This window comes from Myotis yumanensis, unplaced genomic scaffold (genome assembly GCF_028538775.1).
Source record: "Myotis yumanensis isolate MYYU_CA2020_CCGP unplaced genomic scaffold, mMyoYum1.0.hap1 SCAF_3, whole genome shotgun sequence".
NCBI lineage: Eukaryota > Metazoa > Chordata > Mammalia > Chiroptera > Vespertilionidae > Myotis > Myotis yumanensis.
The window spans coordinates 1,720,418-1,792,003 of NW_027223754.1; the positions used below are offsets into that span (position 1 = coordinate 1,720,418).

The following is a 71,586-nucleotide window of genomic DNA, read 5'->3' on the forward strand; positions in this document are numbered from 1 at the left end:
TGTGTGTGTGTGTGTGTGTGTGTGTGTGTGTGTGTGTGTGAAGGCGTTGAGGAAAGGGAACTCCATTTCCTGAAAACAATACGAGGATATCTAACCCAGCATACCGTGCATGCTAGAGGGGAAGCATTACCCTCCAATATGGATTTTATTGGTGATTGGTGACAGGCAGAGCATCTGGAGTTTTACTGTACTTCACTGATGGCCAAGTTTTGTGGGCATCTGTTGTGTCTCCCACCCTCTGTGTCTCCCGTCCTCCCCATTTCATTGAGAAAATACCTGCCCTGTACCTGGGTGAGGTTTCTGAGGTGCTCCCCAGCACCTACCCCATGCACTCCAGCATCTACCCCATGCTCCCCAGCACCTACCCCATGCACTCCAGCATCTACCCCATGCTCCCCAGCATCTACCCCATGCTCCCCAGCACCTACCCCATGCACCCCAGCATCTGTCCCATGAACCCCAGCATCTACCCCATGCTCCCCAGCATCTATCCCATGCACCCCAGTATCTATCCCATGCACCCCAGCATCTGTCCCATGCACCCCAGTGCCTATCCACAGCTCGGTGCTAGACCATCTTTGAAACCGGGCCAACCAGCACCCATCTGCCATTTCATTAAAAGTCAGAGGAAGCAAGAAAGGGCAAAGGAAGGTTAAGTGGAGGGTGAGAGCCTCCTTGGATCAGGAGGCCCAGGGCTGGGAGGAGGGGCCAGAGGAGGACAGAGGCAGGAGGAAGAGGGTAGAGGGAGGAGAAGTAAGAGGATCAGGAGATGGGGAGGAGGAGGAGGAGTAAGAGGAAGAGGAGGAGGAGCTGGAGATGGGGAGGAGGAGGAGGAGCAGGAGGAGGAAAAGGAGCTGGAGATGGGGATTAGGAGCAGGAGGAGAAGGCGATGGGGAGGAGGAGGAGCTGGAGATGGGGAGGAGGAGGAGGAGCAGGAGGAGGAAAAGGAGCTGGAGATGGGGATTAGGAGCAGGAGGAGAAGGCGATGGGGAGGGGGAGGAGCTGGAGATGGGGAGGAGGAGGAAGAGCAGGAGGAGAAGGAGGAGGAGCAGGAGGAGCAGGAGGAAAAGGAGGAGGAGCTGGAGATGGGGAGGAGGAGGAGGGGCAGGAGGAGGAGGAGCTGGAATGGGGATTAGGAGCAGGAGGAGGAGGCGATGGGGAGGAGGAGGAGGCAGAGATGGGGAGGAGGAGGAATGATAAACTACTGAGCTCATCATTTTGTTTTTCTAACTCCATCAGCTCTCTCCGCTCCTTTGTTTGTTTGCAGCTGCTGTGAGCTGGTCATCCCTCTCTCACCGAGTGCGGGCTGGCCGACCGCTGCTGTGGAGGCCACAGGACGGAGCCTGCCTCCCTGTGGGCACCCGGCCACCTGGGCCAGGGCTCCCGCCTCAGAGGCCGGCTTGCGGTCTTGTCTGCAGGAAGCTGCACGATGTGTGGTCCGTGAAAGGGGTGCAGGGACCCCTGTCCCTGGTGCGTCCGTGTTCTCTGTGGGGCTGCGGGTCCTGTGCGGGCCCCGCGTGCATGAGGATGAAACTTAGCTCGTGATGATCTCTGAGTCCTTCGACAGCTTCCGTAGATTAAGATCTGGGCTGGCCCTTAACTCGTAAGAATGTGTGTTTGTAAAAGAAGACACACTAGTGAAGGGCCTCGCTCCAGTGTCAGCCGTCCGGTGTCCTCCTCCGAGGGTCCGTGTTTAACTGCGAGCCCATTTCTCTCATGTAGATGCGATGTGAACCTCCTCTAGGGCGCACTGCCAACGTGAGACCCCGTGGGCGTGATCGGCCCTCCCTTCTCCAGGTGGACACGAACCCAGGATACACTGCCCCCCTTACAACTAGAACCAGCAGCTCCCGCAATATTCAAGCAGCCACGAGTGAGGGAGTCTCTGAGACACGGCACGCCTGCTGCTCGAGTCTCACCGGCTGGTTTTCACGTGCCTGGGAGCTGCCGGAATGAGGGTGAGCTGGCTTTAGGGGCATTTTCAGCCGATCATGTGAGCTGAGTGCTGACAGGTCAGCGAGACACGGGCACGGAATTGTATTTAAACTGACAGGCAGCTCGTGTGTGTTTGCAGTTCTTCCTATTCAGATCCAGTACAGAGCCCGGTCAGACCAAAGGCCGGGAAGACAGTCATTGAAATACAATTGGGGGGCAGGGGCAAACACAAAAGGGAAAAGACCAAATCACTACCACGATGTTTAGAAAATAAAGATGGTCACGGCTCATGAAGACACTGGTCTCACGGGGCCGCTCGGAAGTCGCACTGAAACTCGTGCTACTCGCCCTGAGAGGCCGTGGTCGGGTTTGCACATTTGCCTCGTAAAGGCTCAGGTCCCGGCGTCATGACATCATCCTTTCAACATTGTGAACTGGGGTCACTGTATTTTTTACGTAAAAACGAACGTATCCACGTATCTGTGAAGTCAGTGCCCACCTCACATGGCACCTGCCTGGGGATCCGGAAATCTGTGGCTCCCTCTTCAAAGCGGAAGGATGGGGCCACCCCTGGGACACAGCGGGGGACACGCCATCCCGTGGGAGCAGGAGTGGGAGGCGGCGCCTGCTGCAGACACAGCCTCGGGGCTCTGCCCTGATGCCCGCACCAGCCTGGTGGAGCCGCTCCCTCCCGGGCACCGCGTGCTGGGCCGCCTCACCCCGGGGCTTCCTGCCTCCCGCCGCCATCACGTCCCTCTGCCCACACTCCCCTCGTGGTAGGTAGCCCTGTCGCAGCTGTCATGACAGGGTGCTTGGAATGCTTTGCTCCCGCACCTCCTCTCCGTGGTCTCTGCAAGGTCTTCACCGCCAGGTGCCTGGTTGCGGGATCCCCGACCCTGAGACCAGAGCCGCCGTCCCACCCCCAGGCCCCGCAGTGGCTGAATGGATGGGCAGCGCGTGAATGGAGGCATGTGTACCAGACATCACCTAAACCAACGCAGTTCCCCCCCATCTGAGCAGGAGCTCCTCTGAATCCTTCCCGGAAACAAACGCGGCCGAAAGCGGAGCAGCAAATGCTTAGGACGCATCTGAGATGCAGGAGCAGGAAATCCGCTGCGGAGCCCGGAGCCCCGAGCTGACCGGCCGAGCGCACGCGGAGGCCCGGCCCCGGTCAGCGGGCGACGAGGGAGTCGCAGGTGAAACACACGCTCCTCGCACCGGGAGGCAGGTGTCCGGTTTGCACATTTGCCTTTTAAAGCCTCGGTTCCTGACATGATTCAATCACCCCTTAACCATGTGACCTGGAGTCGCTTGACGCTGAGGGGTGGGGTGTGGGCCCGGAGAGGGGCTGGCCGCTCCCCGCTTTGGCACCACATCCAACCGAGGGTGGCCCCTCCCCGGCACCCCCTCCTCCTGCCCCCGGTGCACAGGTGGAGGGAGAGGCCGCAGGACAGGAAGGCCGGCTGTGAGCAGCGACGGTGCGGAGACCACCTTGGCTCCTGGTGGCGGTGACAAGGCCTGGGTGTTCCGACGTGTCATCGTAGCAGAACCTGGAGCCCTGCCCGCAGGAACTCACTGTCTCAGCCCCGGCGGCCAGTCCAAGCTCAGGTGCCGGCCGATGCTTTCTCCTGACACTACCTCCCGGGCCGTGTCCTTGAGTGGCCTGTCTTCTGAGCACACACCCCCGTGTCCTTCTTTAAAACAGTGGTTCTCAACCCTGGCTGCACATTAGAATCACCTGGGAATCTTTTCAAAATCCTGATTTCTGGACCTCATCCTCCGGAAATTCTGTTTCTTTGTTACTAATGTTGTGGCCCCACCCCGTCACGAAGACACAGGCCTGCCTGCACCGGCCTCAGGGGGCGGGCCTCCCGCTGCAGTGTCCACGGCCGGGGCAGTGGACTTCAGTTCTAAGGAAACAAGAAGTCGGTGTGTCCCGCATGCACATCACACAACATTTAGAAAACAGGTTGTTTTCTTCTCCTGCTGACTGTTAAAGTCAGGAGTACATGGTATTTGTCTTTCACTGACTGGCTTATTTCACTTAGCAGAATGCTCTCCAGTTCCGCATGATCCCACTCATTTGTGGAATATAAAGAACATTATAAACTGATGAACAAAAATAGCTACAGAGGCAAAGAAGCATCGAGCAGACTGTCAAACTACAGCAGGAAGGTCGGGGGCGGGGGGGGCGGGGACGGGGAAGGGGGTAAGAGATCAACCGAAGGACTTGTATGCATGCATATAAGCACAACCAATGGACACAAGACACTGGGGGGTGGGGGGAGGGCATGTGCCTGGGGTAGGGGAGGCCGGGGGGACGTCAATGGGGTGGGGGGAGACATATGTACTACTACTTGTAATACTTTAAACAATAAAATAAAATTCAAAAAAATAATAAAGTCAGGACTGTACACACGAGCTGTGAGTAGCTGACTGCCATCGAAGGTCGTTTTTCTTGGGGGAACGTGAGTGTCCTTCTACTAAAACAAGTCGAGGCCCGATTGCCGGGGCTGTGGGACAGAAACGGGTCTTTCAGCGCTGCGGGGCCTCTTTCATCTCTCCTGGGAACTGGATTAACTCAAAGTTTTCCCTTTCTCTTTTTTAACTTTCTCCCTCCTATTTATATTTCTAAGACCCTGAGCGAAGTCTTTCATCTGAAAATCCATAGGCCAACCTCCTTAAAATGCATGGCGGAAGATCTGAATATCCATTTGGGCAGATATTTCTAAAATTTCCTCTGTTCAATGTTATTTGAATTCTTCTCAAATAAGTTCAAAGAAGTTTTAGAACACACAGTGTGCTTAGAGTCTGAAGAACTAGTTTTGAAATCTCATATTCATTAAATGGGCCACATACATGACATGAAACAGAATGGAAAATTTGACCGGGAACAGTATGAATCTAAACCTTGCAATGCTAGCCAAGGAATCTTGTTTGATATGAAATATTTTGGAGCCGACTATATTTGTCAAGACTGAAATTGCCCGTCCACACCATCTAATTCAATTCAATGAATATGGTTGTCCCTCAGTGTCCAAAGGGGACTAGTTCCAGGACCCCCACAGATAACAAAATCTGGGTGCTCAAGTCCCTTATGTATATAAAGAGTGTGGTGTTTGTATATGGGATCTAACATGCTCCTGTTTACTTTAAATCAGCGGTTCTCAACCTGTGGGTCGTGACCCCTTTGGGGGTCGAACGACCCATTCACAGGGGTCTCCTAAGACCATCCTGCATATCAGATATTTACATTACAATTCATAACAGTAGCAACATTACAGTTATGAAGTAGAAACGAAAATAATTTTATGATTGGGTCACAACATGAGGAACTGTATTTAAAGGGCAAGAAGGTTGAGAACCATTGCTTTAAATTATTGCTATGTTACTTATAATACCCAATGCAATGTAAATGCTCTGTAATAGTTGTCATACTGTATCACTTAGGGACCAACATTCTGAAATTATTTTTTTAATATTTTTGACCCACAGTTAGTTGAATCTATGGATTTGGAACAACAAATATGAAGGCCTGACTATATAAATTTATTTTACTCTATTCCATTCTATTGCATGCAATTCCACTCATTCATTCTATTCCACCCATTTCATCCATCCCACTCCATCCATTCCATCCATCCATCCCACTCCATCCATCCCACTCCATCCCTTCCATTCCATCCCACTCCATCCATTCCATCCATCCATCCCACTCCATCCATCCCACTCCATCCCTTCCATTCCATCCCACTCCATCCATTCCATCCATCCCACTCCATCCATTCCATCCATCCATCCCACTCCATCCATCCCACTCCATCCCTTCCACTCCATCCCTTCCATTCCATCCCACTCCATCTATTCCATCCATCCCACTCCATCTATTCCATCCATCCCACTCCATCCATTCCATCCATCCCACTCCATCTATTCCATCCATCCCACTCCATCTATTCCATCCATCCCACTCCATCCATTCCATCCATCCCACTCCATCCATTCCATCCATCCCTTCCATTCCATCCATCCCACTCCATCTATTCCATCCACCCCACTCCATCCATTCCATCCATCCCACTCCATCCATTCCATCCATCCCTTCCATTCCATCCATCCCACTCCATCTATTCCATCCACCCCACTCCATCCCTTCCACTCCATCCCTTCCATTCCATCCATCCCACTCCATCTATTCCATCCACCCCACTCCATCCCCTCCACTCCATCCCTTCCATTCCATCCATTTCATTCCACTCCATCTATTCCATCCACCCCACTCCATCCCCTCCACTCCATCCCTTCCATTCCATCCATCCCACTCCATCCATTCCATCCACCCCACTCCATCCCCTCCACTCCATCCCTTCCATTCCATCCATTTCATTCCACTCCATCTATTCCATCCACCCCACTCCATCCCCTCCACTCCATCCCTTCCATTCCATCCATTTCATTCCACTCCATCCATTCCATTCTACCCCACCCTACCCAACTTACAGGTGCTCAATGTGTTCAAGGGAAGGTGCTGGGAACTGTGGAAAACAAGGTGATTATAACGCCAGCTGTCAGAAGTCCACATGTTCATGTTTCTGCATGGTTAGGGCATTCTGAACAAATTCTACCAGGGCCTGGTTAAGGTCCTGCTTATAGAAGATATTGTAGACAGCACGAATTAGCCTCCCTCAACGTATATGCTTACATTTCCAGGAGAATGAGCTTTGGAGCCACAGGACATTCCAAATAGCTATAAACTCAGAGATGTGGGTCTTGTCTCCCCTGCTAGACATCCCTTTATATTAAAGGGACTCCCTCCCTCCCCTCCTCTCCCTTCCCCTTCGGAGTGGGGCCCTGCACCGCTGCACCTCTCCCACCTGAGCTCCAGCTTCACACCTTTGGGATCCCTCGCCTGTGGTGTGGAGGGACCCTGATCCGTGCAGGGAACATCTGGCTCTCACCACATCAGTCCAGATCGAGAACATTAGGGCAAGAAAACCTACGTAGCTATTGCTCTGAGTCGGAAATAACAGTCTGTCTTGGGCCAGAAACCACTTTCAGGATAATTCAAATGCACTGACTGAGTGACCGATGGGTGGGTGACAGGTTGATAGACAGATGAAATAAATACTACAGAAGGCAAACTGTACAGTCCCAAGAAAAACTAATAATAGGAACAACGGGCCAGGTCTCTGCAGAGTCTAAATTGCAGCCCCACCGTCCATGGAAGATCCAGTTTGAAAGACAGAACCCACGTGTGGGAGGCGCTGAAGTCAGATTTGAGAAACGTGTAGTTTTGAGTAAATTGGGAGATATTACCAATTACAGAAAGAATGACATGATCAGAGATTTCATTTTTTGTTCAAAGAATGTACCTCACAGAGCTGAGCCAGCCTGACATTCTGTATGCTCATGGGTATTATTTAACTGAAAACAAAAAAAGTTATTTCAATTTACCCCAAATCCTGCGATCTTTTGTGTCAGTCCAATCATCTAATGCAGCGGTTCTCAACCTGTGGGTCACGACCCCTTTGGGGGTCGAAGGACCCTTTCACAGGGGTCGCCTAAGACCATCGGAAAAAAACATATATAATTACATATTGTTTTTGTGATTAATCACTGTGCTTTAATTATGTTCAATGTGTAACAATGAAATTGGGGGTCACCACAACATGAGGAACTGTATGAAAGGGTTTCGGCATTAGGAAGGTTGAGAAGCACTGATCTAATGTTTTTACAAGAACCCTGTTCTGAGGGGAGTTGCTGGAAAATACTGTCAGATTATTGACTGGGATCTCCAGATGTTTTGGATTCTGCTAATTTGCAAATTAGCAACCTCCGAAATGCCTACTAGTCAATAGTCCGTGTCCTGAATAGTCTCTATTATCTTAAAGCTGCCGTGACAAGGAGCCACGGACCAGGTGGCTGACAAACAGACATGTACGTCCTCACGGCTCTGGGGGCTGGACGTCCAACCAGGTGTCAGCAGGTGTGGACGGCCGGGCCTCGCTGAGGAGCCAGCGGACATCGCCGGGCCCCTGTGGTTTCCTCCGGCACGTCCCGAGTTTCTGCCTCCTCCGGTAAGATCCTCAGGGGGATGGGGTTAGGGCCCAGTGCCATGTAAGCTCCTCGTTTTCACTTCATCCTTCCTCACAGGCCTGTCTCTACAGGCAGTCACACTGGGGGTGGGGGGGGGGTGGGGGGGGGGGGTAGGGCTTCAACGTATAATTCTAGGAAAACACAGCTTGTGTTTCTTGGGTGTTTGTGATTCTTAAGCCTCGTTTCCTGAAATCCCCGAGCCTGTTTGTCTGAAAATACAGTGTCTTTTGCTGGGCGCCTGTGCCACTGGCCTGATTCAGACCCTTTTACTCCTAAACCCATGTGTCAGGCACGGGGGGAGGGAGAGGAGAATGCACGTTAGAAGGTGGTCAGAGTCCCTCTTTATTCTCTTTCAAATCCTCATGCCGCCCCTTTTCCGCACAGCTTGGTGGAACATGAGCCGAGGGTCAGACTCTCCATGACGTGTGGAGTGTCTTCAAGGGATACCTAAAAGGAAAGAACTCCCCAGCGTTGTGTTTATCTTATAAGAATAAGAGACATGAAGGCTTGGGGACATGTGGCTCAGATTGCCAGCACATAATTTATGGGAGTAATTTTCTCCTTTTCGGAACTGGTAAGTAGGTTGCCTTTATTTTACTGCCTCTCTGTTTGTAACGATGTCATAGCTACTTTACATCCCCTTTTTGCCCCCAAGTGAAGACGTCCTTTCTATAGGCAAAGATGCACGTTGTATGAACCACCAGGAGCCTGCCTGTGGCTGGCGTCCACCACGTGATGTGGGAGCAGGTGGAGAAGGAGTGCCATTAGCCCAACGCCAAGAGGAGAAGAATGGGTGTTTGCCTAAGGCATTCCATCAACTGGTGGCCTGTGCAGAGTGATCATGAAACTCCTTAAAGCAGCAGAAAGGATTTGCAAATGAGCATGGTAATTCAATTACTTTGCTGGACAAAAGCCTTAAGAATTAAAAAATGCAAATGATCCACTTGGAAATAACAACAAATCAATTTTGTTTCTGTGTGTTTGCAAGTGACTGCTTGTCTCATGACCCTTGACTGACCTTTGAGCCTGGGACCCTCCGAGGCGGAATCTGAGGCTGGCGGGGCAGGTGGCTGGCCCCTGGAACAATCCACTTAAAGGATGAGGCTGCCCAGGCGCTGGGAGCTCCCGAACAAGAACAAATACTGTCAGGAGCGCAGGGCCCAGCCGGCTGGCGTGGCTCCGTGGCTGAGCGTTGACCTATGAACTAGGAGGTCAGGGTTCCATTCCTGGTCAGGGCGCATGCCCGGGCTGCAGGCTCCATCCCCAGTGGGGGGCGTGCAGGAGGCAGCCGATCCATGATTCTCTCTCATCATTGATGTTTCTCTCTCTCTCTCTCTCTCTCCCTCTCTCTCTCCCCCCTCCTCTCTGAAATCAGTAAGAATATTTTTTAAAAGAGCCTAGTGATTGCTTCTCGGCCTCTTGGCTAAGATCAAGTGTAATATCTGTTCTTATCAGTTTAAAAGAGCGTAGTGAAACTTTCTAACATTCATAAATCTTACTTGTGTCGGTCTCCAGGGCGATCGCTTCCCAGGTTTGGGGAAAGGGCGTCTCCAGAGAAGAAAGCACTGATTTCTCTGGATCTGCGATGGAAGGAACCGTGGTGGGAGGACGGGCTGTGGGCACAGCTGGGCGACGGGGCAGGCGGCCCAGGGCAGGGAGGTGCCTGTGCAGCACAAGTCCGGTGGCCTCGGGTTTTCCTTCTTAAGCCACCGCTACGGAGAGCTTCACACACGGGAAACGCGCCGGCTAAAGGAGCGAACGGGAAGCCCCCGGCCTCCGTGTCGGCCACAGGGCTGCAGCCAGAGTACCACACAACCTCGCAGAGTGAGAGCTACTGAGCCTGACAACATGCCAACAGTCATGGTCTACAGGCAACGGACACCCACCACGCGGCCTGTGAATGTCAGGAGACTGTAGAGGGCCGCCTGGGAGGCACCTAGGCATTTTCTTATTATTGTCAGCTGAACTCAGAGCATAGGCAGCCACGCCCTGGGAACATGCTTCCCCAATAAGGCTGGACATGTTAATCAGGCAGGGGCGGAACTAGATATGTAAATCTAGGCCTTTAAAATAAACCTGCTGTGTGGCTCAGCCGCTTTGCCGCCTCTCCATCAGAGAGGATGGCGCCCACCTGGCCCCAGCTTGAAATCTTTTTCTGCATCTTGGTCTTTCTTTCATTTCTTAATCCCCAGCTCCTCCGCTCAAGAACCTGTCATTTTCCCGTGCGGGTCGCAGGAAACAGAAACAGCCCACCACAGGAGACAGTCCCTCACCTGCCACTGAGTCACGTGTGGATACAAGTAAGGGAATGCCCATGGCTGTTCTGGGGACATGGCCATCGCGGGCTGGGAGACCCCACAGACGGGGGGCACTCAGGGGGCAGGGGTGGGGGGTGGGGGGAGCCTGTGGGCTATTCTGAGACACGGGCGAATACTGACAGCACAATAAGAGACAGAAAAATCCACAGAGACAGTGGACACTTTAACACCAGCCCACAGAAGTATAGAGAGCACACGTGTGTAAACAGCTGTGGGTCTGAACAGCTCTGCGCACAACCTTGTTGCCATAGCATGATGCACATACACACATACGTGTGTCATGGCCATCCCCAATGACGACAGAATTCCAATTCGTTTCGAATGCTCTGAGAGTACGCACTGATATTTTCCCTGTGTCGGCTCTTAAAACAACCCCCGAGTGTCCTGGAACTGCACTCGTTCAGACCAGGGTCTCTGAGGAACGGGATCCAACGAGAAACCAGCACAGACAGAGAAGCAGAAATGCACCTCCGCTTGGAAAGGACGCCACGCGGTTTAAAATCACCCTCATGAAAACGCCACAGCAAAATGTAGAAAAAAACAACATTGTAAATAAATCAGAATGAGATTTCAAAACATCAGCGCGTGTGGATGACAGTAAAGTCGTGCTCAGGGGGACCTTTTAACATGAACACGGGAGAAGCAAGCAGCCCCGACGCACACGTCTCCCCTTCCACCTGAGATTCTAGAAAAACAGCAGCAAACAAACCACATCTGCACAATGAGGAAGGGGGTGAGGGGAGGAGCCAGTGAACGGGAGGAGCCACGGGCTGACACCACCCTGAGGACATGCACAGGGCCTGCCTGAGCGCGTTCGCGTTCACTCACCTGCCACTTTCATCCTTAAAAACGGCAGCAGGTGTGGGAGGCATCGGCTCCCGGAGGAGAGGCATGGCGCCTGGACCCAATGGCACCTGGGGCCGGAGTGGCGCCTAGGACCGAGTGGCGCCTGGGACCCGAGTGGCACCGGCTGGCAGAAGCGTGTGTTCTGGGTGCCAATGGAGGGTCAGTCATTGTGTGAAGACTCACTCACTCCCACAGACAAGCCCGGCGAGGTAGGCCCTGTGGCCACCTGTGTAGGTGACAGCAGAGACCTGCAGACACCCTGAGGCCCTTGTCCATGGTCACATGACTAAGAAGCAGAGCCCACCTGTCAACCTTGACAGTGCCTTCCCCTCAGCCATTGCTGCTTCGTGCTCATGTTTGACACCTTCCTGCGCTACTGGGGCCAGTTCCACTTCTCCTCTTCCTGACTTGGTACGTTTATCTAGTACAGAAGGACTCCCACAACCTGGAGAGTGCCTTCCTGTGCCATTTCCCCTCGGCCTGTGCCTGAGAGAAGGAAATAGTATCGCTCTGCCTTTGAGTAAATTATCAAAGCAGCAAGCACATGACAGTGTCTATTTGTCTGCCTGTCTGTCTATGTATGCATGTATCTATCCTCTATTCTCTGTCATCTTTTATCTATCGATCATCTATTATCTGCCATCTATTGTCTCTGTCCATCTATATTTGTTGAGTGAAGAAGGATATGTGCCTATTGGTCATTTATCTCAATGAAAGTTAAAAGAGCCAATGGACACAAGACACTGGGGGTAGGGGAGGCCGGGGGAAGGTCAAGGGGGAAAAAAAAAAAGGAGACATATGTACTACTCTTTGTAATATTTTAAGCAATAAAAATTTTAAAAAAGAGCTTTAGAAAAGAAATAAAATCATTTTTTATAAAAAGTGAAAGTTTTTTCTCAGTAATTAAAATAGTATGACATCAACATATTTAACAATCATTGCATTTTTTAATGTAACCATCAATGTTCTAAGTGATTTATGTTTGTCTTCTGAACTAATGGGAAAAACTTAGTAAACAGTTTATATATCAAACTAAAGGCCTGGTACACGGATTCATGCACTGGTGGGATCCCTTAGCTGGCCTGCGCCCTCTCGCAATCTGGGACCCCTTGGGGGATGTCAGAGCCAGTTTCAGCCGGATCCCCACAGGCCAGGCCAAGGGACTCCATCAGTGCACAAATCCGTGCATCGGGCCTCTAGTATGCATATAATATCTTTGGTTAATCTCTTCCCACCCTCCCCCCTTCCCCCTGCCCCCTGAGATTCATCTGTTCCATGTTTCCATGCCTGGAGGTCATAGCTACTGGTCGAATGGTCGAACAGTTGGACAGTTGGACGTCGCTTAGGCTTTTATATATATAGATGATGTTCACCAACAAAAGACATGTTTTACCCAGTCTTAATGATCAATTAGATTTGTTTACAATAAATCAATAGCCTTCATACCCTTTCCCACGAAGAGCTCAAAACGTCATTTGAAAGATGAATTGCCCCAGATTTGACTTTTACTGTGAATCGGCAAACGTCTGAGATTCCCTCGTAAGCAGCTCGGAGGATCCACTCCGCCTGCGTGGTGCCGACAGGGAACGTCCATTATAACTGTCTTCATCTTCCAAAGGGTCCAACCCAAGGTTAATAGAATCGCACTGAAGAATGAGAGAGACTGTCCACTGCATTTTATTAAAAAACATGACCCCTTACAATTCAATTATACCCGTGCTCAGCAAAGAAGCTCAACTCAATTACACGGGCTCATCAGAGTGGCGGGAAATACGCCGTGGGGCCTGCTAGGCCCGTGAAGGCCTCATTCTGACTCGTCGGCTCAGCCTTACGATGACATGGGCAAACACGTTGCTCCTCTCCAGTGTGAACCTAACCTTTTAGGATATCGGTCAGTCAAAGGTTGTGCAAGCTGTGTTACCTCACGGTAAGTGTTAATAATCCATGGATCAAAAATGTAGAAATACTCATTTTTACTTTCAGGTGCACTGAAGAGGGGTGGTCGGGGCCATAGTGGCATCCTATCTTCTACGCTTCTTTTTCCCAATGTTTCTCCATGTCTCCAAGGCAATGCTATTCGTTCACCATAGCAACCTCCTCCTTCATGCAAAGGTGACGCACTCTCCGCCGGCCCTGGGCCTGATTTACCTGCGTCCACGTCGGCCACGGAAGTTCCACGGCACCTGTGTCAGCTCCGTGTTCATCCCTTCGACCAGCCGCATGTCTTAATCCGATTGAAAGGACTTTCCCCGCCTCTCACCCAGCTGAACCCTAATCCTCACTGAGGATTCATTTAAGAGAAAACCTTTTGTTCCCCCAAGAAACTTCAGAGCTCATGTCTGCGCTCTCCCCTGGCTGGTGTGTGCCTCCCTCCGCTTAGCCAGGAAGCGTTGCCACGTGGAATCCTCGAATCTCTGCCCTTGCAGTTCTCCGTGCCCTTCACTGACTCCATCACTGAAGGGCCAGGTTACTGAGTAGCTGGCCTGGCCACGTGCTCATCTCAGCTCTCACCAGTCGTCAGCAGATATGGCCAGCACACAGTGGGGCTACAGAACCTCCCCTGGATAAAGAAACAGTGTCTCGGTCACGGTTCCCAGCAGACTCTGCCTTGACCACGATGTGTGGGTCCCATCAGGCTCCTGGCCTGAACGCCACACCCTCTTTCGAGGAGTTAGGACCTCCTGTCCTTGGGTTGGTTCCATTTGTTTGCTGGTAAAAGATCAGCTCCTTCAACAATGATGTAGTCATCGTGTATCTAATATCTTCAATTTCAAAAGGGCTATGGAAGGAATAGTTTTTGACAAGGAATTATTATAATAAGGGAAAGTTATTTTCCCTTAAGATTTTTAGAAATTACAGTTTGTTCCAATTATGCTGTTATTGATTTCTACACGCCTTAATGAAAAACTGTGCAACGCATCACACATGAAACAATAAGGCTTCACGTCTATCTTGGGAAATTTATTTTATTATAAGTTTATCATAAAAACAACACTGCTTTGTTAGCTATAGCACTTGAAGCTCTCTTTGGAAAAGGAAAGTTTCTCTTTAAAAAACAAAACAAAAGAATTATTATTTAAAAGGAGCAATTTTCTCATCCTGGCCAGGAGCTCAGCTGGTTGGTGCATTGGCCCAGTACACCAAGGTTGCAGGTTCAATCCCTGGTCAGGGCACATACAAGAAACACCCAATGAATGCATCAATAAGAGGAACAAATTGATCTCTCTCTCTCTCTCTCTCAAATTAAAAAAAAAGTTAATAAAAAGGCCCCTTCCTGTACTACTCAGAATCTGTCACCTGGGTTTCAGGACACTCGGGGTTACGGCACAGGAGACCCGACAGCTAGCCCCCCTCACTGACCAGAGGTCATTGTCCCTCTCTGTCCTCCTCCTCCTGCTCCCGCCACGTGGCCGGATCTGGGTGAGGGAGACTGGCCTCCTCCTGCTCTCAGCACCCTACCTGGGCAGGTGGCCTCCAGGGAGCCTGCCCTCACCCCACACCACCTGGCGACCCCACAGCCGACCTGGTGGCCACGGGCAGGTCGGCAGGAAGGAAGCCAGCATCGCCCGGGGATGCAGAGCTGAGCTGCATTTTCTATGAAACGGTACTTTCTTATCAGCTTAACTGCATGTCTCAGTGGATGTGGAGATGGGGCAGGACCCAGAGCAGAGCCGTAGGAGGAGAGCCTGGAATCTGTGGGCGACTCTTGCTGCAAATCAGGACTGGCCAGCAACTAGCCTTTTATTTATTTATTTATTTTCACTGATGTCAGAGAGGAAGGGAGAGGGAGGTAGAGATAGGAACACCAATGATGATGCCCTAACCGGTTTGGCTCAGTGGATAAAGCGTCGGCCTGCGGACTCAAGGGTCCCAGGTTCGATTCCGGTCAAGGGCATGTACCTCAATTTCGGGCACATCCCCAGTAGGGGGTGTGCAGGAGGCAGCTGATCGATGTTTCTCTCTCCTCGATGTTTCTAACTCTCTATCCTTCTCCCTTCCTCTCTGTAAAAAATCAATAAAATATATTTTTTAAAAAAAACACCAATGATGAGAATCATGGATTGGCTGCCTCCTGCATGCCCCCTACTGGGGATGGAGCCCACAATCTTGGCATGAACCCTGACTGGGAATCGAACCTGGTTCATAGGTTGATGCTCAACCACTGAGCCATTTAGCTTTGATCAACTCGTGATGGAAGCTGGGAAATCTGTAATGTCTCTTCCAACTCTAAAACTCTGAGAATCTATGGGTTACTAAAATGGGAAAATACTTCCTCAAATGGACATGAAACACAAAGATCCTTAATTATTTTTGCTAATCATTAAACTGCGATACATTAATTAATCTTAATATTACATTTCAAGAGCCCAGTGGATGATATCACAGTATTTTCAGCAGTACTTTGAAAGCTCATCCATTTGCAGAATTTCGCAGCCTTAACTTTTAATCCATCACCAAGGGCTGACTTCTCCCCAGATATTTTTATAAAATCCCCATTAACATGCTGTTGTGAATGAATACTTAATTAAAACGTATAATCATGTTCTAATTCCTTGTTTGTTTTCCTAAATTTCTTGTTATTTATTAATCCATAACAGAGCATACTATTTGCATTTTAATTAACTTTTCAGGCTTGATAATCATTTGTTATTGCCGTTGTTATCTGCTCGCACACAGGAGCTGATTCGCCACCAGTCATCTCACGCCCACGCCCACTCGGGACAGCGTCCCCGCGGCTTCTCCCATCCTCCCCGCTAAGCGCTTCGTAAAGCATCACCCCACGCCTCGGCAATGCCCACCAGAGGAGGCTGTGAAATCGACTGATTTGCTTAAATGTCTGTAATCCCGGCGACTGGGGCCACAGGAGAAAGCGGAGGGGTGCGGACCAAACCCCTGCCGGACGTGATGCTCCACGAGGACTCCTTTCGTTCGGGGATGAGCCACCGAGGCTGCTCTGATCCGAGTGACGGCCGAGCTCCCCTGTCTCTTCCACTGATTGGAAGTTATTTGCATTTTTACTGGGAGAGAGAAACTTTATAAGTTTACCTCTGTCCGTACAAAGTCATCAAATAGTTCACTTGGGTGAGTCTCTCTCTCTCTCTCTCTCTCTCTCTCTCTCTCTCTCTCTTTCTCTCCCCCTCCCCCCCCCCCCCCCCCCCCCAGCCTTCTCCCTGCTGGCTGAGCTGTCAGCGGAGCATGGGCAGGAGTCCCTCCATCTTGCCGGCTCTGAACACTCCCGCCTCTTTCTATCGGCCTCCCCCTCCTAAGGACGCCCTGGAGCCCACCCCACGCCATCTAGCCCCCCCTCCCTGCCCGGCCAGAGGGGGAACGGAACCCGCCTCTTACCGCTGCTTCCAGACCTTCCCCTTCACCTCCACCTTCTCTCAACCACCCTCCAGTCATCATTTTTTGAAATATGCAACTGGCTGCAAATTAGTATGAAATGGAAAATGGATTTCCATGCCTTGCTCACGTTGATAAAACCCCACCGTTTCCTGCTGAATGGCCGCTGGGAGTTTGTTTGCGGAGCTTCGGTGAGGAGCGGCTGTGTCCAGTGCATGAAGGGGCACTCGCTCACCTATGGGAGCGGCAGGGCTGGGTGAGTGCGGAGGAGGCGGAGGGTGGACACGGGGAGGCTTCTGTCCAGCTCCGCCCTGGATGCGGTGGAGAATGTGGCTCCTCTCCCGAGCCTTCCTTCAGGGGGGCTGCTGGCCTGGGCCTGTCCCCTGCGGCTACACCACAGGGTTCCCTGGGGCTGGGGCCCCTGCCCTGCCTCCTCACGGCCTGCATCGTGTCCCTGGAGACACGGGATGGAAAGGAGGTGCCAGCCCACCCTGGTCTTTCTGGGACCTTCCTGACAGAACGATGGATGGTCTCCCACTTCTGTGGGGCTGGTAATGGGCTGAAAGCTCCATGGACCCTGGACCTGTGCTCCCTCCTCCTCCGCAGACGTGGGGTCTCCACTGCGCAGAGGGGGGGTCTGGGGCCAGCATTGGGGCTGACACTCGGGCTGTGGTTCTGCGGGAACCTAGGCCCGCCCTGCACCTGAGGCATCCACTACCCTTATCAGCATCTCCTGCTCCTTTACCAGCTAGTGATGTTGGGGAAGCCCAGATCTCAGGAACTCAAGACACAAAGCAGCCCGGCCAGTGTGACTCCGTGGTTGAGCATCAACCTGTGAACCAGGAGGTCACGGTTCAATTCCCAGTCAGGGTACAGGCCCAGGTTGCAGGCTCAGTCCCCAGTGTGGGGTGTGCAGGAGGCAGCGGATCCTTGATTCTCTCTCATCATTGATGTTTCTATCTCCCTCTCCCTCTCCCTTCCTCTCTGAAATCAATAAATATATATATTGTCTAAAGTTTTACATGTGTCTCCTTTTTCCCCAATTGATCGCCCCCCAGCCATTCCCACCCCCCACCGCCCCAGTGTCTGTGTCCATTGGTGATGCTGATATACATGCAGACAAGCCCTTTGGTTGCTCTCTAACCCTCCCTACCAATTGTCTCTGGATCTATTCTTGTTCACCAAATCATATTGATCATTACATTTATTTTTCTAAAAAAGAAACAAAGCAAACAATCAAATAGCAGATGGTCAGTGTATGTTTCCTCTGGACTCGTCCATCTCACAGTCAGCCACGCCCTGCACCACCCAGCGAGGTCGGTCGCCCGGCAGCTGCCTTCCTCTGTGCGGTGTTGGATCACCGGTTTGTCTCGTGAATCCAGGTGTCCTCACTGAATCCTCACAACAACATGAAGACGAACATGCACCCCCATGTGACACACAAGCAAACGTGCGAGCGCGAAGGAGACACATTGGCAAAGTCCCGCCTCTGGCGCCTGGCAGGTCGGAAACCGAACTCAGGGGGCCTGTTCCAGGCCTGGGCTCCCACCCGCTGCGTCTGAGGAACGGGTGCGGCTCCGGCAGGTCCTCAGCAGGAGTCCCAGCCCCGCAGCCTCCGAACACGCCTGCCCGGCCTCGCTCCTCCCAGGGGCGCCCTGGGGCCAGCTTAGTCTTCCCACCAGGAAATGGAGGGCGGGTCATGGAGGGGCCTGCAGTCTCCACGGCAACCAGCTCCGCACGGGAGGAGCCCAGGGTGCAGGTCCAGCACCCGCCCTGACCAGCCGCTGCAGCGCTGAGGGGCCTTCCGTCTGGAGCGAACAGACCACCGATTCCTCCCCCCACAGGCACCGCCACCCTGTGGGGTGTGACCGTCTCTCGGGCAAAGCAGAGTCAGGGACCGTTCATTTTTTTAACAAAAACCCTAAAGACAGAGCAGTAGTCCGTTCACTGGTCCAGTTTGCGGATGAGAGCCGCTGCCAGCTCCTGGCTCTGGCCTTTCAGGACCATCCCTCTCCTGAACCCGCACCCGGGAAAGAGCGGCCCCCCAAGCGCCACACCGCAGGCCCCGAGGCTCCTAACCCGCTGCCAGCGCATCTTTCGGAAAGTCTCTCTCCTGAGAGGCCGTTCTTTCCAGAGAAAAGACTGAAAAGGTTACCATCGCTGCGAGGGACTGGGTCCGGGAGCCAGGTCCACTCAGCTCCGTCTCGCTTTGCATGATTCACCATTGCTCCCCGTTCCTTCTAGTGAACGTTTGAAAGCGGAATTCGCCAGGAATCTCGACCACAGAACACAACCCTCTCCGGGCTGCTGCCCACCTGGGGTTTGAAGTTTCTCCAAACGGGTCATTGAACTGACGGGGGAAGGTCCCCACCCGTGTCCTGTCCACATGCGTTTTCACAGAATGGCCACTTCCCCCCGTGAGGACAGAGGAGGATCTGCACCGACTTCTTCCTCCCAAGCCTCCCCCTTCATCACGACCCCCGACGGCTCCCCCCAACCAATGACGACAAAACACCCCCCACTTTCTGCCACCCCCACGCTGACCCGCGTGCCCCCGCGCGCACACATGCTTATGAAAGACCGGCCCAGAGCTCCTGAAATTACTCACTGAACCTGGACTCTCCCCTCAACCATCCCATCACCACCATCACCCAAACCAGATCTTCTGCCGAAGGACCCCCTGGTCACCAGGCCTCACGCTGCCCCGCAGTCTCCTCCTGATTGAGCCTCTGCTCTGTCCAGTCCCTCCATCCGGATCCTCTCTGCTCTCCATGTCCATCACTCCCTCCTCTCAGCTTCCTGCCGGGCACCTCTTCGGTTTCCGAGTTGCTGTCCCTCCAGAAGGCGTGTAGCAGCCATTACCCCATTTCTTCCCGACTCTCTCCTCCACCTCCCCCTCTTCCCATGCCCCTCGCCGCTCCCTACCTCCTCGGGGTCTCTGTGTCCTTCTCATCTGGAGGGGCCATAGCAAGCGCAGGACGCCCGTGGCACAGGACGTCAGGTGAGTGCCGAATGCACGCCCCACAGAAGGATGTCACATGTTCCAACGCGCAGAAGCTTCCAACAAAAATATTCACTCTTTACCTGGAGCGTCTACCTGGTCGGGTACCTGACGGTGTTTATTTGCTGCGTCTTTTCCTTGCAGCCCTATTTCGGGGGGCCGGGGGGGGGGGGAGCGTTCATCTCCTCCATGGCTCCCAGGAGCACCCGGCTGGGGGCTCTCACTCCCACCCCTGAGACCTCGAATGTGCGGGTCCACCTGGTTTGGGGGAGGACCAAGTGCAGTCCACCCTCTTTCCGGAACCGACCCTCTTTCTGCCCCATTTTTGTTAACAGGCGACTCACACCATTTCCCGGACAGAAAACAGCCCTTCATCCCCCAGCCTTCCCGGCCTCCCCGGCCCACATCCCGCGTGTCTTCCCTAGAATGGCCTCCGCACGTCTTCACCTGCATCCATCCCCACGGCCGCTGCCGTAGTGAAGGCCCTGACCTTGCTCCCTGGGGTGGCCTCGCCCCTTGCAGGCCTCCTGACCCTTCGTCCCTCACACCCGACGTGTAACAGGGAATTGACGCTGCTCAGTGACTTGCTTACCCCTCTGCTGGCGTCATCACTGCCAGCAGACACTGCAACGATACTTTTCTGGCCACTCAAACTGGAGCCACAGCAACTCGCTCAGTCGCCCCAGACAGAGTCCCTTCCCCCCTTTTCCCAGAGCTGTTTTCTGGGCTTGGATCATCCAACCCAACTTCTTCCAGCAACCACAGACTTGGCCTTCGATCCTGCCGGTCCCAGGGACCAGCCTATCTAACCGTCCCCTATAGTTGGAGACGTTTCTGACTGTAAGTCCTGCTCCAGCGAGGACTGGCTGTCCCCCTCCTGCACGTGACCCAGGCTCTCACAGGAGACTTGGGTTGACGAGATACAAAATGGGTGTAAAGTCTGTGTGTCTGAGACATTATGCATTCAGGGGGTTTTTATTTTCATAGCCATTGTCCTAAACCAAACGTTCATTAGTTTCCAGTAACTCTCCCTCCACTTCTAGCCCTTTACGTTGAAGGAAGCACACTACCTGATAACAAATTGTACTACCAGGCTACCGTAATGAAACAGCACGGCACCGCCATAAACACAGACAGGGAGACCCAAGGGACAGAACAGAGGGCCCGGAAATAAACCAACCCTTCGTGTTCAATTCATATTTGACAATGGAGGCAGGAACATACAATGGGGCAAAAACAGTATATTCAATAAATGGCGTTGGGAAAACTGGACAGATTCGTGTAAAAAAACAAACAAACAAAAAACTGGACCACCTTCTTGCACCATACACAAGGATAAACTTAAAGTGTCTTAAAGACTTAAATGTTAGACTCAAAACCATAAAAATCCTACAAGAAAAGATAGGCAATAAAATCTCTGACATTTCTAGTAGCAATATTTTATATACATATCTTCAGGCAAGGGAAACAAAATAAAAAATAAACAAATGGAACTACCTCAAACTAAAAAGTTTTTGCACCGCAAAGGAAACCATCAACAAAATGAAAAGACAGCTCACTGAATGGGAGAACATATTCGCCAATGATACGTTAGATAAGGGGCTAATTTCCAAAATATATAAAGAACTTATAAAATTTAGCACCAAAGAAACAAACCATCTAATTTAAAAATGGGCAAAGAGGACATGCAGATGGCCAAGAGACATGAAAACACGCTCAATGTCACTAATCATCCGAGAAATGCAGATGAAAACCACAATGAGTTCTCACCTCACCCCTGCCAGAATGGCTGCCATCAACAAATCAACAAACGACAAGGGCTGGCGAGGATGCAGAGAAAAAGGAGCCTCGTGCACTGCTGGTGGGAATGCAGACTGGTGCAGCCACTGTGGGAAATGGTATGGAGTTTCCTCAAAAAATTAAAAATGGAACTGCCTCATGACCCAGCCATTTCACTTCTGGGAATATATCCTAAGAAACCCAAAGCACTAATTTGAAAATATACGCACCCCTATGTTCATCGCAGTGTTCTTTACAATCGCCAGGATCGGGACCTTCGATGGGCAGTGAGCCTGCCCTTGGCTCCGAGGCTGGCAGACCCGCTCTTTGTTAGACCGGCTGCTCTTGGCTCTGGACATGGACTCGCTGTCTCCTACAGCTCCTCACTAAACAGCACCGTGGAATGACAACCCGGAGTTCAGGGCAGTCGGGTCTCACTGTTGAGGGTGCAGAATGTGAGAAAACCCTGGAGAATGGTCCCTCAGCAAGTAGGACTCTTGAGATGGCCAAGGAGAGAAATACAAGTCGACCAGGACCAAGCAAAACTGGGCTCACCGGTTCATACAACAGGGAACTAAGGAAGGTTCTGGATGCAGAACTGGCTTGCTGATTAAGAAGATCAAATAATGATCTTAGTCTCTCTATCATCTATCATCTATCTATCTATATCTATCTATCTATCTATCTATCTATCACCTATCTATCATCTATCATCTATCTATCTATCTATCTATCTATCTATCTATCTATCACCTATCTATCATCTATCATCTATCTAATTTCTCCTTATTTGTATTGGTTTGCCTTACTTTCTTCCAATTCATACCAGTCTCCACATTTGACTGATACAGGTGGGTGTCATTCTTTGTGATCTCACAGGAAATGAGCCGCTTCCCACGGACCATATGTTTGTTTCAGAGCCTGGGGCCTGCGTGGGGCGTGTGCTCATGTGGGAGCTGCCACGTACCCAGAGGGCATGTTACTGCAAAGGGCCAGGCCCAGGGAGTGCATGGCCTTGTCTCCCAGGGAAGGTCTAATTCAGTAAGAAGGAGAAACGTGGAGGAGCACGTCTATGTGCCACAGCCCATTGGTAGTCCCTACAAGGGGACAATCTTCTCCCTGGAAACGTGGTGGTTTGGTAAGAGCTACAATAAGAAAGTACTTTTATAGTGAAAAATTCTGAAGAGGGGGAGGGAACCCAGCTCTTACAGGGATAATGGAAGATTACTTTGTTCAACTCGGTGTCACTTAGGGATGAACAAGGAACATGCTGCGTGCAGGAAAAATGATAAACACGATCGCAAAGGACCTTCTCTTGCGCTTTCAGGAAAATGACAGGCAATTTCCCCCCATTATCCAAGCCATACAATGCTTTAGAAGGTTGACATTTATGAATATGTTACATCACCATTTTCTCTCGGTGGTTTTAAAGTCTTGCTGTTCATTGTCCTCGCTTTTCATTTCTGTAAGTGCTCTTCATTTCTAGCTTTGTGGAATGCTTTAATATTTAACTGTCCTTGTGATTTACAGTTAAATGCGGTGTTGGGTTTGCCAGGGCCGCCTGTCAGCCTGAGCCTGGGCAGCTTTCTACCCGGGGACTTTGCGCTCTCAGCCCAGCAGCACTGACTGTCTGTCTTTTGTGTCTGTGATTTATGGATGTTCTTGTCTCCTGTCTCTTCTCTGTCTCTGTGTCCACCTCGCTCTCTCTAAAACACACATGCAAACATATAGACATTCACAGGTACCGCACACATCTGCACACATTAAACTGACACCTCTGATCCCACTTACTATTTCAATCCATGCATTTCTTATTAATCTACTAGAGGCTTGGTGCACGAAATTCATGCACAGGGGGATCCCCTCAGCCCAGCCTGCACCCTCTCCAATCCAGGACCCCTTGGGGGATGTCTGATCAGGTCTAACCCAGCAGTTGGACATCCCTCTCACAATCCTGGACCCCTGGCTCCTAATCGCTCACCTGCCTGCCTGCCTGGTTGCCCCTAACTGTGCCCCCTGCCAGCCTGGTCACCCCTAACTGCCCTCTGCTGCTGGCCTGGTCACTCCCAACTACCCTCCTCTGCCAGTCTGGCCACCCCCAACTGCACCCCCCCCACCAGCCTGGTCACCTCTTATTGCCCCCCTGCCAGCCTGGTCACCCCCACCTGCCCCCCTGCTGGCCTGGTCACCCCTAACTGCCCCCCCTGCTGGCCTGATTGCCCCACACAGCCTGCTGTTCAGTCGTTTGATCCTCTCTCATTAACCCCCCTGCAGGCCTGGTCATAGGCAGCCATCTTGTGAGGGTGTGAGGGTTAATTTGCATATTACCTCCTTATTATATAAGATTGGCATAAAATCATCCTTGTCATTCTTATCACTCATAACATTGACTATATGCATCCCCAGTATTTCTATTATGTCTATTAATAAAATAGTATAAACATTCATTCTATAATTAACATAAAAGCTATCCACTCGTTGGACTAATATATAAATCTATCCAATGTCTGCATAGAAAGACCTTTATTAATCATCATTTACCCTGAGAAACAGTTATCAGAGATTACAGAAGAGATCTACCTGGCAAAGAGATATTAAAAATGCTAATGTGTTTCCTCTATATTGGGTTTAAATGGTAACATGCTTGCCCGATACCCTGCTCTGACTCTACAAGAGGCCAGATGTTTATAATCTCCAACATGCGTGGGTTGAAATCCAACTCTCACTGTGACAGTGTGAGAAGGTGGTCCCGTGGGAAGTGATTGGTCCTGAGGCTGTTGCCCTCATTGGGATCAGTGCCCGTGTAGGAGGTGCCAGGTCATGGGATCAGGGCCTGTGTAGGAAGTGCCCGGTGATGGGATCAGGGCCCATTTAGGAGGTGCCAGTGATGGGATCAGGGCCCATGTAGGAGGTGCCAGTGATTGGCTTAATGCCCATGTAGGAAGTACCCAGGGTTCTCCTTTCACCAGGAGGAGATGGAGGGAGGAGCGCCTCTGTGACCAGGAGGATGGTCTCCAAGAGCCACACCTCCTTTTTGATCTCAGACGTCCATCCGGACTGTGGGGGTAAATGTGGGTTTCCATCGGGGCAGCCCAGCCTGGGACACTGTCCATCCTAAGATCCATCGTCCCTTTCTGTGAGGCCCTCCTGTCCCAGCTGGCCCCTCTCCGATGGTTGTCCCCCAAACTCGGCCGGGCTGTTTTAGACTCTTCTGATGGGGATCCCATGACCTCTTGACCCCACAGTGGAGGGATGGTACTGTCATATCTGAACCAGTGGCCTCACCCACATGTCCCTAGAACGGGGCCGTCACCAGGACCCCTCCCGCGTCCCCCTCCCCGCCCCCCCCCGCCCCCCCCGCCAGCACACAGAACTGTGTTTGTCAGAAGCTGACTTCCAGGCTGGGAATATGTGACGATTCCAGTGCTGTTCCCACACCTACATAAATAACCACAATGCATTGCAACCATCAAACAGGCAGGTTATTTTCTAACTTCTCGGACTCTCTCAGAAGTAATTTAGAATTGTTCTAGTTGTGCATTATGTCCCATGTTTTATCACCGTCGCCATCATTTCACTGAGGAGGACACCAAGGCCCGAAGGAATTCAGCTCCTGGCCTCAGTGACACGGGGACGCAGAGGAGATCCAGCCCGGGCCACGCAGTTACGGTCATTAACTGCTCCCCAGTGAGTGTGAGGGAGAGAAGAACGCGGGGTGAGAGGTGCACAGTCCGTCTGCGTTCAAAACTTCAACAAATGAGCAAAAGTGATTATGACTCAATGGGGTTTGTTGTTGTTGTTGTTTTTAACTCATTCAACTTTTGCAACACAATAAATGCTCATTCATGAAAATCAACAGCCTGGCCATTGTTGCTCAGTGGTTAAGTGTTGGCCTATGAACCAGGAGGTCATGGTTCAATTCCTGCTCAGGTCACATGCCTGGGTTGTGGGCTCCATCCCCAGTGTGGAGCCTGCAGGAGGCAGCCGATCAATGATTCTCTCTCATCATTGATGTTTCTCTCTCTCTCTCCCACTCTCTGAAAGCAGTAAAAAAAATATAAAAAGACATTTAAAAATAAAATAAAGTTTAAATAAACACTTTGTAAGAAATAACAATGAAATTTCAATTTATGCTATAAGTATAGAACTCTCCATTTTCTTAGGTACTTAAGATACAACACTGGTTAAGGCAGAAAGATTTTTTTTACACCCGAATGTGGGCATTTTAAGAACTTATTACAATAAATTAATCATTTAAAATGATAACTTACAGCTCAACCTGGGCTATGGGGCACTTAAGCCACAATCAATGCATATGCATGACTCATTTGCATATTCACAGGTGGGAAATACTTCCCTTTAATTAGAACTGCTGTAGTCCCCTTAGCAATTGGTCCTTGCCATATCGTGGAGTGTACCCACTTATTATGAAAGAAAACCCACATTAAACTTTAATAGGAGGACAGCGCTTGCATGATTTCAAGCCCAGTGATAGTATTTAAAGGATTCTACCTGTGCTGGTGTTTAGAGAGGTTTGCTGTTGAACTGCACTTTGCATAACAAAGAGGCTGTGGGGACTGTTTATCACAGGTAAATGCATTTTTTTAAAGAATCTAACGTTTTCGGTTTTCTTATTAGTGAACCAAAAAAGATCACTGCTTCTCTCCTGTGAGCTCGGTCGCCTGTTTCTAAACCCCGCGGGCTTATGCAGGCTGCAGGTACTAAGAAACTAGTCATTGCTGATGACACAGAACTAAGCATCCTAGATAATTATCATCTCCCATCAATCATCATCTTTTCACCAGGTATCAGGACAGAAATGTTCTCGAATTTTGCATGAAATGTGTGATCACGTCTAGGAAAGAAGAGGGGCGTGTGTAGCCATGCATGCCTTCATGCAGCGACAGGACCCGTGTTTACTGCTCGCTCACATGCCGTACGAAGAGAAATGCTAACGTGGAAAGAGTAAGGATTGAAAAAATAAAACGTTCAAGCATTGGCCAGACCCACCCGTTCCATGCGAGACCTCCAACTTCCTTCTTCTGTGTCTCATCGTCAGTGTATTCCTGTGTGGACACGAGACAAAATCCCCTCCCGTGGCCCCGCACAGCTCATCACGCCTCATCCCGCTCTGTTTGCTCCCGCGGGGTCTCATGTTGTGTGAAGGGTCACCTGGTGTCCATGGAATCCAGCAGTGACCTCCTGGGTCATGGGTCTATGCTCAGCTGCTGAGCCACATCCTAGTTCTACGTAAATGTATGTCATGGCATTGTGCTTTAATGACCCTTAGCGTGTACATAGTAGATGTTAATAAAAATTACACTTATCAAAATGCCAACTCTACGGATAGGTTTTGCTAACTTGGACTTATTATTTATTATTTTAAGTCTTAGAACACGTGTACTTATGTGACTAGGAGGTTACGTTTTTTATATGTGAATGGGGGTTAAGTTTTTCTTAAGTTTCCTTTTCAAGGCCCGTGGTAAGCGATTAGGAAGGTGACTCAGCTGTGAATCCAGCAAGCAGAGCCGATAAGCAGGATCAAAACATCATCTCATCCACATCATCTCCTCACCATCATCTCCTCACCATCATCTTGTCAACACCACCTCATCACCTGATGACTAAGGACAATAGCTGACGTCTGCGGACCCCAGGGCTGCATGTAGCTGCATTCCGTCCCCAGCCCCACCCCAGCCCCTTCCCCTTCATAGTCCCATCCCCTGCACCTGCTGGAAGACAGGATTCGATGCCTGTAAGCGCCCGTCTTCCTGGTGGGCTGGCCTTCTCAGTAAACGACTTGTAGGATTCAACCCCACCTTCATGATTGGACACAGCGACCAGCAGCCTGAGCCCACCCGGGGGTTTCCCCGTAACAGTCATGAGACACAAACTTACTTTCCCTCCGGTAGGAAGTGACAGGCAATGAGCTCGATCCTTCATGACAGACATGTGGAGGGACACTGCCCTGTCCTGTCAGGTGCAGGGAACAGCCCGAAGGGCTCCCTGCGCCCAGCAGGCCCAGGGCATCTCGGGGCCGAGTGTCGGGGAAGACTCGCCTCTTCCCCCATGAGCATCCTGTGGCCTGTGGCTCCCTCATTGCTCAGGGCCTTCAGCACTGACCGGTGTGGGGGTCACTCATGCACGATGCCCAGACCCTGTGGTACCATGGGCTTGCTCTTCAAAACAGTAGGTCCACCCTATGGGCTGAAGGGCCCTGGGGTCGATTCCAGTCAAGGGCACATGCCGGGTTGCGGGCTCGATCCCCAATGTGGGGCATGCAGGAGGCAGCCAATCCATGATTCTCTCTCAACATTGATGTTTCCATCTCTCTCTCCCTCTCCCTTCCTCTCTGAGATCAATAAAAAAATAAATAAAGTAAAACAAAACAAAACAAAAGTAAGTCCTACAAAGAAATGAGGCTTTCTGAAGGGTCTGCATCTCTCTACATAATGAAAACTAGAAATGCGGATTCATGTCTTCCACTATTTTGAGAATACTGATTAGGAAGTTCTTTTTTCCAAAAATCGGTTTTTTGGTTTTGGGTGTTTTTTTTAAAATTATAAAACTACAACAGTGACATCCAGTGTTGAGTAAAATCAATGGCAGGTTGTCCCTGCGGATGGTAAGGGCCCTCGTGTTTTGAATAAAGATATTTGCGCTTATTTTCCACAGGAACGTGTACATGGAGATGCTGATTGCTCACAGCGGTTTTGTGCATGTGGGAGGGCGGTGGGCATCTCCGTGGGTGGGCACCCAGATGGCGCGGCTCAGTGGGTGTTCAAACTAAAAGCCTTTCCTAAAACACACAAAACCGGCACTACCCAGAGAAGACAGCTCTGTGTGTGGAGAGCTCTCCCCGGATTTAATAAAAATAAGCACAGACACTCATAAACCCATTCAGTGAGGTGACAGAGCACAGGCCCGTGTATAGAGGTTCGTTATATTTCGATGGACTCACGAGTATTTGGAAAATGTGACTTTAAACCTACCACTCTCTACAGCATAAAACGGAAAGGTCTAGAAATTCCTCTACGGGGAGCCCGGGAAATGGAGAGGCCGCATCCCGGGAGAGGGGCCTTTCGAGGCTCCCACGGAGTGTTTGTTCTTGTGAATAGTAAGTGGCTCGGAGTCAGTAGATCGTTTAAAGGTGCCGGCTCTCCCCAGCCTGAGTGCTAGCAGCCGACCCGCTGGGCCTGAGACATGTGGCAACGCGGGGCCTGGAGCAGCATTCACGGAACAGGAGCCAAGTCGCGGGCATGTCCTCCGATGGTGACACGGGGGGCCCTCCTGTGCGGGGACAGACAGGGCCCTGGAGCTGGGCCCAGGGTCTGGACAGAGAACACACGTGCGCGGTCAGTGGGTTTTTGACAACGCGCTGAGGTGCTTCCATGGAAACGACGGGCTCTTTCCAACAAATGGGCCCAGTCACAGGACACGGTGTGGAGAGAGCAACTGCCTGACCCAGCCGCCCTCCCACAGCCGCCACCCACGGGACCGGGACCAGCGTGCTTCAGGGCCAGGGGCTCCCAGAACACGCACCGCCACTGGGTGTAGGCCAGCATTCCTAGCCTAAACACACACACACATGCACACATACACACTCACACACATGCACTCACACACATGCACACACACACATACACACTCACACACGCTCACACACACACACACAGTCACACACATGCTCACACATACTCACACAGTCACACACACGCTCACACACACGCACACACACACATGCTCATACACTCAGACACATACACTCACACACACTCACACACATGCACACGCACATGCTCACACACGCTCACACACACACATTCACTCACACACGACTGTTAAAATGAACACACTGATCTTCATCAGCATGTGACGTGTCTGCTCTTTACCGCCTGGTGGGAACCAGCCGGCGCAGAGCCAGGGGAAAGGCGGTCTGTGCGCGCGGGTCTGACCAAGGCTGTGTCCAGAAGGTCTACAGCCCCCTGCACAGCAATGAGAGAAACCCCGTGACAGAAACGCCGCCAGACCAACCGTTGAGCCCTGGGCAGGAGGCGCACAGCAGCAGGAGGCCAGCGACTTGGTGCAAATCACAGTGTCTGCGGGGCCTCCGTGTCCTGGACCGGCTGGTCCCGCGTGGGCACGCCCGGCGCCCGGAGGCGAGGGACCAGGACCCCCCCTTGCTCCCCGGAGGGCAGTCATGGGGGAGACGGCCAGTGCCCTCCTAAGGGAACCATCATCCTGAGACCTGGCCACCCCGCCGGGTGTGCACTGGAGAGACAGGAAACCGCTCGCCCCAAAAAGGGCACACCCACCGTCCGCAGGTGCCCTCCCTCCCCGGGGAGAGCTGACCGTGTCCAGGGAGCTCACAGGCCCTGGTGGCACGTCACTTGGCGGCACTCCTTACCCTACAAGGGCATCGACACCCACACAGGCAGCCACACGGGGACCGTCCTGAACCTTGTGCTGAAGTGGGGCTCCATCGCTGACCACACGGCGGTTCCCCGCGGCCACGCCACGCAGACTGGTGGTGGGTGAGACCCGAGGGCGCGGTCGCTGCAGGGAGGACTGCGTGGAAATGGCGTGAGAACCCTCTGGGCTTCGTAGCCATACCCTGTGCCCTTTCTGTGCCGGCCTGTGTGCCCGAACCCCCCACGTGGGCCACGGGACGCACGCTTCCTCGCATCCGAGTCAGACCAAAGGAACAACATGTCATTGAAATGGCTCCCCCCACAGGAGGTCACGCCCCGTGGTGGCAACAAGAGAGGCAGCGTGCGGCTGGGGGGCGGCCAGCGGGGCACCCGCCCCGGGAGGGTCACCATGAGCCCCTTTGGCTCCAGGGGGACACGCAGGTCATGTCCTCCCACCTCCGCGCCCTGGTAAGTGGGGGTGGTAAGAGCCAGCCTCAAAGGCGGTTTTCAAACCTGCAGATGCGTTTGTTCCCAGGCAGGGGCGCTGTTGCCACCCTGGGACCTTGCACCATCGGGGACATGGTCACAGCTGGGGCCCAGGGGGCCCTGCTCGGCTAGAAGCGGAGATCCGCCCCACAGCAAGGCTCGACTCCGCCCCACACCCAGAGGCGCCTGCTCCAAGCCCAGAGCACCTGGCTTCCCCCATGACTCCCTCCTGGTTCTACTTTCTCCTAAGACATATTTTTTTCATTATTTTATAGATTTAAGAGAGAGAAACATTGATTTGGGGTTCCACGTACTGATGCATTTATTGGTTGCCTCTTGCATGTGTCCTGGCCGGGGATCAAACCCGCAACCTTGGCGTATGGAGACGACGCTGTAACCCTCTGAGCGGCCGCCAGGGCCCCCAGGGATGGCCTCTTTGCCCTTTAGGATGGAAAGTGTTACCTCCTGGGGTGTGGGCTGGTGTGTGTAACCCCAATTCGCCAGCACGGGAGCTGGGGGCAGTCAGGAGTCAGGCCCACTGGGTGCCCTCCTATTTGCAACCCATCAGCCGACCTGTTTCCCAGGGAAACCTTTTCGTCCCACTGGCGTCTGGTGGCAGACTTTGGTAAACACTGAATTGCTGTGTCGAGGGTTCTGTGTCAGAATGTGCCCTTTCTTTTAAAAAGTCGCGTGGCCACACTTCTAAGAGCACCTCTGCCCTCTGTGCCTGTCCCTCTGCCCGGGAGCCGGCTGCTTCCACGCCCTGAGGGGCAGCAAACACCGGGAGGGTCACCTGGCACCGAGTTCACAGCGATTCGCTTTAAATTGTTCAAAAGAGCCTTGCCGACCTCGCTTACTCCCCCTTTTGATTCTCCCGGGTGAACTTTAAAACCTGTCCCACGGCGGGATCAAGAATTCCAGGAGCCCACGTGTATCCTGGAGACCTGAGCACACGTATTTCCGTGGGCGAGGCCTGAAACTCAGACAGGAGTTCAATACTAAATGTAAACTCGAAAGTGACGCTCAGCGCTGGGAGCCCCTTCCCTCGGGGAGCCGAGCTGTTTGGTTGGGAACATTCTGCTCTGACAGTGAATACAGGCTGATGTAGCTTCTGCCTCAGCACGAGTAACTGTGGGTATTGGGCTCCAGGTAAATGCTGTCCTTCAATTAGATCGTGACGTACATCGAACATATTTGGATTTACAGGTGGGACCCCATGGGGAGAGGCTGGTTTTATAGATGAAGCCACTCGGCCGGACGGCTGTGGTCTTGCTTTTGAAACATCTACACAGAGCAGCCTTTTCCGACAGAGCATGCGCCTACCTCATCAGAGAAACACCCCTGGGGGAGGGTTTGCACGCGAGTCTGGAAATAACCTGCCCCCACGGCTCATCATGCAACGCGCACGGGCCTTTAACTCTCCTGTCTCCCCTGGAACGACCCCAGGTCCCCGCCCGCCCCCCTCATTCCACCCCGGACTCAGGGAGCCGGTCTCCGCCCCCTGCGGTGCTGTTCCTCAGGGGGCCACCAGGTGCCGCTGTTTCTACGAAGAAGTTTGCAGGGCTTTGGGGGTTTCCTCCTGTGGGATCCTAACAGGGGCCTGGAGAGGGAGGGTCAGGACAGGGGACCCCTCTCCATCTCAGCGTGGCCAGGTGTGCGCCCCCCTGGAGGCCCCCGAGCCCACACGGCTGCTTTGATTCGCTCTTTAACGTTACAGACCTGCACGGGGGCCAGAACCTAACCCAGCCTCGTCCACCGTGGGCCAGCGGCCAGCAATCAGGCTGGCTCAGTGGTCGGCAAACTCACTAGTCAACAGAGCCAAATATCAACAGGACAACGACTGAAATTTCTTTTGAGAGCCAAATGTTTTAAACTTAAACTATATAGGTAGGTACCTTGTTATTAACTTAATTAGGGTGCTCCTAAGGCTTAGGAAGAGCCACACTCAAGGGGCCAAAGAGCCGCATGTGGCTCGCGAGCCACGGTTTGCCGAGCCGCAGTTTTCCGACCACGGGCTAGCTCATCCACTGTCCCCGATGACTTTCCTGAGGGACAGTCACAGCACCGCGCGGGCAGCTTTGCTTTCAAACCTCAAAACACAAATGGCCACTTACCTCCTTCTCCGCAGACGGTGGGTCAGCTGGCACCAGGGGCCCCCGAGGGGCCTGCTCTCCGGGAGACAGAGACGGCCGCGACCCTGACGTGCCTTCCCTGCGCCTGGAGTCAGGAGGTCAGGGCAGACAGGCAAGAGGAGTTCCCAGCTCCCTCCTGGGCTCAGCGCGGCCTTGCTGTCCTGGGAGGAGCTCTCAGGCGCCTGCAGAAAGGCACCGGAGTGAGAGGCGCTGTGGAACCTGCAGCTCCTGTTGGGTGTTGACAAAGGAGGGAGGCCTGGGGGGCGCATCTGGGGAGAAGGGGAGTTGGGGGTACTGAGCCAGCAGCAACCAGAGGAGCTCAAGCAAAGCTGTGTCCTCAGAGCCCGGAGGGCAGGGCGTCCTCAGGATTGTTGGGCGGGACCTGCTCTCAGTCCTCAGGTGCAGGTTGTTGGGTCTGATCACATAATGGAATCATTGCTCTCCCTGCGAACTGACCTTGAGGCCGCCTCCACGGGCAGCCCACTGGCTGAGACCACATCCCCCTCGCTGAGACCGTTCTCTCTCCCCTCCGACTTCCCCAGGACCCGCGCCTGCGGAGAATTCTCCACCAGAAGAAGCCGCCTCGAGTCCTTAGAAACCTGACTCCCCGTCTTTGGGGGCGGCAGCCACTGGGGCTCAGCCCACCTGGTATCCAGATGACATCAATTCATAATCAGTGCATCACCCCTCAGCACTTCGGCCTCGTGCCTTCCACCTTCGCGGCCCTAACAGAAGCAGGGACGAGCTGAGCGGCCCTGCCGGTCCTGGTCAAATCCTGGTCTTCCCGTCCATTGTCAGGGCTGTGGTGGGGTCTCCAGGGCTGTTGCTGCAGAAGGAGGTCTGCTTCCCACAGGTCTGCTGGCTCCTGGAGCAGGTGCTGGGGGTGGGAGGCAGGTGCCTGGGGGTGGGAGGCAGGTGCCGGGGGCGGGAGGCGGGTGCCGCGGGTGGGAGGCGGGTGCCGGGGGCGGGGGGCAGGTGCCTGGGGGCGGGGAGCAGGTGCCTGGGGGCGGGGGGCAGGTGCCTGGGGGCGGGAGGCAGGTGCCTGGGGGCGGGGGGCAGGTGCCTGGGGGCGGGGGGGCAGGTGCCTGGGGGCGGGAGGCAGGTGCTGGAGGCGGGAGGCAGGTGCCTGGGGGCGGGAGGCAGGTGCCTGGGGGCGGGAGGCAGGTGCTGGAGGCGGGAGGCAGGTGCCTGGGGGTGGGGGGCAGGTGCCTGGGGGCGGGAGGCAGGTGCTGGAGGTGGGAGGCAGGTGCTGGAGGTGGGAGGCAGGTGCATGGGGGTGGGGGGCAGGTGCTGGGGCGGGAGGCAGGTGCTGGGGGCGGGAGGCAGGTGCTGGGGGCGGGGGGCAGGTGCCTGGGGGCGGGGGGCAGGTGCCTGGGGGCGGGGGGGGCAGGTGCCTGGAGGCGGGAGGCAGGTGCTGGAGGCGGGAGGCAGGTGCCTGGGGGTGGGGGGCAGGTGCCTGGGGGCGGGAGGCAGGTGCTGGAGGTGGGAGGCAGGTGCTGGAGGTGGGAGGCAGGTGCATGGGGGTGGGGGGCAGGTGCTGGGGCGGGAGGCAGGTGCTGGGGGCGGGAGGCAGGTGCCTGGGGGCGGGAGGCAGGTGCTGGAGGCGGGAGGCAGGTGCTGGGGGCGGGAGGCAGGTGCTGGGGGTGGGAGGCAGGTGCTGGGGGTGGGAGGCAGGTGCTGGAGGCGGGAGGCAGGTGCTGGGGGTGGGAGGCAGGTGCTGGGGGTGGGGGGCAGGTGCTGGAGGCGGGGGGCAGGTGCTGGGGGTGGGAGGCAGGTGCTGGGGGTGGGAGGCAGGTGCTGGGGGTGGGGGGCAGGTGCTAGAGGCGGGAGGCGGGTGCTGGGGGTGGGAGGCAGGTGCTGGGGGTGGGAGGCAGGTGCCTGGGGGTGGGAGGCAGGTGCTGGGGGTGGGAGGCAGGTGCGGGGGTGGGAAGCAGGTGCCTGGGGGTGGGAGGCAGGTGCCTGGGGGCGGGAGGCAGGTGCCTGGGGGCGGGAGGCAGGTGCTGGGGGTGGGAGGCAGGTGCCTGGGGGTGGGAGGCAGGTGCTGGGGGCGGGAGGCAGGTGCCTGGGGGCGGGAGGCAGGTGCTGGGGGCGGGAGGCAGGTGCGGGGGTGGGAGGCAGGTGCCTGGGGGTGGGAGGCAGGTGCCTGGGGGCGGGAGGCAGGTGCTGGGGGTGGGAGGCAGGTGCCTGGGGGTGGGAGGCAGGTGCTGGGGGCGGGAGGCAGGTGCTGGAGGCGGGAGGCAGGTGCTGGGGGTGGGAGGCAGGTGCTGGGGGTGGGAGGCAGGTGCCTGGGGGTGGGAGGCAGGTGCGGGGGTGGGAAGCAGGTGCTGGAGGCGGGAGGCAGGTGCTGGGGGCGGGAGGCAGGTGCTGGAGGCGGGAGGCAGGTGCTGGAGGTGGGAGGCAGGTGCCTGGGGGCGGGAGGCAGGTGCTGGGGGTGGGAGGCAGGTGCTGGAGGTGGGAGGCAGGTGCGGGGGTGGGAGGCAGGTGCCTGGGGGTGGGAGGCAGGTGCTGGGGGTGGGAGGCAGGTGCTGGGGGTGGGGGGCAGGTGCTGGGGGTGGGAGGCAGGTGCTGGGGGTGGGGGGCAGGTGCTGGAGGCGGGAGGCGGGTGCTGGGGGTGGGAGGCAGGTGCTGGGGGTGGGAGGCAGGTGCTGGGGGTGGGAGGCAGGTGCCTGGGGGTGGGAGGCAGGTGCGGGGGTGGGAAGCAGGTGCTGGAGGCGGGAGGCAGGTGCTGGGGGCGGGAGGCAGGTGCTGGAGGCGGGAGGCAGGTGACGGGTGGGAGGCTGGCGGTGACCCCATGGGGTGAGACTGGAGGTGGGGAGCGAACTCTAAACACAGATGGATGAGCTGGTGTCCAGCTTTCTGGTCCTCACTGGGGAGATGCAGGCAACCCCACCCCGTGTCTGTGTCTCTTGGCTCACAGGCAAACAGAAAGGACAGCTGTAAGGGAGTGTGAAGATTTGCAACAGGTGCCTGGCCGGTGTGGCTCAGTGGTTGAGTGTCGACCTATGAACCAGGAGGTTATGGTTCGATTCCCAGTCAGGGCACACACCCGGGTTGTGGGCTCCATCCCCAGTGGGGGGCGTGCAGGAGGCAGCCGGGCCATGACTCTCTCTCATCAGGGATGCGTCCCACTCTCCCCCTCCCTTCCTCTCTGACATCAATGAAACACATTTAAGAAGAGTTGCCACCTGCCCCCTGTGGCATTTGAATGAGGTGGGCATTCAGGAAAGGCCAGCCGCTGTGGTCACCGTGGGAGCAGAAGGACAGGCGACCGGGAGCGTGGGGACCGCCCTGGGTCAGGTGCAGCCCCTGAGGCTGGAGACAGAGTTCCGCAGTCCTAACCCCCAGGTCACCGCTGCTCTGAGCCCGCGCTTCCTGCGCAGCTTCCTCAGCACCCCTGGCGGTTTCTCTCCTCCTCACGGCTCCTCTCGCCTGTTCATGAGCCTGAGGCTCGCAGCTCAGAGCATTTGAAGGTCAAAGGCTTCCTCCTGCGCCTTCCACTTCCTCAGGCTCCTGCCCCTGTGCACACCTGTGCAGGCACCCTGAATCCCGGGGTCCCCGCCTCTGTGCACACCTGTGCGGACACCCTGAATCCCGGGGTCCCCGCCTCTGTGCACACCTGTGCGGACACCCTGAATCCCGGGGTCCCCGCCCCCTGAGCGCACACACTGAATCCAGGTGCGCCCAGTGCGGTTCACTGCTGCCTGAGGACGGACTTGCTGCTCCCCCGTAGGCAGCGCCCCCCTGAGGAAGGATGCAGCAGGCGGCCCCTCCACTCCTCCCCCCACTCAGCCAGGCGGAAGGGGGCGCACCTGGCCTTGGCTGTAAGGTCAGGGTCGCTAAGGACGGACCTGCACGTGTCCCTGCTCTGGGTCCGCCTCCACAGCGCTTCTGTTTCTGTCCAAACCAACGCCAAGCTTCCTGCCAGAGAGAGAAAAAGACGGAACGAAACACCAAGTCGGCAGGTTCACGAGGGAAGGAAGTGCAGGGCCAGGGAGTGACTCGGGTTCCTGAAAGGACCCTCAGCGCCCGCAGGGCCCCGTCTCAGCCCAGATGTCCCAGCCCCACGGGCCCTGGGGACCGGCCTGTGCCAGCACCTCCAGGCCACAGGGAGCGCCCCAAACGACTCCTAAGCCGCCTCCACCGTGTCGTTTTCTGACCCAAATGTTCTCTCCTCACGTCTTCTGCTCTGAAGATGCTGTTTGTTCCCTACATGTGTCTGTGCGGGGAGCACTGAGAAGTCGGCTCTCTCCACATTGGCCGTGTCCTCGTCCTGTTTGAGGAGAGGATTGTCCTGGGTCCTCACGCCACCATCTCCCGTGACGTCATTTCACAAGGAACATCCTTAGGGCCGTGTGGACACGCTAGGTCGTAAAACGGGCAGTTCAGCTACAAATAAAACCTCATTCCCCATCGGGACCCCTGAGGGACGGAGACACGAGGTGGGTCCCCTGGGAACGGCCACCCTTAGCCGCTTCCTTCACGAGCAGTTCCTCCCGGCGCCGCCCGCGTGCCTGTCCGCGTGCCGGCATAGAGCTACCCAGGCTCCATTTCTGGGACTTGGTTAAAGCCTCTTAGTCCAACTGGACATTTCGATGTTTCAAGCTTGCGATGGACTCAGCGTTTCGCTGAAGCCCGGGGAGCCGTGATGCATGCAGGTGGCCCGCGCCCGGCAAGCGCTGGCTTTCTAAAACGAGGCCGATTCCAAGGACACCCGGGCTCTTTGCCCCGGACCCTCACCCCTCCCAAGGGCTCTCTACTTGCCTTGTCACACCCGCCGGCGCTGAGTGTATTCACTTTATGGGAAGGCAGGACTTGACTGCTTTCCATTTCACAGTCGCATTGCCGAGTGGAGCTACTTCACGACAGTGTAACGGGGACAACGGGCCTCCCTCTAAGACACTGGACCCTGAGCCGCCTCCCCGTTCTGCTGGCTCCCCCGTCACATCAGCGCCTGCCGACCGTCCTCCGCACGCACATGCCGAGCGAACGCCGCGCGGACAGAGTCCGGACCCGCGCTGTGTCCCTCTGTTCCCGGGCACCGCTTTCGGCCGGGCCGCCGTTGTGCCGTTATCAGCGAGCCGCAGGCCCGCGCTCCCCTGGGAAGTGACGGTCCCGGGCTGAGAAATGTCCTGGCTCCTCTGACCACGTCCGGGCTGCCTGGGAGGCGGGGACTTTAGAACAAAGTCCACAGTATCTCAGCTATTTCCCTCCCCGGCCGGATGCAGGTGAGTTTTAAGCATAGCTTCACCCTGCGCGCTGCTGCCACCCCTGGAACACCGACCGTGTAACAGCGCCTTCGCTGGGCTCTGCGGGGTGTTTCCTAGTTCTCTGTCACCAGGTCGCAAACATGGAGCAACTGGGCGCTCGGGCCGTAGAATGTTTCCGTGGGTTTTAAAAAAGACAAAGAGCCCAGCGGGTGTGGCTCAGTGGTTGAGCATCAACCTATGTACCAGGTCATCATTCGATTACCTGTCAGGGCACATGCCCAGGTTGCGGGCTCCATCCCCAGTAGGGGGCATGCAGGAGGCAGCCGGTCAATGATTCTCTCTCATCATTGATGTTTCTCTCTCTCTCCCTTCCTCTCTGAAATCCTATATAATAAAAGGATAATATGCAAATTGATCCTAAAGAGAGAACGACCCATCACTATGATGCGCACTGACCACCAGGGGGCAGACACTCAGCCAGGAGCTGCCCCCTGATGGTCAGTGCACTCCCACAGGGGGAGCTCCACTAAGCCACAAGCCAGGCTGACGGCTGCCAGTACAGCGGCCAGGGGAGGGAGCCTCTCCTGCCTCCTCAGCAGCGCTAAGGATGTCCGACTGTGGCTTAGGCCCGCTCCCTGCAGGTAGGTGGACATCCCCCAAGGGCTCCTGGGCTCAGAGGGATGTCTGATTGCCAGCTTAGGCCTAATCCCCTGAGAAGCGGGCCTAAGCTGGCAAGTGGACATCCCCTGAGGTATCCCAGACTGCGAGAGGGCACAGGCTGGGCTGAGGGACCCCTCCCCTGTCCCTGAGTGCACAAATTTTCATGCACCGGGCCTCTAGTACATATATAAATATATAAAAATATATATATATACACACAAGTACATTTAATAGCTAAGCCTTTCTTACAGGACTCTCCACACTTGCCACCTGTACCAAGTCCAATGCCAGTCATCACGGAGCTGGGAGTGTGTGCAGAGTGCTCTAAGGCATCCTGTTGGAGGACCATTTATTGTCCCCGATTCTCTTCCTTAATCCCCGCCTTTTCTCTCTCCCTGTATGGACCCTTTCCATCAGGTTTTGAACAAACTTCATTCCATCTCATCTTTGAAAGGAAAGAACTGGGGGAGGAGGGAGAAAGGAAAGAAAACCATTTTTCTGAACTATATTCAGCGCCTCCTCCCACTCTGAAAGCTGACTTCACCCACAGAGAGATGCACTACGCCAGGGAGCGGCAGAGCCCCTGTCCAGGGCAGCCTGTGCAGTAGCCATGGTGCAGCCACCCTGGAACACAGCTTGGCCGTTTTGAAAAACAATTTGTGCAATTGTCATGGGACCTGGTGTATCTACCTATGTTTTTTCTCCAGAAAAAAAAATGAAGACATAGTCCTGGCTGGTGTGGCTCAGTGGTTGAGCATTGTGCCATGTACCGAGAGGTCACTGGTCCAATTCCTGGTCAGGGCACCTACCTGAGTAGCAGGCCAGATCCCCAGTAGGGGGCAGGCAGGAGGCAGCCGATAGATATTTCTCTTTCTCATCTGTTCTCCCCGACTCTTTTCCACTCTCTGTAACATCAATGAAAACCTATTTTTATAAAAGAAGAAGACAGATCCTCACAAACCCACACCAGCATCCATGGCGGCTTTGTTCACAACAGCCCAACTGGAACCAACACCGCTGCCTGTCAAGGACAAAGGGTCAGACAGACTTGGTGTCCGGTTCATGGACCACGACTGAGCTGTATAAGGGGGGATCACAACACACCCAGCACCCCGAGTGCTACCGGCCTCTACATCCATCCACATCCTCCAATGGGCAGCTTTCAGAAACGGAGGCTCTGGAGACACACCCATGGCTTCTGGGTCCAGAGGGCGGGGGATGGAAGGGGGGGGCCTACACACCTGTCGGTGTTCCCTGTGTCCGTGTTACCAGCCTCCTGTGAGCTTGTCCTACAGCAGCGGTTCTCAACCTGTGGGTCGCCACCCCTTTGGTGGTCGAACGACCCTGTCACAGGGGTCGCCTAAGACCATCCTGCATATCAGACATTTACATGACGATTCATCACAGCAGCAACATTACAGTTATGAGGTAGCAACGGAAATAATTTTATGGTTGGGTCACAACATGAGGAACTGTATTTAAAGGGCCAGAAGGTTGAGAACCACTGGCCTACAAGTTTGCAAGATCTGTTACCACCGGGAGAAATGGGTGGTAAGAGACCATCTCCACGGGTTATGCCCTTCGGCTGAATGTGATGATACAAGTCCCTCCAAGGAAAAGCTGAGTCAGCACCGGAGGGACCTCGCTCTGTCCTCCTGCAGCAACTGAAGCGCCCCGGAAACACCCGGTGTCCTTACTCGCCTGCCGTCGGCCGGGATGGTCACCGGCCGTGTGTCCTGCCAACCATCCCGCCATAGCGTACCCCTGCTCCGCCCGGATTTGCTGCTCTAGCTTTCGCCTGTTAACTGAAAATGCCCTAATTACAATGTAACACATGTATTCACCTGGCTTTCCTTTTATACAACAGATTTATACAATCTATTTTTTAAGTTAAGATTTTCTTTTCAAATCAAAACTTTTCCCCAAATGATATGTGCCTCCCGTACGAGCCCCGACCAAGAATTCGACCTGAAACCCAGGGCAGTGCCGTGACCGGGAATCCGACCGCAAACCTGTGGTGGAGGGGACGATGCTCCACCCACTGAGCCACCCGCACGGCTCTCAAAATTACACTTCAGAACCGCGGGTGCCGTGGGCGGCTCGGGCTCTCCTCAGACCCGGACGTGACTCCGTCGGAAACACCAACCATCTCAGATCTGAAGATGTTTCAGGAGCTAATTGTCCTGCAGGGAGACGGGGCTCCTTGGCAACACAGCCCTCTCCCCCGGACGCACGCCCGGGCCTTCCCCGCACCCGGCACGGCTTCTGGAACGTGTGTCAGCCTCCCTGTCCTAACGTCCGCAGCACCGGGGTCACTAGCGTTCCCATCAGCGTGCACAGGGAGGAAGTGAGAAAGCCTGGCAACGCTTCCCACCGACAGAGACCCTGCCCTGGGTGTTACTGACGGAAACATAACTAGCAAACCAAGACCCCTTTCCTTAGCTAGAAACCTACTCCACCACAGAAAGAAGTTCTCCTTACCACGAAGGCCACTGCCCTTTCACGTCTCCCACGGAAAAACATCAGTGCGTCTCCAGCCTCCAGTCCACGCCCGGGGCTGGGAGTCCTGGTGACCCCGCCGCCCGTGTGTGACCCACCTTTTCCCAGCGGGCACCTGGAGGTGCTCTCCTTCCTGGGGCACAGCGCCCCTGCCCCTGCTCCCGCCCTGCGCTGCTCACCTGCGGGCTCCGTGGCCGAGTGGCCCTGCCTGGTGCCTGCCTCCTCTCCCCTGTGGACCATGAACCCCTCGCAGGCCGAGGGCAGCTTGTTGCCTCTTGATCCCTCCTGGTCCCTTGCTGTCGGATTCCACCTAGGAGCGTTCGACACCTCGCTCTCCACAGCCCGGGCTGCTGGCTGCAGGGCGCCACTGCCTCACCAACCCCCATCCCACCCAGCTGTCTGCCACGGGCGTTCTCTCCACGTCCCCTGCGCAGCCCACCCCCGGCCCCACTGCCAGCACCACCTGCTCATCACTCGCCTTCCTCTCGCTCGGTGTGCAGGCCCGTTCGTATCCGGCTGTTCCTGCGGGCGGTGATGTCCTCCTGTCCGTCCATCACCAGGCCTTTGGCTTCTGGGATACTTCCAGGCCCCAAGTCCTACAGCTGGACACACATATCTCCTTTCTTTATATCCTTATTCTATGAGCTTTTTCATACCCTTAAACATTTTTATACTTATTACCTTTTCCTTTCTTGTCAAAAGCTAAGACACAGCCTGGCCGGCATGGCTCAGTGGTTGAGTGTCGATCTATGAGCCAGGAGGTTACAGTTCGATTCCCGGTCAGGACACATGCCAGGCTGTGGGCTCCATCCCCAGTGTGGGGGGTGCAGGAGGCAGCCGATCCATGATGCTCTCTCACTGATATTTCCACCTGCCCTTTGCTCTCTGAAATAAATTATATATATATATTTAAAGGCTAAGATACAAGCACCACCTGAGGCCCCGGAGGGTCAGGGTCACAGTCCTCGCCTCCGTGGCTATGGTGTCAGGAGGCAGCAGACGTTTCAGCTCCGTTATACTCACTGGACCATCGTCATCCGTGCGGTCCGGCAGCGACTGGAGTGCCCAGTGCTGTGCAGGAAGGTGCACGATTAGTCAGTAGGTTTCCCAAGCAAAGAAGCTGAGGGATGACCCGCCAGCCCCGATCACAGAGCTGGACTGTGACGCCACAGGGGACTCGGGAGCCTCTGACCCCAAGCACTATCCTCTGGGCAGCGGCCGCCACCTTTCGGACCTCACGGACCACCAGGGGTCCGCGGGCCACCCGTTGGTGGCCGCTGCTCTGGTGCCTCTGAATTCTGTAGATGCTCTTCCATGTACCGGCTCTTCCTAAAATCCGCATGCTACTCGGTTCATGATGTCCGGTCATGGGCATTACATGGCAGATTTATGGAATTCTGCTACTTTAGAATAACACTAAAGTAAAGGGGTGGGAATAGACAACAAAGTAAAAATATTTGCAAAAAGTGAGTCTCTAAAAGATTATAAAGCAAGGCCCTGTGAAAAGTAATATGCTGGAGAAATAGATCATTTCACTCAGAGCTTTTCCAAATGTATTAACGATCCATATATTTCCAAGAAATTTATTTTTGTCCCCAAATAGAATTTATAAAAGTAAAAATGTACTTTACTATCTATAGCTATTGGTTAAAATAAATACATTAGAATGATATGCTTACAATTAGAATAAACTCCTTTTTGTTTTAACCGTATCTACACAAAGGGCTCTGTACTTTGCTGTTTTTCTGAAATGTCTTTGTGACAGAAATGATATTGATAAGGTTGGCAGAAATCCATTTTGACTCATGGAGTTTGAACCACCATATGTTTGTGTAAGTAAAATGTATTGGCACTCAAAATAACACGTCTGGGAGAAAAATGGACGTTGCCCACAGAATCAATCCCTGGGCAATCAATTGTTTACTATTATGATTTATTGAAAGCATCATGTCCCAATGTCAATACCCACAGCAATTTATGTTTAGATTCTTACTGACTTACAGAGACCAAAATTCAACAAAATCTAAAGGAAAGGCCCAACTCCATTTTTACTTACCAATAAATGTTTGCTGTGATACGACACAATGAAATTATCCTATATAATAAAAGCCTTATATGCAAATTGACCGAACATCAGAATGTCCAGTCGCTATGACACACACTGACCACCAGGGGGCAGATCCTCAGTGCAGGAGCTGCCCCCAGCCCACAGGCCCCAGGCTAGCCAAGGCAGGTGCCAGCAGGGGCCCCCCGATCACCCCACAGATTGGCCCTGATCGCTGGCCAGGCCTAGGGTCCGTACCCATGCACGAATTTTGTTGCACCAGGCCTCTAGTCTAATATGATTCAGGATCGAGTGGAATAATTACACGGGGGTGCATGTGTGTGCTTGTTTGCCTACCTGTGAGTGTGTGCGCATGTGTGTGTCTGTGAGCGTGTGTATCTGTGTGTGTCCGTGTGTGAGTGTGTGCCTGTGTGTGCATGTGTGAGTGTGTGTGCATGTGTGTCTGTGTGTGAGTGTGTGTCTATGTGTGAGTGTGTGTCTGTGTGTGTGTCTGTGTGTGCATGTGTGTATGCATGTGTGTGCGTGTGTGTCTGTGTATGTGTGCATGTGTGTCTACCTGTGAGTGTGCGCATGTGTGTGTCTGTAAGCGTGTGTATCTGTGTGTGTCCGTGTGTGAGTGTGTGCCTGTGTGTGCATGTGTGAGTATGTGTGCATGTGTGTCTGTGTGTGAGTGTGTGTCTATGTGTGAGTGTGTGTCTGTGTGTGTGTCTGTGTGTGCATGTGTATATGCGTGTGTGTGCGTGTGTGTCTGTGTGTGTGTGCATGTGTGTCTACCTGTGAGTGTGTGCATGTGTGTGTTTGGTGTCTGTGAGTGTGTATGTGTGTCTATGTGTGTGTGTGTGCCTTTTCTTTCAAGGCTAGATAAGAAGAGATTATTTTAAGGGATAATTACCATTTCTGGAAGTGCTTCTGTTTCTAGTTTACCTTTTCTTGGATATCTGTAAAGGGTCAGCTGATGGTGTGGAATGTCATGATCGTCTTTCTCGGTCCGAATACTGCCGTGTGGGGTTTTGCCTTTGGAAACTCCCCTCCAACCAGGACACGGTGATGTTCTCACGGAACAAGCGTATCTTCTCTGCTTCTCTGGACCCTCGCCTGCCAGCACGGCTGGACCTGTGACTCACTTGTCTAGTGACCAAGTCACTGATTCAGGGCCTAGCAAATGCCTTGTTGCTTTTTATGTTAAAGCTTTACATTTTGGTTCTGTTTATTTATCTTGTTTTACCCTATTTTTATAGGTTTACTAATATAGAATTGGCATATAACATTGTGTAAATTTTTCCAAATAACTCCATTCCCCACCTTTTTAAAAAGTATAAACTTAAATGTCATCATCAATTTTACTAATTTCTTTGCTCAAAAGTACTTCTTGTATCACTCGGCTTCCTTTTGGGTTGATTTCCGTGTAGTGAAACCTGGTCGTTCTTTGGGTTTCCATGGGATTTGTATGTAATAAAAGGCCTGGGAGTGGGGTGCCGGGGGGAGGGGTCAGTGGGGGAAGTGGGAGGACATCTGTAATACCTTCAACAATGACGATACACTTAAAAACAACTGACTTTCATGGAAAATGTGACTGGGGCTTCTCAACCTTTCTGCACCAGTTGGAAAATAAAGTTTAATGTTCATAAATGTTTCTTCAAGAAAGTGTTAGCACCAATGCCTCTAGTTCAGGATCAGAAATACATCCTTCCCGGAGAGATGGGCCAGGAAGGGGCCGCCAGCGTGGTGAACGCACCTGGGCCCGCCTCCCCTGCACGTCGCCTGTGCCCCGATGAGCGGCTGGTGGGAGCCCCGTGGTTTGGGCAGTAGATGCTGGGCTTTGTGTGTGGCCACAGAACGTTGCCTTTGTCTTTGCTATTCAGTGACCCCAGCAGAACGATCCCCAGTTGATTATTATGATTGTTTTGCTTCTTTATCTGGTTTTGGACTTTGTTTAACTTCCAACCTGAGAACTGCTTCCGTTCCCCACTTCTGAACTGGCCGCACAGCTGTGTCTCCGAATCGTCCCTTTCCTCAAACCCTCCTGGAATCCGCCTGACCTCCGTCTGGATGGCTGTGTTTTATCCTTCCTGTGTCTTCCTGTGGATTCTATACCGTCTACATTTTTCACCATCGGCACTTACTAATGTATTCATTCTTTTCTCTCTTAGAAACGGCTAACGCTTTCTGATAGCAATGTTTGGTCCAGATTTTAACCCATTTGTCAAGTTATTCATGTCAATGATTCTATTTTTCCCCCCAAAACGGTATTTCCTATTTCCCGCTTGATTCTTAAGCTGCATGCATCTTGTCACTGTTTGTTTCTTAAAGGCCTGTTTGAACGCTTGGAGACGCTCACCTTCGCTTTCTCATTCACCAGCTCACTTTTGCTTCCCGCGGGCAATCGTCTGCTGGCCTCCTCAGGGGTGTCTGTCTGGAAGGTTGTGTTACAGGGGAGATTGGTGTGGCCGCTCCCCCCGGTGCTGGGGTCCTGACACATCTTCTGAGCCGCGCACGGGAGGACGGGTGACTTTTGTGTGGAAAGACATCCCTGGGTTTCCAAAGGCCCATCTCAGCCGTGAAAGACGTGCAGCCGGGGTCTCAGGAGAGCTGGAGGCCCAGCGCGTCCGGGATTCCCATCCCGGGTGGAGCCGGGTCCCGTTCGGCATCGGGCCGTCACAGTCCATCAGTCCCTGTGTGTGGGTCCGCATGGCGGGACCCTGTGGGTGAACGCCAGGAAGCAGGAGCGCGAGCCCCACACCAGGAGCCAGTCCAGCACAACATGCCAAGAGCAACAAGAGAGCAGACTCCTTTGTTGAATTAAACCTCCCGGGTTTCTCACGCTTGCAGTGGCCACACCCATTCTGGCCAGCGACCTGTCCCCAGGTGTGACTGACAAGCCCTCACCTTCCGGACACCCCCCAGCTTTCCTGGGCCTGGGCCCCCCCCCGTCCTGTCTAGTCCCCTCCCAGGAGATCTGTGGGGAGGGCCGAGCTTTCCTTCCTGGTGCCGCTGCCCCATGACGTGCTGTAACGTGGGGCCTTCCCTTGCCCTTCCTGTGACTAACAACCCGGCTAATTACAAAGGCTCCGCTGTGAGTCTGTGAGGGGCTCCCCTCCTGCGCCACAGCGACGCCCTCGTCCCCGTGGGGGCAGATGGGCAGGGACCCCACACGTCAAGGACAACTGTGTCCCCTGAGACCTGGGCTTTGGGGAACATGTCCTCACGTGCGTAGGACTGAGGAGGACGAGTCTGTATGTCCTACTCACTCCCCGAGGGGAACACGGGATTCTTGTCTTCACATGGACGACAGCTGTCCCTCCTCCCACGAGAGAGGAGCCACCAGGACCTCAGATCCCGCCCCCAGGGCCCCAGGACCTCAGATCCCGCCCCCGGCCCCCTCAGGACCTCAGATCCCGCCCCCTCCCAGGACCTCAGATCCCGCCCCCGTGTCTCCAGCCCCAGACACAGCAGGTGCGTGAGCCTGGGTGCCCCTCCCAGCTCTGCTGTGGGAGCACCCGTCCTGGTCCTGGCCCAGGACGTGTCCATCTTTCGATGCCACAGTCCCAGCTCAGAACATGCACATTTTTATTCTGTTTCACCAGGCGGTGTGGCTGCGGGATGTTCTCAACAGAGAGGAGGAGAAGGGACTCGCGCTGGTCTTGGCTGCCGTGCCAGGACCCGCCCTCCTGGTCTGAAACCTCAGGGACTTGTTCTTCCCCAATTCTAAACCCAAGCCCCGCCCACCTCACCCACATGGAGCCCTTCCTCCCAGGAGCCTGTTTTGTTCTCGTTCGAATCCGCTGTTTTTGACCTTCTCCTTATGTTATCATTTTAGTCCCTAAGTCTTGGTCATTTGACTTAAATTGCCCTATTTCACTGTCTCTTAAACTGACGTACATTTATTTTGCATAAATAAGTCATACAATTACACACAAAACACAACCACCACCAACTGGCACAGAGAGAATAGCACTTGCAAATGAAATAACACCCTCTAGATAGCTTAAACCAGGGGTCCTCAAACTACGGCCCGCGGGCCACATGCAAATACAAATATTGTATTTGTTCCTGTTTTGTTTTTTTACTTCAAAATAAGATATGTGCAGTGTGCATAGGAATTTGTTCATAGTTTTTTTTTTTAAACTATAGTCCAGCCCTCCAACGGTCTGAGGGACAGTGAACTGGCCCCCTGTTTAAAAAGTTTGAGGACCCCTGGTTAAACTATACCTGGACGCCTGGTTACTAATTCACTAGCACTCTTTGAAGTTACCTTACATAGTAAATCCTCGTAGACTGGTTTCTCTGGGCTAACACAAGAGTTGTCATATTTGAAAGTTCCAGCTTAAAAAGTCCATCTCTTGCTTTTGTAGAAATTGGATTTGATTTTCTGTGTAAAATATAAATATATAGCGCAGTGAAAATAGTTCACTTTCTGTCAATTTCATACAATTTCCAATGTGAGTTATTTCAAAGCAAAATGTCCTCTCCTGTCCACAAGACATAATAAACACCTAACAAGATTTAATAAAGTGCATGATTTCCTATCACCCCGTGATAATTGCCAAGTTAACTAGTATTACCAGGAAATCATGTTTTCTTCATTTCCTGTTCACCTGTGTTTGTGGCTGATACTTGTTGGGACTTGACGATTTATAGGTCAGATTACAATCTCAGGGATGAGTTGACAGAAATTCAATTTCAGTTTAAAGTGGTTCAAGCTGAGCTTATATATGATCAGGGCAGCCAGACTGTGAAATCAGGTCTCGGGCTGCGGGGACCTGCGACCTGGCTTATCCCAGCACGTGAATTATACAGGACGGGTTTGGAGGCAACCCTTCAGAAATCAAACCCTCGGAGAGGTTTTAGTAAAATCGCTGGAGATGCAGTTACTGAGAGATAGAAAAGTAATTTTTTATGGAGACTAATAGATACTTGAGAAAATAATTTTAATTAAATGTATTGGGTGACATTGGTTCACACAATCATATAGGTTTCAAGTGCACATTTCTGTGATGCATCATCCGATGACTGCATTGTGTGCCCACCACCAAAGTCCCAGCGTCCCCTATCACCTTATATTGGACCCTCTTTACCCCTCACCACCCCCAACCCCTCCCTCTGCTGACCACCGTCCTGTTGTCTGTGTCTATGAGTTTTTGGTTCTTTGTCTTGTGTGCTCATTTGTTGCTAACGAGATTTATATTTGGGTGAACGTTAGGACTCATTTTATTTTTTATATATTTTTATTGATTTCAGAGAGGAAGGGAGAGGGAGAGAGAGAGAAACATCAATGATGAGAGAGAATCATTGATCGGCTGCCTCCTGCATGTCCCCTACTGGGGAGGGAGCCCACAAGCCCAGCATGTGCCCTGACCGGGAATTGAACTGTGACCTCCTGGTTCATAGATCGATGCTCAACCACTGAGCCACGCCAGCCAGGCAGGACTAATTTTCAATATTGAGTATATAACACCTGAAAGCAACATAGATTTCTGCTCCGGAATAAACAGTGATGAGGCTTAGAATAATTTCCTGTCTCTATAAGTGTAATTTCCTGTGTTTGGTGCCACAAAACAAAACAAAACAAAACAAAAACACAGAATAACCGCGCTGAGGTCAATCCAAATGAACGTAGCTGGTTTCTCTATGAAATGTTTCATCCAGACCAGCGGTTCTCAACCTGTGGGTCGCGACCCCTTTGGCAGTCAAACGACCCTTTCACAGGGGTCGCCTAAGACCATCCTGCATATCAGATATTTACATTACGACTCATAACAGTAGCAACATTACAGTTATGAAGTAGCAACGAAAATAATTTTACGGTTGGGTCACAACATGAGGAACTGTATTTAAAGGGCCAGAAGGTTGAGAACCACTGCTCCAGACGATAAAGATGCAGAAGATGAAAACCTCCCAGAGCTTGATGGAGCACTGGCTCCTCTGATCGGGGGTGATCGGAGGGATTGAAGGAAAACAGCAGCCGGAGTTCCTGCGGGATTCAGTCCTGGGATTGTCTGAGTGTCTGCCCCCAGGAGCCACACGCCAGGCGCCCCTCACAGAGACAAGGTGGGGTCCCCACTGAGAACTCCCCTCCTCTGATTGACTCATCCCAGCGAGCCCAGTGCCGTTCTGTTCCGTGTTTATTTTCTCAGGTTTCCAGCTCAGACGAGTCACAGGTATCGCTGGATGCTGGCCTCCCTGAAACACGGCAGCGGCCCTCCCTGCCAATCAAGGGTTCACGCGGCGGGAAAGCCACGCGGCCTGAACAGACCATCTGGGACCGGTCCACACAGGACGCTCGCATTCTCCGGGAGCCACGCTGTCCGTTCACAAGTCACTGGAGGCCACTCTCAGCCGCGCCATCTCATTCAGCGCCCCCAGTGGGCCCTGCGTGTGCACCTGCTCTCACTCCATCACAGGGACCGGTCCTCCCGCCAGGATGGCCTGGGCCCGTCCTGCCCCCACCTCGGCCCCTCCTGTGTCCTCTCACCTCCGTGCCCCAAGCTGTGCTCAGACACCCGGGTCATCTCTGCGGTTTCCTGGGCGATTCTTTCTGTAATTGACACACTGTGCGGGTCTGAAACACAGAGACGCCTGGGTACGGATGTCATTGATTTTAAAAGGGAGGCGAGGGTCCCACGTTCGATTCCAGTCAAGGGCGTGTGCCTTGGTTGCGGGCACATCCCCAGTGGGAGGTGTGCAGGAGGCGGCTGATCGATGTTTCTCTCTCATCGATGTTTTTAATTCTCTATCCCTCTCCCTTCCTCTCTGTGAAAAATCAATAAAATATATTTTTTTTTAAAAGGGAGATGAGCGTGCGTTACCTGGAGGCCAGGCCGCGGGTTTCTTCCCCGTTGATGTGGAGTCCATGTCAGGCCTGAGATGTGGGGATTCTGTGGGCACCGCACCTGCAGGCTTCGTTTCTCAGCGTGGATTGTGGGCTGCGGCCAGGGGGTCGGGCAGCTGGCGATGCCGCCCTGAACACGCGGGTCAGTGCCTGCAGGTGTCTCGGGTGAATGACGGAGAGAAATTAAAAATGAGAGATGTTGGCTCTGTCTGTTAAAATTGTGATTCTTAAAACACAGCTGTGGACAACCAACTGTTCTCTCTAAGAGGCTCACAGGCTGAGCAGGTTCTATCATCACAATTGTCAGGCGTTGCGTATACATTTCCTGTTAAGGGCTTTTTAACATTTTGCACTGAAGTAAAGATCAAATATAATGGACCGGCCTGTATTGCTCAGTGGCTACGCATCGACCTATGAACCAGGAGGTCACGGTTCGATTCCCGGTCAGGACACATGCCCGGGTTGCAGGCTCGACCCCCAGTAGGGGGCGTGCAGGAGGCAGTCGATCGATGATTCTCTCTCATTGTTGTTTCTATTTCTTTCTAGCTCTCCCTTCTTCTCTCTGAAATCAATAAAAAATATAGATTTTTAAAAGATCCCCTGTGGTGGGTGTGAACCCTGTCCCGTGCCTGGGGCACTGAGTCCTCCGTAAATGCTGATGTTTCTGTTAGTCTAGCGGGTGGGGTCCCTCACTCTTCCCGAGAAGCCTGTGGGAGACTGTCACGCTGTGTGAGGCGGGAGGCCCGGCTGAGTGTCCTGTGGGTGAGGAGGCGATGGGGAGAGAGGTGAGCCGTGCACACCCAGCCCCCGTGCTCTCAGACTCAGCGCCGTCTCGGGGAGCCAGGACGTGGCACGCCTGCCTTCACTCTGCACATGAACACATTGTCCACGTGATGACGTTCAGAAGGTGCGGGGAGTGGCCGAGGCAGGAAGGGTAACTCCGCCCAGTGGCCATGAGGGCACGGGCCCAGGTCTGTGAGGCCGACGTCCGGGCGCTGCCACATTGAAAGGTTTCGTTGGGCCCCTGGTCCCCACGTCACTGCCCTTTCCACCCTGTGCTCCACGGAAAAGCTAGGAAGCAGGACCGTGTCCCCTCCTGGAGCCCCTCCTCGTTACAGGGGCCATGGACTTGGTTTTGCTGTCGTTGCCAAGCCCTCCCCCACTGTGAACGGCCTGAGGGGCCTCCAGGCTGTGTCCAGGGCGGGCAGGGCTGAGGCGTGGCCCTCGTCCTCCTGCCCAACCTCGACCTCACGGCCTCCCCTCAAAGTCACTGCGACATCGGGCGGACGTCAAGGTTTCAAAAACCACACGCAGACGAGAGCGACTGAGACAAGTAAATTCGCGTCGTGCATATTCTCATCCTCATTCCATGAAGAAGGCTGATGCTGATTATTACAAGCATTGCCTCAGAGAGAACACTGGTTTTTAAAGGACACAAAAGCCCACGGAGTACAGTGGCATCGGTGCCCGTGGCACACTGCGCCTTGTGAGCGAGCGCGTTGTCAGGGTAGTCGGTGTTCCGGAAGGCTTCCCTCGGACTCTCTGCCCTCCTTACAGCAGCACGTCTCAGACACTCGGAGGGAGGGGAGCAAGCCTGTCTTGCACACACAGTGTCTCCGCTTGGCTCTGCTTGGCACCCTCAGATGCTGGGCGTGATCCGTTACGTCAGCCCAGGAGAATGGACCCTGACATTCCTGCTTGTCCACGTTCCTCCAGCTCACAGTCGCACCTTGGAAAAGAGTGAAGAGGGAGGCACGTGTCACACTGACATGTTTCCTGTAGGACTTCAGTCTGTACTTGAAAAGGAGCTACGCCTGCTTTTTCTGTTCTTGGTCAGCGAGAGATGGAAGGAGAGGGGAGGCTTCCACCTGGGAGGCGAGAAGGAACCTGTGAGGGTCCCACTTGCCGGTTCTCTCTGATGACTCCCAGGGTTGCACCTGGGGGGACGGTGCCCCACCCACCAGGGGGTTCACGTTGTTTCTGTAAATGCCGACTCTCACTAACCTGTCGCTGGCAGGTAAGCAGCAAGTTTGTACAGGAATCCTAGGAACTGACTTCAGAGGATACAGACTACGACCTCCAGGCATCCCAGTTCCAGGAGGTTTGCTGACCTTCGAACGTAGAACCAGGTTGACGTGGAACCAGGGGGACAAAGACCATGATGACGCACACCAGACCCTCACTTGACCCACTTCAAGGTCCTTCTCAGCAGGGACCGTGCTGACCGCACGTAGGAACTTTCTGCCCCCCTCCCCTTGATTTACTTGTCCTGCCTCTCTCTCCCTATTAACACCTCTGCCTGCACTGACAGGACGTGATGGGCTTTGCAACGAGACGCCCCCAGCCTCTCAGGCGACCAGCACCTGAATAAACCTCTTTCCTTTGTCACCAGCACCAGACTCACACATTGGGTTTTGCTGGCAGCAGGCCGCAAACTTGAGTTTCTGGTACAGTTTATATATCAATTCAGTCATGTTGCAATTGAAAATTTCAAAGTAAAGAAATGTATACTAGCCCTAACCGGTTTGACTCAGTGGATAGAGCACCGGCCTGTGGACTCAGGGGTCCCAGGTTCAGTTCTGGTCAAGGGCCTGTGCCTTGGTTGCGGGCACATACCCAATGAGGAGTGTGCAGGGGGCAGCTGGTCGATGTTTCTCTCTCATCGATGTTTCTAACTCTCTATCCCTCTCCCTTCCTCTCTGTAAAAAAAAAATCAATAAAAATATATTTTAAAAATTGTATACTATGGAGGCCGTGTGACCTGGGACAAAGGAGGACCTTGGAGGAGGCCCAGGCTGAGGGGGGAAAGCAGTGTCTGCCGTGTAGACAGACTGAGTTCGAGCCTGGACCCCGCCTTCCCAGGCACATAGCCTCACACAGGTTCACTCACCTCAGTGCCTTCACCTGCTAATCAGGGGGAAGGACGTTTCCTGGAAGGGTGGTAGGACTAAGCAACAGCACTGTGGAATATCGCCCACCGCACCACCCCACCAGGCACAGCAGAGAACTGATACCAGCTCTGGGGTCGTTAGCACCTAAGTTCAGTGAAGGAAGGTTTTGTTCTTAAATCACTGCATCCCCAGCACCAAGACACACTTTCTCCCGAAGACACGCTTTTTTGATTGAATAGGTAAATGTTTTCACTTTCCAGCTATATATACATATACATACATACATATATATACTAGAGGCCCGGTGCATGAAATTCGTGCACTGGAGGGGGGGTCCCTCAGCCCAGCCTGCACCCTCTTACAGTCCGGGACCCCTCGGCGGATATCCCTCTCATAGTCCGGGACCCCTCGCTCCTTACCGCCTGCTCGGCTTGCTGCTCCTTAGCGCTGCCACTGCCACAGAGGCAGGAGAGGCTCCCGCCAGGGCTGCTGCGCTCACCAGCTGTGAGCCCTGCTTCTGGCTGAGTGGAGCTCCCCCTGTGGGAGTGCACTGACCACCAGGGGGCAGCTTCTGCTTTGAGCGTCTGCCCCCTGGTGGTCAGTGTGCATCAGCGACTGGTCGGTATGCCGTTCGGTCAATTTGCATATTAGGCTTTTATTATATAGGATATATGTATGTGTATGTGTATGTATATGTATATATTTATTGATTTTAGAGAGGAAGGGGAAGGGAGAGAGAGCTAGGAACCTCAATGATGAGGGAATCATCAATTGGCTGCCTCCTGCACACACCCTACTGGGCATCGAGCCCACAACCCAGGCATGTGCCCTGACCGGGAATCAAACTGTGACCTCCTGGTTTATAGGCTGATGCTCAACCACTGACAACTTCTCAGCTGTTTTATCCGTCGAGGACACATTAGAATTTCTCTGGTGGCCGTTCTTCGGATATTCTAAGATGGGGCTTCTTTACATTCCTGGGAGGGTTTAGGATGTTCTTTGTCACATTCCTTAATACAGTTCCGAGTGAAATCTCATTTACTTATAATTTAATTATTTAGATTTGAATTCCATGCAAATCCGTTAGTCATCTGAATATCTGGGAGAACTACTCTGATCTTAAGAAATAAAAGAAACCAGGGTCATGGGACTCTGCAAAAATAATATCCTCACATCCTGTCAAAATCTGACACAAGCAGCCACGTGCCCTTTGTTCTGAACGTTTGGGGGAATTATTTGGGAAGTTCACCACCTCCCTCCTGCTGATGAGCGACGTGCAGCTGTGGTATGAGGACAGGACGGGGAATAAACATACATTATTCAGAGGAGGTACGGAAGCTGTGGCCCTAATCTTTCAAAGCACCTTGTTTAATACTTAAACACGCCACTCTGATTATTCAGCTGCTTTAAATTCCGTAGCTGCGGTCGCGAGAAGCGGCGGACACTCCTTGAGGTGGGAGAGCCACCGTTCGCCTCTGTGCTTCTTGCCCCGCGGGTGGTGCAACGATTACTATTCCTCTCTGGCCTGTTGACGGCCTGGGAAATGGCTGTGGGACGGAAAGGGCGCAGTGAGAGCTCGCGCTGAGAACCCGCTGAGGAGGGGGCTCAGAAGTAGGAAGTGTGTCTCCTTGACCACGGACCTGGGGCGGAAGGAGAAAGCTTCGGCAGAATAACAGACCTGGCTCTGGAGGGACCGGCTGAGGTCTGGGCCAAGGCTGGTGGGGTCCCCGGGCGTCTCCGAAGAAAGCAAGCCTGCCGGGCGAGGGCACCCCGGTTTCACTCTTGGGGCTAAAGTGGGGTCAGCCTTGCCCAGGGCAGTCCTCCTGGGAGTGAAGCCTGACCTCAGAGCCAGGTGCTCCTGACACAGAGCAAGGACTGACCGCCCGGGTGAGGTGGGGGCAGGTGACCCCGGGTGTGAGGTGGGGGCAGGTGACCCGGGTGTGAGGTGGGGACAGGTGACCCGGGTGTGAGGTGGGGACAGGTGACCCGGGTGTGAGGTGGGGACAGGTGACCCGGGTGTGATGCAGGGATAGGTGACCCGGGTGTGAGGTGGGGACAGGTGACCCGGGTGTGAGGTGGGGACAGGTGACCCGGGTGTGAGGTGGGGGAAGGTGACCCGGGTGTGAGGTGGGGACAGGTGACCCCAGGTGTGAGGTGGAGACAGGTGACCCGGGTGTGAGGTGGGGACAGGTGACCCGGGTGTGAGGTGGGGACAGGTGACCCGGGTGTGATGCAGGGATAGGTGACCCGGGTGTGAGGTGGGGAAAGGTGACCCGGGTGTGAGGTGGGGACAGGTGACCCCAGGTGTGAGGTGGGGACAGGTGACCCGGGTGTGAGGTGGGGACAGGTGACCCGGGTGTGATGCAGGGATAGGTGACCCGGGTGTGAGGTGGGGACAGGTGACCCGGGTGTGAGGTGGGGACAGGTGACCCGGGTGTGATGCAGGGATAGGTGACCCGGGTGTGAGGTGGGGACAGGTGACCCGGGTGTGAGGTGGGGACAGGTGACCCCAGGTGTGAGGTGGGGACAGGTGACCCGGGTGTGAGGTGGGGACAGGTGACCCGGGTGTGAGGTGGGGACAGGTGACCCCAGGTGTGAGGTGGGGACAGGTGACCCGGGTGTGAGGTGGGGACAGGTGACCCGGGTGTGAGGTGGGGACAGGTGACCCCAGGTGTGAGGTGGGGACAGGTGACCCCAGGTGTGAGGTGGGGACAGGTGACCCGGGTGTGAGGTGGGGACAGGTGACCCCAGGTGTGAGGTGGGGACAGGTGACCCGGGTGTGATGCGGGGATAGGTGACCCGGGTGTGAGGTGGGGACAGGTGACCCGGGTGTGAGGTGGGGACAAGTGACCCGGGTGTGATGCAGGGATAGGTGACCCGGGTGTGAGGTGGGGACAGGTGACCCGGGTGTGATGCGGGGACAGGTGACCCCAGGTGTGATGTGGGGACAGGTGACCCGGGTGTGAGGTGGGAACAGGTGACCTGGGTGTGAGGTGGGAACAGGTGACCCCAGGTGTGATGTGGGGACAGGTGACCCGGGTGTGAGGTGGGGACAGGTGACCCCAGGTGTGATGTGGGGACAGGTGACCCGGGTGTGAGGTGGGGACAGGTGACCCCAGGTGTGAGGTGGGGACAGGTGACCCGGGTGTGAGGTGGGGACAGGTGACCCCGGGTGTGAGGTGGGGACAGGTGACCCCAGGTGTGAGGTGGGAACAGGTGACCCGGGTGTGAGGTGGGAACAGGTGACCCGGGTGTGAGGTGGGGACAGGTGACCCGGGTGTGATGCGGGGATAGGTGACCCGGTGTGACATGAACATGGAACTCTGGGACCCGCTGTCTCAGAGCTGTGCTGCTGGTGAGTCTTATGCAGAATGCTGATCGCCACCCACCAGTTGTTTGAAAGTCAGCGACATGAAGCTGGGATCCAGATATACACGAACGTCTGATGTTCATAAAGAGGTTATTGTTATGACAATGAATTCTATGCCCTGCTGGAGTCTCACCCGCTGCCCTGACAAGCCGCCAGGAACTGGCGCCGGGAATAGGAATGCGGGGACTGGGTTCTGAGCCGGAAGCCTGGGGTCCACGGAGGGCAGGTCCGAGTTCTCCCTGAGCTGGGGCAGCCTCAGCGCCCCCCGTGCCCGCTCCACGGTCCCTTCCCACAGCCCCACCTGTGCGCTGCGACCCAGCTGCCCTATGTGAGGACTGGCCTGCTGACTCGTCCGCCTGGACCTCCTCCTGGAAAGGCCTCGTTTCCCGTCGGTCTCACGGAGAGGTGCTGGGGTGAGGATCCCCGTTTTCTGGTGGGAATGAAATTTAACCCCAAATAGCAACAGGTCTTAATTCCAACAAAAAGAATATGTAGGTCAATCTATATACTACTCGCCCTAGCCATCTCTGCAAATTAATAATAAATCCCATATGTAAACCTTTTGCTTAATTGATGTGTCTCTAACCTTTATATGTGTCCAGTGCACAGAAACAAGACCTACTAGCTGCTGCCTAAGGCCTCCCGGTAACAGTAACCAAATCGCTCAATGTTGTGAATTACCCGTTTTCTTCCCCTGCCTTCCTTCCTAGGAAACATGCAGCCGACGCCTTTTCCTCGTGGTAGGCTGGAGCTGCTCACATTTCTGACATAAAATCATCACCCAAAAGCAGCAACAGTTCACTGCACAGCTCCTACAAAGATGCACAATGGAATACTACGCTGCGGTAAAAAGGAAGGAATTCTTACCATTTGCAACAGCATGGATGGAGCTGGAGAGCATTATGCTAAGCAAGATAAGCCAGTTGGAGAAAGATAAATACCACGTGATCTCACTCATTTGTGGAATATAATGGACAGCATAAACTGAGGAACAAAAACAGATCCAGAGACAGAGAAGCATCGATCAGACCGGCAAACCTCAGAGGGAAGGCAGGGGAGGGTGGGGGGAAGGGGGTGAGATCAACCAAAGGACTTGTGTGCAAGCACATAAGCCCAACCAATGGACGCAGACATCAGGGGGTGAGGGCATGAGTGCGGGGGGGCAATGGGGGGATAAGGACACATATGTAACACCTTAATCAATAATATATATATATATATAAATAATAAAAATAAATTTAAAAAAGATGCGCGAGGGGCCAGGAACCATCTGCACTTTAGTCACCACAGCACTTACCGCCGTTCTGTCTCCTGGGCGTCGCGCTCCTGCCACACAGGCTCCTGGCGTCTCCCTGGGCATCTTCCTGGGCTTCTCCTCCGGGCGCCTCTCAGCACTCAGCATCCTAAAGTGATGCTTGCTGCCCTGTTCATGAGCGGGGCCCCTTCATCCGCCGTGAATTCCCCTGCAGTCCGACTACCCAGCCAGCCCAGCCCCTGCTCACAGAGCTGTATTGTTCCTCCCAGGTGACCAGGCCCATCTGCTGTGTCCAGGTTTAAACCGACTTCCTTAAAGACCTGAGCCTCGAATGTTCTGAGAGAAGGGCCGCCTGCAGACACTGCCGGCCCAGGTGTGGCCCAGGTGTGCCGGGAGGCAGGCGCCGGAGTGACAGCTCCCGGGAGGCGGGAGGAGCCTGGCCTGCTGCTGCCCAGCAAGGCTGTCCGCTGTCCGCGGGCCCCGGCGAAAGGCCTTCCTTTGGGACCCGGTTAGGACTCTGCGGTTCTAGGGCCAGAAGGAAACTGCCCCAGAGGCGGCTTCCAGTCCGGGACATGTCGGGGTGTGTAGCTCCCCTGGAGCGGACAGCCTGTGCCTTTAAATCAAACCTCCTGTGCAGGTGAGGCACCACCTGTGGGCTGAGCTGTCAGTGAAGCAGCAGATTCTCCCTCCCCCCCCCCCCCCCCCCGCTCCCCCTCACCTGAGGCCGTTTCTGGGAGGTCGGGTGGGGAGTGAGGAGTGAGCCCACGTGCATGTTCACTGAGCGCGTTCGAGAGAGAGGACAGTAGGTGCCCAGGGCGGCGTGTGGCTCACCATGGACTTGGCCTGGCCTGGGCCCGGGCGGCCACCTACCGTCCTTCACGCAGAGGCGAGGCAGCTGGGGCTCCCCTAACACTGACTTCAAACCCCAGCTCACAGCCAGAGCATCCAGCCTCAGGGAGTCCTTCCACAGACTGCCCGGTGCGGCTTAGCCTCCCACCTAGGAGACGTGGGTGCGTGGATGCGGGCAGGCAGGCATGTCGTCTTTTCTAGAAACTAGAGCTCCTTTGTGTAGTTTGTCTGCAGACCCTCAGCGTGGCTTCCACACAGGAGTGGAGTTTGATCATAACTCAGTCTCTCAGTGACCTTGTCCTCACAAACAAACATCGGTCCTTGTGACTCCCCTTCTCAGGGCAGCGTGGGGTCCCGTCCTGTGGCCTGAGACGCGGTCACTCGGCACCAGGATCTGACAGTTCCCAGCGCCCGCAGGTCAACGCCCTCTTTCTCACTCTTTCCAAGGAACTGACTGAGCAGCGAGGAGAATGCGCATCAGAGCATTTAGTGTTGGCAACAGCCAGGGAGGACAGTCCAGTCTGCTCCTTCTTTTTGTTTGGTTTGGTTTTGTTCATCCTCACCCAAGGATATTTTCCCATTGGTTTTTAGAGAGAGTGGGAGGGAGGGGGAGAGACGGAGAGACAGACTCACTGATGTGAGACACATCCACTGGTTGCCTCCCACACGGGCCCAGACCAGGGCTGGGGATCGAGCCTGCAACCGAGATACGTGCCCTTGACCGGAATCGAACCCTGGATGTTTCGGTGCGGGCGGATGCTCTACCCACTGAGCCACCCCAGCGAGGGCCAGCTCTGCTTTTTCCATTGTTCTGTGGTCACCACACCAGGCAGGTGGTCGGGTTATTAATATGTAAGTTATAAGCTACGGAGCAGCAGCAGCAGCTTAATCCTGTCCTGGGCCACAGAGGGAGGAAGCAGCTGGAGTGAACTGAGGAAGGAAAGGCAGGTGGGCGTGTGGGCGGAAGTTCTTAGCGAAACGGCCGTTCATCCCCGTCTGAAGCCATGTTCCCTGGTGTTGAAGGTCATTGAAAACAGCCCCTTCCTGGTCCTGCTGGTAGCTCCCTCCGCAGACCAGACTAGGCCCCAGGGAAGGCCGGTGACAAGACACCCAGCTTCACTGGGCTCCTCAGCCCCCCAGCCTCCCTTCCTCCCCCCAGGGGACGCCCGGCGACCGTGAGGGGTCCCCTTCCCTGCCCCTGGCTGCCTCTCCGAAGGGTCCTGTTTACCTGCTGCCCGCCTGCCTCTCTGAGGGGCGGGAGCTCCTGTGGCCACAGCCCTGCTGCCTTTTCCCTTCCCCAGGGCTTGGCACTAATGAACTGGCCACGAGAGGTTCTGTAACACATTAGCATGAGCAAAGGCTTCCACCTGCGGGGGGGACTGGCCACTGGCAAGCGAAGGAGGAAAACGCACCGATGTCTTCCTTCCCAGGTTGGTTATCTCTGTGAGTTTCCAGCAGTTCCCTCTCGCACTGTGCATTGTGGTTAGAATCCAAAGGGCGCAGACGGGGAGCGTTCCAGTGGTCACCTCTCCTCTCAGGCCAGGATCCAAATAGGCGAGAGGCACTGCCATCGCGCTGAGCGGTTGCCGGGTGGATGGGAGCCTGGTGGGAGGCACCTGGGTGCTGGCGGAACTGCCTCACCTGCGGGGAAGCGGGGGGCGGGGGAGGCGCCACGGGCCCAGGTGCTGGGGGCCTGGCCTGGCCGAGTGCACAGACCGACCGCTTCCCTGTCTGGAGGTGGTGAGTCCCACTTGACTTATTTCTCTTTACATTCTCGTTTGTAACCCGCCCGCATGGCTGATGTTCATCGTGAGCGCCCGGAGCAATGTTGTCTGTAGTGAGTGAGGCTGTCTGTCTCTTAGAAACAGTCTCTGGACGATGCGATGCCTTTGGCTCCCTGTGGAGAGGGTTTGAGGGGGATGGAGAGCATGTGAGAGGGTTAGGGGTTAGGGTTAGGTGAGCTGGGGATCCTACGGAGCGGTCTGCTGCCCGCTGCAGAGGGAACGGACGACTTGTTGGCTGATGCAAGGGGGTTACTGGTGGCACTAGAGCTGGGGAGGAGGGGGGTGTTCAGAGTTGGGGGGCGGGGGGTGGAGACTGTTCTGTGCCAGGAGGCGCCCTCCTCAGTGTCAGAGCGTCCTTAACACATTCGTGGTTTTTAAAATTGCTGAAGGGTTCGGACCAGCTGCAGGTCACGTAGGGGTGATGGAAGGGGACCCACCGAGCTCCCTGGGAACGGAGGCATTTGGGGGCAGGCACAACAGCGGGGTCGCTCCGTGCAAAGCGCTCTGAAGTCCCCCCAAATGCAGGGACCGACGAGACCCTGTGATTTGAGCACCTGGAAGGGCTAGGAGCAGGAGTAGGATGTCGGGGAACCCGCTGGAATGGTTAGGAGTGTTAATCAGGCTCTGTTAGCCGCGACTGTGTTGTTCTCATTACAGGAGGCACATCCTCACCTGCCTGTTGGCCACACGCCCGACCTGGGAGCTCACCTGGAAGTGTAGCCCGCCCTCCCCACAGGGAGCTGCCTGTCCTCATGGAGTGACAGCTTCGCTGCAGGAACCAGATCTGCCAGCCCTTGGGAGGCCCCCAGCCCTTTGCACACCCACAGGCCATTGCAAATCCCCAGCCCTTTGCACACTCACAGGCCATTGCAAATCCCCAGCCCTTTGCACACCCACAAACCATTGCAAATCCCCAGCCCTTTGCACACCCACAGGCCATTGCAAACCCCCAGCCCTCATTACCTGCAAACTTCCCATTTTCCCTTCTGCCTACTTCCCAGGTAACCTTTGTCCTTCTCCCCATGTCAGCAGCTGGCTTATGGGGGGCAGAGCAGATGTGGGGGTGACCTGCTGCTCTCCTGCCACCGGCAGGACAGGAACAAACGCTCATACAGGATCCAGCCCTGTGGCTGCTGAATCGGCTCCGGTAGCGACAGGCAGCCGGGCCCCTGGGCTGTCGGTGACAGAGGGGCGGCTGATATCTGCTCTCACCTCTCCTGTCCGGAACTCCCCGCCTGTGTCGCTGCTCGGACGTCCTCTCTGTCCTCTCTGTCCACCTGGCACCGCTCACCCCGATCCCCCCAGCACCCAGCTTTCCTCAGTGCACAGCATGGCCCGGCCGACGTGGCTCAGTGGTTGAGCGTCGATCTGTGAGCCAGGAGGTCACTGGTCAGGGCACAGGCCCGGGTTGCAGGCTCAGTCCCCAGTAGGGGCCCTGCAGGCAGCAGCCGATCTATGATTCTCTCTCATCATTGATGTTTCTATTTCTCCCTCTCCCTTCCTCTCTGAAATCAATTTTAAAATATTTTTTAGAAGAATGTACATAACATGTTACTTACCATGAGAACCATCCTCTTCACAGAGTTGTAAGCGTACAATAGAGTGTCCTTGTCTCTAGACACATGTCGCATCAGATGTCGGAACCTATTCATCCTGCATCTCGGACAATGTGTCACCTTGACTGCACTCTCCATCCCCGGCCCCGGCAACCACCTCCTGCTCTCGGCTCCTGTGGCTGGACTGTTCTGTACCCGGCAGACAAGCGCCGTAAAGCAATGCTAGTCCGGCTCAGTTCACGAGCACCATGTCCTCAGGCTCACCCACAGGGTGCACAGCGTAGAACCCCTTGCTTTTCTAAGGCCAAATAACATTCCGTGATGTGTGTGTACACATTTTCTTATCCACGTACCCAGCAACAGACAATTGGGCTGTGACCACATCTTGACTATTGCAAATACTGCTGCAGTGAACACGGGAACATGAAGACTTCTTCGCGATCTCGATTTCAGTCTCCTGGATAGACGGTCGGAAGTGGACTTGCTGGGTCAGAGGGTGGTTTGCTGTGTTTGTAATTTGGGGGGCGGGGGACTCGGCACTAATTTCCATGGCGGCTGCACCGCTCTGCCCCCCCACCAGCAGTGCACGGAGCTCCAGCTTCCTCACCCCCGGCCGACACGTACGCTTCTTGTTGGTAATGTCACCTGAGAGGTGCGACGAGATGGCCCTGTGGTCTCCACCTGCCTGTCCCTGGTCATTAGACACCGTGAGCGCCTGGTCCTGCATCTTAGTCGCCTGGTGTGTGATTTGGAGAAACGTTTGTGCACGTCCTCAGCCGTGGGTGTTCACTGGGCCTTCTGCTGTGGAGCTGAACGTGGTGTTTATTGTTGGCCTTGAGCCTTCAGTCCCTTAGTGACACGGCATCGCTCGCTGACCGCCTTCTTTCTCAGGCTCCATCGCAAGAGGGGAAGCGCCGCCAGCATGGGCCGTGCCTGGCACCGGAAGGCTCGTTCTGTGGCGACGGGCCTCTTGGCATCTCACGCAGACGGTCCACGTGTGTCTCTCTAAAGGGAACATCCGTCTGGGGTCGTAGTGTGATCTTTTTCCAACAGGTTGGAACACTGTGCTTCTCAAATCTGGTTTTAAATCTAGAGATTTGTTCATTTCTGATTCTGTGCCACCCTTTTCCGGTTTGTCTGTACCAGTGGTTCTCAACCTGTGGGTCGCGACCCCTCTGGTGGTCCAACGACCCTTTCACAGGGGTCGCCTAAGACCATCCTGCATATCAGCTATTTACATGACGATTCATAACAGTAGCAACATTACAGTGATGAAGTAGCAACGGAAATAATGTTATGGTTGGGTCACAACATGAGGAACCGTATTTAAAGGGCCAGAAGGTTGAGAACCGCTGGTCCTTACAGACGTTCAATGTGGAGGAACTCCGTTACCTAGTTATAGGATGGAGACTAGTATGTGGGACACACAGTGTAAACAGATGCACAGCAATGGCGGGCGGAGGCCGGGAACCTGGAGGAGCCATGTCTGCTCTTGGCATCTGGGGGACTGTGCATTAAACCTCCAATTTGTGTGTGTGTCTGTGTGTGTGTGTCTGTGTGTGTGTGGTGAATCCTCGCCCAAGTATATTTTCTCCATTGATTTTTAGAAAGAGTGAAAGGGAAGGGAGTGACACAGAGAGAGAAACATCGATGTGAGAGAGACACATCGATTAATTGCCCCAATCAAGCCTGCAACCAGGGTACATGCCCTTGACTGGAATCAAACCCAGGACCCTTCAGTCCCAGGGCGGATGCTCTGTCCACTGAGCCAAACCGGCCAGGGCTCCAGTTTGTCAATAAGTGGCCGTGAACTCCACGTAGCACCTAACCACACCCTCTCCTGGGCTGCGGTGTCCAGATCTCGCGAGCTCTCAGGACGGTGAGCTGGGGACTTCACATGAGAGTGAACCCATGAAGAACGTGATTTATTCTCTAAGATAAAAATTATAAACAAAATATGTGACGTTAAGGACAGCGGCTGGGAGGGTAAAATAAATGCATAGGAATTAACCCAAGTGGAGAACGGAGAACGTAAAGAGAGGGCTGAGCGGGTCAGAAAATGGAGAGCAGCCCAGCCGGCCCGTCGGAGGCCGCCGGGCAGCGGTGCGGTGGTCGCGGTGAATGTAAGGACAGAGTGAGTGCCGTCCGCCGGCCCTGACTCCGCCGCTCTGACTTATTAAAATGGGTGTTCGCCACCCTCCGCAGAAGCCGCGTCCCGCCCGTCCCCCACGACGAGCTGACATGCGGGTTAAATGATGGCTCTGCTGCCAGTGCCAGTCCCTGTGGGGCTGGGTTTGAACTGAAAGCTGATTAAATGGCCCGTGTTCTCTTCTCCACAAGAGCATTTTTCAAAGTGTGCTCTGCAGGTCGGCCCCAAAGGCATTTCAAAGAGCAGCACGTGCAAGAAATGGAAAAAGCAGATGAGGGGCAGGCAGGCACCAGGCACCCAGCTCACCCCTCCTCCTGGCCCACAGGCACTCAGCATCCTCCCCACAGGTGCACTGCGGGCCAGGCACCCGGCTCACCCCTCCTCCTGGCCCACAGGCACTCAGCATCCTCCCCACAGGTGCACTGCGGGCCAGGCACCCGGCTCACCCCTCCTCCTGGCCCACAGGCACTCAGCATCCTCCCCACAGGTGCACTGAGGGCCAGGCAGCCACAGGCAGGCCCCTCCACATCAGGACTCGTCCCACATGCTGGGAGCAGGTGGCCGGCGAGCAGAGCCCCTGGAGAACGCGGCCCCGGCTGTCTCTCCGCAGTCTATCTGGCGGGATTTGCTTGCTGGGACTTTAGGAGGAGAAGCTCTCTGCAGAGCCCTGAGAGCTCAGTGAGGTGATGCAAACGACAGGCCCTTCTTTCAGCTGCACCAGTGACACTAATGAAAGGCAAACAGCAGGGGCACAGCCTTTCCCACTCCTCACCGCAGCCAAGCGTTCCACTCACAGGTCAGACGGTGGCTCCTGTCCCCACGGGACCACCACCTGGTGGGTTGGCCAATGTGTTAAACAGGTTCCACGGGACAGGCGCTTCCCGCCCAGAACAGCTCTGATGACAAAGCTTCTGGTGCGAAGGGAGGGGGTGACTCGATGAAGGGGAAGGGAACAGCTAAAGAGCGTCCATGCACCCCCCACGGACACGGACACAGTGTGGTGAAGGCCAGGGGAGGGGGAGGCAGGGGTGGAGGCAGGCAAAGAGGGGGAAGGGGACACCTCAGTAATGTCAACATTAAATTTTTTAATAAAAAAATCCAAGACTAAAATCCTATATAATAAAAGGCTAATATGCAAGTTGTCCCCTCAGCCAGGAATTCAACCAAGGGGTGTTTCCTGTTCTTACGTGTGGAGCAGGAGGCACGTGGGGGTGTCAGAGGCCTACGGCACGCTCTCCTGCCTGGCCCCCGGCACACACGGTGTTCCCTACCGCTCCTGACATTGGTGTCACCCATTGCTCACGGATGGGACACTAGGCTGGGACGACCTCGCCCGCCAGCCCCCTCGCCGCCCACCTCCCAGGACTCCGCGCTCTGTCCTGGGTAAGCCTGGCCCCACGTCCTGAGAACCCTTGGCCAGACAGACGGCGGAGGGCGGGAGGCCACCGGGTGGCGATGGTGTTGGCATTCCGCACGTTATCCCGATGGCCCTGGCGGTGAAATTATTAGGCAATTACCTCGCCCACACAGCATTTTAATGATAAAGATGGAAATTATACAATTTGCTTCAGTCATTATTTTTTCCTCGAGGTTAATGCATTTGTCACATCACATTAAACACCCATATTAACCATTAGAATACTTCATAATATAACTGTAGCTGTCTCGGTGCAACGGACAGAAAGAACAAATTAGAAGAGTTGTCACCATCATTCGCGCATTTGTGAGTAGTAATGGGATGTGAGAGATCCTCTCGGTCCGTAGGACAAAGGGCCCCCCCTCCCTCACCCGTGAATTCTAGGCTCCCTGTGGTTTAGACTGTGTTTCCCAACGTGGGGCACACGCCTCATGAGGGGGGGTGCAATTTGATGTTGAAGGGGGGCAATTCGAGAATGAGTTATTAACGGTGAACTTTCTGCATTTCTTATGGTTAATAGGGGCCTCATATACAGTATATACATATATGTTGTGACATATTTACGCATTTCAGTTCTCTATTATATGTTTTGAAACTTTATTTGCTACTTTTTCATATCACTTCATATTATTATTATTTTTAGCAATTTCTTCGTGATTTCTTCCTCAGTACTTCACCTGTCCTTTCATTCTCTTATGTTTCTCTTTCGTGGATGCCATGTGAATAGGAGTTCACTTTTTGAATGATAAGAATTATATGTCACGAGGGGGGCAGGGGCATCATGGTTTTAGAGATGCTTAGGGGGCGTGGCCACAAAAAGGTTGGGGACCACTGGTTTAGACTGTGGGGCTGACGCCTGGTTTGAACAATCGCTTGAGTCTTTGCTTCAGGGAAAGAATGATCTAGAACCATGAGGACGGTGCCCTGGCCTCCCTCTCCATGATTAAGTCCAGCGGGTGCTCTAGGTGGAGGCTAACTAGGGAGAATGGATATGAGAGTCGGATCCCCGCGTTTGCCGACTCCTTCTCGTGATAAACCAAACCCAAGATGATAATTCGAAAGACAAGTGCCACAGGACATGTGCTGTGAGATATAGAAGCACGACAACTAAAAAGCATTGAGACAAATTTTAAAAGCTTGCCGTCCAATGAGGAGATGGCCTCACTCTGACCCGCTGAGTCTGCAGGGGAAGTTGGCAGAGTCGTGTCGCGTGTTGAAGGGAAGGACTGTGGAGTTTAAAGCTACATTTGCAGGCACTTCCCGACCAAACTGCCACTGAACTCGGGCACAGCTCCGGTGACAGACAGGAGCACGGACACTGGCCCTGCTCTGCTCCTCTCCCCAGCGGGCCTCCCCCTCCTGCTGGCTCACAGCCCTGTGGGCCTCCCCCTCCCGCTGGCTCGCAGCCCCGCACTGAGTCTCCGGATTTGTACCGATTGGGTGTTGGGAGGAGGTAACCTGTGAACCAGCTCTCCTGCCTGCCAGGCTCTCGGCTGTGGGCTCCGCGGGCGGCTCTCCGATACGGACCGGAATGCCATCCTGAGCCCTGAGACTCCCAGCCTCCCGCTGGGTGAGGGCCCGCACAGACATCCTTGTCAGGTGGCGATGAATTCTGGGGACCGAGCCCAGTCCTGTGGGACCCATGAGGCGCCTACAAAACCACGGCATAGAGCTGCCTGCTTTGTGCGGGGACCTCTGCCTCCCAGCGCGGCCGGGGCATCCAGCTGGCACCCCCAGGGGGAGCCCGCCCCACAGGTGAAGGCCCCTGGGTCGCATCTGGACTCTGACAGAGAAAACCAGAGGCACAGGCAGGAGAAGCCTCATCCTGTCCTCCAGGCGGGGGTTCCGAGGAGCCAGAACTCTGCACGTGCCTGTGGCGGAGACGGCCCTGATACCATGGCCAGCTTACTCCTGCCCCACCCGGGAATGTCCCCCGAAAGCGTTAGCTGTGTGAGAATATGAAAGCCAAACACTCCTGCTTGGAGACCTTTAACGTTCCCCACCTCTGGTGCAGCCATGGGCTCTGCAGCAAGAGATCTAAAACCCCTCTCACCAAACGCCCCTGAGGTCTTCCCCCCTGGGTGGACCGTCCCGACTTGGATGCCTGTCGTGACACCCCCTGGGTCCTGACGCGGTTCCCTCCTGGGCCCGCCTCCGCCGAGGGGGCTGGGCTGTGTCCAGACCCAGGAGTGCACTGGGGGCCTTTCCTGGGCACCTTGCTCACTTGTTCTGGGAGGGATGATTCCAGGAGTGCGTTGTGATGGGAAAGCTGTCTTTGCTGCCGATACAGAAGGAAGACACAAGGGAAATGCTAACAGTGAAGAAGCGCTGGGAGAGAATCCAGGGCGGTTCCCCAACGCCGTCCAAAACAAGGCGCTTGGCAATGCGCATCGCCCCGACGCACTGTGACGCTACCCGCAGCCGTGGCATTTGCTATGGGTCCGTGGCCCTGAGCATTTATTTCCACGATGAGGGTTCCGCTGCTGGAAATGACCTCATAACGAAAAGCTAACTTCATCTAGTACCGAGTCGTGTTCCTGTTTGGGAAGCGTGGTTTCTGCCTGCAGAGCCTGGTAAATTCAAGTGTAACAGCCTGCAGACACTTCGCTATCAATGTGGCTTTTGCTTCGTCGAGTAGACCAGACGGACAAAGGGTCAGAGAGAATGACAGACTCTACCAGCTGACAATATGCAATGCGCTACACTGGGCACACCCGCGCCTCCATCATAATCCACACGAAACACATCCTGTCGTGGGCTTGAGAGAAGCAATTCATGAAGAGGCCAAGCAACTTCCTCAGTCGGGGCCACCAGCCGTGGGGCGCAGGGTGGGGGCGGAGAGAAGAAGATTCCACCCTTGGCCGCCCTGCCCCCCCCACAGTCCTGTCGTGTCCCCTGTGCTGACTCTCGGGGCCACGTGCTTGCTGTGCCAGCAGTGAGGACAGTTGCCTGACAGAAATGAACATAGACAGAGACTGAGATGCAAACAGCATCTCCTCAGGGAAGAGCTGTTGAGTGTGCGCCAAGGTGAGGCCTCCTCCGCTCCCGGCAAACGGGAAGGTTGGCCTTCCCTCCCTCTCCAGCGTAGGAAAGACCATGTGACCGGCGTGTGGCCGATGCAATGTAAGCAGAAGCAACGCGGGACGTCTCCCTGTGGGAGCATTTTCATTGTTGCCCCTCGAGCCTCCAGCAGCTCTTCCTCCCCTGGGCTGACCTGAGAGGCACACGTGGATGTAGTCGCCATACAATTAAAGCCGCCTGCAGCGCCGACCATCAATCGGGGACAGCTACCTGAACAGCCGCCTAGATTCTCGGTAACTATCGTGCGAGCGAAAGCACATTCTGGTCGGCTCATCGCCCTGCGGTGTGAGACTTGTTGCGGCACCGACCCTGAGCTGTTCGCTGTGGGTGAGACGGCGCACATTGCTTATGCTTGTGGTGTCAATCTCATTGGCACTTTCATTTCTTGATCTTACAGGGAAATAACACGGTGAGATTTACACTGACAGCCTCGGAAAGCTGTTAAAATGTTTAGTGGGTGAGAAAGCACACCCATTCCCGTCTCAGCGGTCAATCATGTAATTGGCGCGGCTGTTTAACGTTTTAAGGCATTTACGGCTTTTGTTTTCGATTTACATACCAATAAACGGCCTCCCCATCCTCCATCATCGCTCTGACCTTCTATGAAAGGGCCCTATGCAAACATGACGGTGAAATATGAATGGGGATGTGGGTTGCTTGGCTAACAATGGAGGGAATCGATCCATTGAATTTCAGCAGTGGACGCTCCAAATCCTCAACAGCGTTCGGATTCCCCTTTGTGTTTTGAAATAGTAGTTTAATGGATGATTGACATGCCACACAACCCACTCATTGTAGGGTCGCTGTTCAAAGATGATCAGGAAATACATGCTCTGCTCGGCCATCACGACGACCCGGTGGAGACCATGTCCATCGGCCGCACACGCGCCCACGGGCCCTTCGGCTGTCAGTGCCGATCCCAGCCCAGGCCCGACACATGCTCACCGGCTGCCTGTCTCCTTCATCTTGCTTTTCTGGATGGGACGTAAGTAGAGTCGCACAACGGGCCGTCTTTCTGTCCATCACTTAGTGCCGAGGTTGGAGGCTCTGTGTTGCAGCACCTGGTAGTGCTCATCGGTGGCTGAGCCATGTTCCCTCGCAGTGTGTGTCCGTCCGCTGGTCCATAAGTTCGCCACCGTATGTAAACTTGGGGGATTTCCAGTCGTTGCTTTCTCTGCAGACGCCTCTCCAGAGATGTTGGCGACGGTCTCCTTGCGGAAATGTGTTTTCATGTGTCTTGGACACACACGAGCACATAAGACTAATGATGGGCGATATTGAAAGTATCTTTAGTATCTAGATGCTTCCAACATGTTCTGCAAACTGGCTTTGCTAACTTACCTTCCCCTGCCCAACCTCAGAGGCTCCGGCTCCGTTCCACTCTCGTGAACACGGGGTGCTGTCCATCGTTTCATGGAAGCCGTGCTGATCCGTGTGGAGTCTGTAATTTCATGTTCTTAATGAAAGATGAGGCTGCGCGTCTTCACATGTTATAGGAGAGCCATTGCAAGTGTGTGGAAAGTTACCCACCCCTCTGCCCACAGTCTCACTTCCCCGAGTCGCCTGGGGGCGGAGGGTCGGGTCACGTCACCCTCAGGCTCAGCCGTGCGGCTCCTGGTTCGGAACGTTCTGCGTGACAAGGTGTGACGCGTCCGGTACGTCCCGTGTTTCCTCTGAGTGCGGTCCCGCCGTTGGCTTCCTCTTCTGTTTCCTGCGTGTTCTTTTTAAATCTCTTGCCATCACCTGCACCGTCTTCCATGTCCTACTCTCTCTCTTCCACGACACATGTTCCCTAAGCGGCATCCAGGGAACCCCCTGCTGCCCCACCTGTTGGCAGGTGCCAGGCCTCACACCCACCTAGAGGAGAATGGAGACCAGGCGGGAGGCCTGGGCTCACAGGGAGGGATGAACCAGCTCGTTGGTCGGGTAAAGAGTTGCTTTTATTTCAAGATTGTGAGCAAAGAAGGGTTCAGTGTTCATTCCGAAGCGTTTTCCCTGCACATACAGTGGCTGTGGTTTTCACAGCATTTTGCGCGGTGGGTTTTCATAAATAACTTCTCGTTCCCATTACTCTCTTGGCAACTTCCCATTAGTTCAGAGCATGATAATGTGCGTTGCGACGGGACATTAATTGGGTTATAGTGATAATGCATTATTCATGCAGCTCCTTTGGAAGGAGAGTGGAATTCATAAATAGCATCCATTTATTAAAAGGAGGCTGTTACACGAAACCCAACACAAAACATTTTTAAATAAAATTATTTGAGACCAAACGCTGGTCTTTCTTTTCTTCTGGGAAGAAAGCATTTAGTTGCCAATCAGTCCTTGTTCTTCACCCGTCATTTCTAACAGGTTCTAACGTCACTACGATCGCTAATAGTAAATGCTTTTCTATCTTTTTATCTTGAATGTTTAAACCAAGTCAGTGTAACTTAATATATTATCACCTAATGTCTGATTATAACTCAAGTATTGTTTCTACCTTTTCTCTTTTAAAATAAACGTTTTATTGTTGATAGTATTACAGGTATCTTCTCCTTTTCCCCCCTTTTATTACCTCCCCCTTTCTCCCCCCTCCTCCCAGCCTCTATCCCCGCCCCACCCACCATGTCTTCACTACCTATTCCCCGTGTCCAGGGGCTGTGCATGTAAGTATATAAGTTCTCTGGTTTATCCCTGCCTTTTTCACTATGTTCAAAGTATATGTGGTCCAAGATTTTGAAGGCAGGGGTCTGATTTTTAATGGCCACTGGCAGTTAGAAATCAAAGTGTGAGCCCGGCCAGCGTGCCTCAGTGGTTGAGCATCAACCTAGGAACCAGGAGGTCACAGTTCCTTTCCCGCTCAGGGTACAGGCCTGGGTTGCGGACTCAATCCCCAGTGGGAGGCGTGCAGGAGGCAGCCGATCCATGATTCTCTTTCATCATTGATGTTTCTATCTCTCTCCCTCTCCCTTCCTCTCTGAAATCAATAAAAATATATTTTTTTAAATGTTTAAAAAGAAATCGACGCGTGAAGCTCAGGAGAGACCCACAGGGGATGAACAGCGCACGTGTGGGTCCCAGTCGTAAAGGCGTGTGACATCACAGCCGCCGGAGGGCCCCCAGGGCGCACTCCCCCGCGGGGACAATCGTGGCAATGGGGCTGAGAGATGCCCTTCTCTCTGTGGACAGGGAGGTCCCGTGAGGCCCCAGTGGCTCTGGGGGAGAGAGCAGCGGGCAGAGCTCAGACGTGGGCGCTGGGCGGGCGGTGGGCATGGACCTCTGGCCCAGCAGCTCGCCCGCGGAAGGAGGACTAGCCAAGGGCAGGGCTGTCCTCGTCCGCTCAGACGGCTGTAACAAAATGCCACAGGCCGGGCGGCTCATCAAGGACAGACACCCACCTCATCCTCGTGGCTGGGAGTCCCAGGGGAGCTGCCGGGGGTCGGGTCTGGGAGGCCCGCCCAGCTCCCGAGAGGGCAGAGACGGACGGCCTCCAGGCCCGCGGGGAAGCTCGGAGAGTAGCTCTGAGCAGCGGGCGCAGCTTGCTTGAAAGTAGCATTTTCATGGATTCCTCAAAGTGACACTTGCTGGGCAGCGAGAGTGTGGGGAGTGTGGGGAGTGGGCTGGGCATCAGAGAGCGCGGCTGTG

At 54.3% G+C, this 71,586-nt stretch overlaps 1 pseudogene; it reads left to right on the plus strand.

Annotated features, from left to right (window-relative positions):
* Nucleotides 1-9,434: 9,434 nt before the first annotated feature.
* LOC139007965 (U2 spliceosomal RNA) lies at nucleotides 9,435-9,615 on the plus strand (annotated as a pseudogene).
* Nucleotides 9,616-71,586: the final 61,971 nt, after the last annotated feature.